We start from the raw sequence: 72089 nt of genomic DNA, 5'->3' as shown, positions 1-72089 counted from the left end.
ATATTTTGCTTATATGTTTGAAATAAGAAGAATAATGTAACGCGTTGTTGTTTTATAGAAATTTCAAATTTCCGCATTTCAGGTGAAAACATTATTACTTAATTATCGCGTTGAATGTTATCATTCAAAAAAATTGGTGTTGCTGGTAAGGAAACACATTTTGCTTATATGTTTGAAATAAGTAGAATAATGTAACGCTTTGTTTTTGTTTTATAGAAATTTCAAATTTCCGCATTTCAGGTGAAAACATTATTACTTAATTATCGCGTTGAATGTTATCATTCAAAAAAATTGGTGTTGCTGGTAAGGAAACACATTTTGCTTATATGTTTAAAATAAGTAAAATACTGTAACGCTTTGTTGTTTTATGAAAATTTCAAATTTCCGCATTTCAGGTGAAAACATTATTACTTAATTAACGCGATGAATGTTATCATTCAAAAAAATTGGTGTTGCTGGTAAGGAAACATATTTTGCTTATATGTTTGAAATAAGTAGAATAATGTAACGCTTTGTTGTTTTATGAAAATTTCAAATTTCCGCATTTCAGGTGAAAACATTATTACTTTGCGTTGAATGTTATCGTTCAAAAAAATTGGTGTTGCTGGTAAGGACACACATTTTGCTCATATGTTTGAAATAAGTGAAATAATGAAACGCTTTGTTGTTGCTTTATGGAAATTTCAAATTTCCGCATTTCAGGTGAAAACATTATTACTTAATTATCGCGTTGAATGTTATCATTCAAAAAAATTGGTGTTGCTGGTAAGGAAACACATTTTGCTTATATGTTTGAAATAAGTGAAATAATGTAACGCTTTCTTTTTGTTTTATGGAAATTTCAAATTTCCGCATTTCAGGTGAAAACATCATTACTTAATTATCGCGTTTAATGTTATCATTCAAAAAAATTGGTGTTGCTGGTAGGGAAACACATTTTGCTTATATGTTTGAAATAAGTAGAATAATGTAACGCTGTGTTTTTGTTTTATAGAAATTTCAAATTATCTCATTTCAGGTGAAAACATTATTACTTAATTATCGCGTTGAATGTTATTATTCAAAAAAATTGGTGTTGCTGGTAAGGAAACACATTTTGCTTATATGTTTGAAATACGCAAAACAGATTTAACGCTTTGTTGTTGGTTTATGGAAATTTCAAATTTCCGCATTTCAGGTGAAAACATTATTACTTAATTATCGCGTTGAATGTTATCATTCAAAAAAATTGGTGTTGCTAGTAAGGAAACATATTTTGCTTATATGTTTGAAATAAGTAGAATAATGTAACGCTTTGTTGTTTTATGGAAATTTCAAATTTCCGCATTTCAGGTGAAAACATTATTACTTAATTATCGCGTTGAATGTTATCATTCAAAAAAATTGGTGTTGCTGGTAAGGAAACACATTTTGCTTATATGTTTGAAATAAGTGAAATAATGTAACGCTTTCTTTTTGTTTTATGGAAATTTCAAATTTCCGCATTTCAGGTGAAAACATCATTACTTAATTATCGCGTTTAATGTTATCATTCAAAAAAATTGGTGTTGCTGGTAAGGAAACACATTTTGCTTATATGTTTGAAATAAGTGAAATAATGTAACGCTTTCTTTTTGTTTTATGGAAATTTCAAATTTCCGCATTTCAGGTGAAAACATTATTACTTAATTATCGCGTTGAATGTTATCATTCAAAAAAATTGGTGTTGCTGGTAAGGAAACACATTTTGCTTATATGTTTGAAATAAGTGAAATAATGTAACGCTTTCTTTTTGTTTTATGGAAATTTCAAATTTCCGCATTTCAGGTGAAAACATCATTACTTAATTATCGCGTTGAATGTTATCATTCAAAAAAATTGGTGTTGCTGGTAAGGAAACACATTTTGCTTATATGTTTGAAATAAGTAAAATACTGTAACGCTTTGTTGTTTTATGGAAATTTCAAATTTCCGCATTTCAGGTGAAAACATTATTACTTAATTATCGCGTTGAATGTTATCATTCAAAAAAATTGGTGTTGCTGGTAAGGAAACACATTTTGCTTATATGTTTGAAATAAATAGAATAATGTAACGCTTTGTTGTTTTATGGAAATTTCAAATTTCCGCATTTCAGGTGACAACATTATTACTTAATTATCGCGTTGAATGTTATCATTCAAAAAAATTGGTGTTGCTGGTAAGGAAACACATTTTGCTTATATGTTTGAAATAAGTAGAATAATGTAACGCTTTGTTGTTTTATGGAAATTTCAAATTTCCGCATTTCAGGTGAAAACATTATTACTTAATTATCGCGTTGAATGTTATCATTCAAAAAAATTGGTGTTGCTGGTAAGGAAACACATTTTGCTTATATGTTTGAAATAAGTAAAATACTGTAACGCTTTGTTGTTTTATGGAAATTTCAAATTTCCGCATTTCAGGTGAAAACATTATTACTTAATTATCGCGATGAATGTTATCATTCAAAAAAATTGGTGTTGCTGGTAAGGAAACACATTTTGCCTATATGTTTGAAATAAGTAAAATACTGTAACGCTTTGTTGTTTTTTATGGAAATTTCAAATTTCCGCATTTCAGGTGAAAACATTATTACTTAATTATCGCGTTGCATGTTATCATTCAAAAAAATTGGTGTTGCTGGTAAGGAAACACATTTTGCTTATATGTTTGAAATAAGTAAAATACTGTAACGCTTTGTTGTTTTATGAAAATTTCAAATTTCCGCATTTCAGGTGAAAACATTATTACTTAATTATCGCGTTGAATGTTATCATTCAAAAAAATTGGTGTTGCTGGTAAGGAAACATATTTTGCTTATATGTTTGAAATAAGTAGAATAATGTAACGCTGTGTTGTTTTATGGAAATTTCAAATTTCCGCATTTCAGGTGAAAACATTATTACTTAATTATCGCGTTGAATGTTATCATTCAAAAAAATTGGTGTTGCTGGTAAGGAAACACATTTTGCTTATATGTTTGAAATAAGTAAAATAATGTAACGCTTTGTTGTTTTATGGAAATTTCAAATTTCCGCATTTCAGGTGAAAACATTATTACTTAATTATCGCGTTGAATGTTATCATTCAAAAAATTTGGTGTTGCTGGTAAGGAAACACATTTTGCTTATATGTTTGAAATAAGTAGAATAATGTAACGCTTTGTTGTTTTATGGAAATTTCAAATTTCCGCATTTCAGGTGAAAACATTATTACTTAATTATCGCGTTGAATGTTATCATTCAAAAAAATTGGTGTTGCTGGTAAGGAAACACATTTTGCTTATATGTTTGAAATAAGTAGTATAATGTAACGCTTAGTTGTTTTATGGAAATTTCAAATTTCCGCATTTCAGGTTAAAACATTATTACTTAATTATCACGTTGAATGTTATCATTCAAAAAAATTGGTGTTGCTGGTAAGGAAACACATTTTGCTTATATGTTTGAAATAAGTAGAATAATGTAACGATTTGTTTGTTTTATGGAAATTTCAAATTTCCGCATTTCAGGTGAAAACATTATTACTTAATTATCGCGTTGAATGTTATCATTCAAAAAAATTGGTGTTGCTGGTAAGGAAACACATTTTGCTTATATGTTTGAAATAAGTAGAATAATATAACGCTTTGCTGTTTTATGGAAATTTCAAATTTCCGCATTTCAGGTGAAAACATTATTACTTAATTATCGCGTTGAATGTTATCATTCAAAAAAATTGGTGTTGCTGGTAAGGAAACACATTTTGCTTATATGTTTTTAAATAAGTAGAATAATGTAACGCTTTGTTGTTTTATGGAAATTTCAAATTTCCGCATTTCAGGTGAAAACATTATTACTTAATTATCGCGTTGAATGTTATCATTCAAAAAAATTGGTGTTGCTGGTAAGGAAACACATTTTGCTTATATTTTTGAAATAAGTAGAATAATGTAACGCTTTGTTGTTTTTTGGAAATTTCAAATTTCCGCATTTCAGGTGAAAACATTATTACTTAATTATCGCGTTGAATGTTATCATTCAAAAAAATTGGTGTTGCTGGTAAGTAAACACATTTTGCTTATATGTTTGAAATAAGTAGAATAATGTAACGCTTTGTTGTTTTATGGAAATTTAAAATTTCTGCATTTCAGGTGAAAACATTATTACTTAATTATCGCGTTGAATGTTATCATTCAAAAAAATTGGTGTTGCTGGTAAGTAAACACATTTTGCTTATATGTTTGAAATAAGTAGAATAAGGTAACGCTTTGTTGTTTTATGGAAATTTCAAATTTCCGCATTTCAGGTGAAAACATTATTACTTAATTATCGCGTTGAATGTTATCATTCAAAAAAATTGGTGTTGCTGGTAAGGAAACACATTTTGCTTATATGTTTGAAATAAGTAGAATAATGTAACGCTTTGTTGTTTTATGGAAATTTCAAATTTCCGCATTTCAGGTGAAAACATTATTACTTAATTATCGCGTTGAATGTTATCATTCAAAAAAATTGGTGTTGCTGGTAAGGAAACACATTTTGCTTATATGTTTGAAATAAGTAGAATAATGTAACGCTTTGTTGTTTTATGGAAATTTCAAATTTCCGCATTTCAGGTGAAAACATTATTACTTAATTATCGCGTGGAATGTTATCATTCAAAAAAATTTGTGTTGCTGGTAAGGAAACACATTTTGCTTATATGTTTGAAATAAGTAAAATACTGTAACGCTTTGTTGTTTTATGGAAATTTCAAATTTCCGCATTTCAGGTGAAAACATTATAACTTAATTATCGCGATGAATGTTATCATTCAAAAAAATTGGTGTTGCTGGTAAGTAAACACATTTTGCTCATATGTTTGAAATAAGTAAAATACTGTAACGCTTTCTTTTTGTTTTATGGAAATTTCAAATTTCCGCATTTCAGGTGAAAACATTATTACTTAATTATCGCGTTGAATGTTATCATTAAAAAATTGGTGTTGCTGGTAAGGAAACACATTTTGCTCATATGTTTTAAATAAGTAAAATACTGTAACGCTGTGTTTTTGTTTTATAGAAATTTCAAATTTCCGCATTTCAGGTGAACACATTATTACTTAATTATCGCGTTGAATGTTATTATTCAAAAAAATTGGTGTTGCTGGTAAGGAAACATATTTTGCTTATATGTTTGAAATAAGAAGAATAATGTAACGCGTTGTTGTTTTATAGAAATTTCAAATTTCCGCATTTCAGGTGAAAACATTATTACTTAATTATCGCGTTGAATGTTATCATTCAAAAAAATTGGTGTTGCTGGTAAGGAAACACATTTTGCTTATATGTTTGAAATAAGTAGAATAATGTAACGCTTTGTTTTTGTTTTATAGAAATTTCAAATTTCCGCATTTCAGGTGAAAACATTATTACTTAATTATCGCGTTGAATGTTATCATTCAAAAAAATTGGTGTTGCTGGTAAGGAAACACATTTTGCTTATATGTTTAAAATAAGTAAAATACTGTAACGCTTTGTTGTTTTATGAAAATTTCAAATTTCCGCATTTCAGGTGAAAACATTATTACTTAATTAACGCGATGAATGTTATCATTCAAAAAAATTGGTGTTGCTGGTAAGGAAACATATTTTGCTTATATGTTTGAAATAAGTAGAATAATGTAACGCTTTGTTGTTTTATGAAAATTTCAAATTTCCGCATTTCAGGTGAAAACATTATTACTTTGCGTTGAATGTTATCGTTCAAAAAAATTGGTGTTGCTGGTAAGGACACACATTTTGCTCATATGTTTGAAATAAGTGAAATAATGAAACGCTTTGTTGTTGCTTTATGGAAATTTCAAATTTCCGCATTTCAGGTGAAAACATTATTACTTAATTATCGCGTTGAATGTTATCATTCAAAAAAATTGGTGTTGCTGGTAAGGAAACACATTTTGCTTATATGTTTGAAATAAGTGAAATAATGTAACGCTTTCTTTTTGTTTTATGGAAATTTCAAATTTCCGCATTTCAGGTGAAAACATCATTACTTAATTATCGCGTTTAATGTTATCATTCAAAAAAATTGGTGTTGCTGGTAGGGAAACACATTTTGCTTATATGTTTGAAATAAGTAGAATAATGTAACGCTGTGTTTTTGTTTTATAGAAATTTCAAATTATCTCATTTCAGGTGAAAACATTATTACTTAATTATCGCGTTGAATGTTATTATTCAAAAAAATTGGTGTTGCTGGTAAGGAAACACATTTTGCTTATATGTTTGAAATACGCAAAACAGATTTAACGCTTTGTTGTTGGTTTATGGAAATTTCAAATTTCCGCATTTCAGGTGAAAACATTATTACTTAATTATCGCGTTGAATGTTATCATTCAAAAAAATTGGTGTTGCTAGTAAGGAAACATATTTTGCTTATATGTTTGAAATAAGTAGAATAATGTAACGCTTTGTTGTTTTATGGAAATTTCAAATTTCCGCATTTCAGGTGAAAACATTATTACTTAATTATCGCGTTGAATGTTATCATTCAAAAAAATTGGTGTTGCTGGTAAGGAAACACATTTTGCTTATATGTTTGAAATAAGTGAAATAATGTAACGCTTTCTTTTTGTTTTATGGAAATTTCAAATTTCCGCATTTCAGGTGAAAACATCATTACTTAATTATCGCGTTTAATGTTATCATTCAAAAAAATTGGTGTTGCTGGTAAGGAAACACATTTTGCTTATATGTTTGAAATAAGTGAAATAATGTAACGCTTTCTTTTTGTTTTATGGAAATTTCAAATTTCCGCATTTCAGGTGAAAACATTATTACTTAATTATCGCGTTGAATGTTATCATTCAAAAAAATTGGTGTTGCTGGTAAGGAAACACATTTTGCTTATATGTTTGAAATAAGTGAAATAATGTAACGCTTTCTTTTTGTTTTATGGAAATTTCAAATTTCCGCATTTCAGGTGAAAACATCATTACTTAATTATCGCGTTGAATGTTATCATTCAAAAAAATTGGTGTTGCTGGTAAGGAAACACATTTTGCTTATATGTTTGAAATAAGTAAAATACTGTAACGCTTTGTTGTTTTATGGAAATTTCAAATTTCCGCATTTCAGGTGAAAACATTATTACTTAATTATCGCGTTGAATGTTATCATTCAAAAAAATTGGTGTTGCTGGTAAGGAAACACATTTTGCTTATATGTTTGAAATAAATAGAATAATGTAACGCTTTGTTGTTTTATGGAAATTTCAAATTTCCGCATTTCAGGTGACAACATTATTACTTAATTATCGCGTTGAATGTTATCATTCAAAAAAATTGGTGTTGCTGGTAAGGAAACACATTTTGCTTATATGTTTGAAATAAGTAGAATAATGTAACGCTTTGTTGTTTTATGGAAATTTCAAATTTCCGCATTTCAGGTGAAAACATTATTACTTAATTATCGCGTTGAATGTTATCATTCAAAAAAATTGGTGTTGCTGGTAAGGAAACACATTTTGCTTATATGTTTGAAATAAGTAAAATACTGTAACGCTTTGTTGTTTTATGGAAATTTCAAATTTCCGCATTTCAGGTGAAAACATTATAACTTAATTATCGCGATGAATGTTATCATTCAAAAAAATTGGTGTTGCTGGTAAGTAAACACATTTTGCTCATATGTTTAAAATAAGTAAAATACTGTAACGCTTTCTTTTTGTTTTATGGAAATTTCAAATTTCCGCATTTCAGGTGAAAACATTATTACTTAATTATCGCGTTGAATGTTATTATTAAAAAATTGGTGTTGCTGGTAAGGAAACACATTTTGCTCATATGTTTGAAATAAGTAAAATACTGTAACGCTGTGTTTTTGTTTTATAGAAATTTCAAATTTCCGCATTTCAGGTGAACACATTATTACTTAATTATCGCGTTGAATGTTATTATTCAAAAAAATTGGTGTTGCTGGTAAGGAAACACATTTTGCTTATATGTTTGAAATAAGTAAAATAATGTAACGCTTTGTTTTTGTTTTATAGAAATTTCAAATTTCCGCATTTCAGGTGAAAACATTATTACTTAATTATCGCGTTGAATGTTATCATTCAAAAAAATCGGTGTTGCTGGTAAGGAAACACATTTTGCTTATATGTTTGAAATAAGTAGAATAATGTAACGCTTTGTTTTTGTTTTAAAGAAATTTCAAATTTCCGCATTTCAGGTGAAAACATTATTACTTAATTATCGCGTTGAATGTTATCATTCAAAAAAATTGGTGTTGCTGGTAAGGAAACACATTTTGCTTATATGTTTGAAATACGCAAAACAGATTTAACGCTTTGTTGTTGGTTTATGGAAATTTCAAATTTCCGCATTTCAGGTGAAAACATTATTACTTAATTATCGCGTTGAATGTTATCATTCAAAAAAATTGGTGTTGCTAGTAAGGAAACATATTTTGCTTATATGTTTGAAATAAGTAGAATAATGTAACGCTTTGTTGTTTTATGGAAATTTCAAATTTCCGCATGTCAGGTGAAAACATTATTACTTAATTATCACGTTGAATGTTATCATTCAAAAAAATTGGTGTTGCTGGTAAGGAAACACATTTTGCTTATATGTTTGAAATAAGTAGAATAATGTAACGCTTTGTTGTTTTATAGAAATTTCAAATTTCCGCATTTCAGGTGAAAACATTATTACTTAATTATCGCGTTGAATGTTATCATTCAAAAAAATTGGTGTTGCTGGTAAGGAAACACATTTTGCTTATATGTTTTAAATATGTAAAATACTGTAACGCTTTGTTGTTTTATGGAAATTTCAAATTTCCGCATTTCAGGTGAAAACATTATTACTTAATTATCGCGTTGAATGTTATCATTCAAAAAAAATTGGTGTTGCTGGTAAGGAAACAAATTTTGCTCATATGTTTGAAACAAGTAGAATAATGTAACGCTTTGTTGTTTTATGGAAAATTCAAATTTCCGCATTTCAGGTGAAAACATTATTACTTAATTATCGCGTTGAATGTTACCATTCAAAAAAATTGGTATTGCTGGTAAGGAAACACATTTTGCTTATATGTTTGAAATAAATAGAATAATGTAACGCTTTGTTGTTTTATGGAAATTTCAAATTTCCGCATTTCAGGTGAAAACATTATTACTTAATTATCGCGTTGAATGTTATCATTCAAAAAAATTGGTGTTTCTGGTAAGGAAACACATTTTGCTTATATGTTTGAAATAAGTGAAATAATGTAACGCTTTGTTGTTTTATGGAAAATTCAAATTTCCGCATTTCAGGTGAAAACATTTTTACTTAATTATCGCATTGAATGTTATCATTCAAAAAAATTGGTGTTGCTGGTAAGGAAACACATTTTGCTTATATGTTTGAAATAAGTAAAATAATGTAACGCTTTGTTGTTTTATGGAAATTTCAAATTTCCGCATTTCAGGTGAAAACATTATTACTTAATTATCACGTTGAATGTTATCATTCAAAAAAATTGGTGTTGCTGGTAAGGAAACACATTTTGCTTATATGTTTGAAATAATTAGAATAATGTAACGCTTTGTTTTTGTTTTATGGAAATTTCAAATTTCCGCATTTCAAGTGAAAACACTATTACTTAATTATCGCGTTGAATGTTATCATTAAAAAAAATTGGTGTTGCTGGTAAGGAAACACATTTTGCTTATATGTTTGAAATAAGTGAAATAATGTAACGCTTTGTTGTTTTAAGGAAATTTCAAATTTCCGCATTTCAGGTGAAAACATTATTACTTAATTATCGTGTTATCATTCAAAAAAATTGGTGTTGCTGGTAAGGAAACACATTTTGCTTATATGTTTTAAATATGTAAAATAATGTAACGCTTTGTTGTTGTTTTATGGAAAATTCAAATTTCCGCATTTCAGGTGAAAACATTATTACTTAATTATCACGTTGAATGTTATCATTCAAAAAAATTGGTGTTGCTGGTAAGGAAACACATTTTGCTTATATGTTTGAAATAAGTGAAATAATGTAACGCTTTGTTGTTGTTTTATGGAAATTTCAAATTTCTGCATTTCAGGTGAAAAAATTATTACTTAATTATCGCGTTGAATGTTATCATTCAAAAAAATTGGTGTTGCTGGTATGGAAACATATTTTCTCATATGTTTGAAATAAGTGAAATAATGTAATGCTTTGTTGATTTATGGAAAATTCAAATTTCCGCATTTCAGGTGAAAACATTATTACTTAATTATCGCGTTTAATGTTATCATTCAAAAAAATTGGTGTTGCTGGTAAGGAAACACATTTTGCTTATATGTTTGAAATAAGTAAAATACTGTAACGCTTTGTTGTTTTATGGAAATTTCAAATTTCCGCATTTCAGGTGAAAACATTATAACTTAATTATCGCGATGAATGTTATCATTCAAAAAAATTGGTGTTGCTGGTAAGTAAACACATTTTGCTCATATGTTTAAAATAAGTAAAATACTGTAACGCTTTCTTTTTGTTTTATGGAAATTTCAAATTTCCGCATTTCAGGTGAAAACATTATTACTTAATTATCGCGTTGAATGTTATTATTAAAAAATTGGTGTTGCTGGTAAGGAAACACATTTTGCTCATATGTTTTAAATAAGTAAAATACTGTAACGCTGTGTTTTTGTTTTATAGAAATTTCAAATTTCCGCATTTCAGGTGAACACATTATTACTTAATTATCGCGTTGAATGTTATTATTCAAAAAAATTGGTGTTGCTGGTAAGGAAACACATTTTGCTTATATGTTTGAAATAAGTAAAATAATGTAACGCTTTGTTTTTGTTTTATAGAAATTTCAAATTTCCGCATTTCAGGTGAAAACATTATTACTTAATTATCGCGTTGAATGTTATCATTCAAAAAAATTGGTGTTGCTGGTAAGGAAACACATTTTGCTTATATGTTTGAAATAAGTAGAATAATGTAACGCTTTGTTTTTGTTTTAAAGAAATTTCAAATTTCCGCATTTCAGGTGAAAACATTATTACTTAATTATCGCGTTGAATGTTATCATTCAAAAAAATTGGTGTTGCTGGTAAGGAAACACATTTTGCTTATATGTTTGAAATACGCAAAACAGATTTAACGCTTTGTTGTTGGTTTATGGAAATTTCAAATTTCCGCATTTCAGGTGAAAACATTATTACTTAATTATCGCGTTGAATGTTATCATTCAAAAAAATTGGTGTTGCTAGTAAGGAAACATATTTTGCTTATATGTTTGAAATAAGTAGAATAATGTAACGCTTTGTTGTTTTATGGAAATTTCAAATTTCCGCATGTCAGGTGAAAACATTATTACTTAATTATCACGTTGAATGTTATCATTCAAAAAAATTGGTGTTGCTGGTAAGGAAACACATTTTGCTTATATGTTTGAAATAAGTAGAATAATGTAACGCTTTGTTGTTTTATAGAAATTTCAAATTTCCGCATTTCAGGTGAAAACATTATTACTTAATTATCGCGTTGAATGTTATCATTCAAAAAAATTGGTGTTGCTGGTAAGGAAACACATTTTGCTTATATGTTTTAAATATGTAAAATACTGTAACGCTTTGTTGTTTTATGGAAATTTCAAATTTCCGCATTTCAGGTGAAAACATTATTACTTAATTATCGCGTTGAATGTTATCATTCAAAAAAAATTGGTGTTGCTGGTAAGGAAACAAATTTTGCTCATATGTTTGAAACAAGTAGAATAATGTAACGCTTTGTTGTTTTATGGAAAATTCAAATTTCCGCATTTCAGGTGAAAACATTATTACTTAATTATCGCGTTGAATGTTACCATTCAAAAAAATTGGTATTGCTGGTAAGGAAACACATTTTGCTTATATGTTTGAAATAAATAGAATAATGTAACGCTTTGTTGTTTTATGGAAATTTCAAATTTCCGCATTTCAGGTGAAAACATTATTACTTAATTATCGCGTTGAATGTTATCATTCAAAAAAATTGGTGTTTCTGGTAAGGAAACACATTTTGCTTATATGTTTGAAATAAGTGAAATAATGTAACGCTTTGTTGTTTTATGGAAAATTCAAATTTCCGCATTTCAGGTGAAAACATTTTTACTTAATTATCGCATTGAATGTTATCATTCAAAAAAATTGGTGTTGCTGGTAAGGAAACACATTTTGCTTATATGTTTGAAATAAGTAAAATAATGTAACGCTTTGTTGTTTTATGGAAATTTCAAATTTCCGCATTTCAGGTGAAAACATTATTACTTAATTATCACGTTGAATGTTATCATTCAAAAAAATTGGTGTTTCTGGTAAGGAAACACATTTTGCTTATATGTTTGAAATAAGTGAAATAATGTAACGCTTTGTTGTTGTTTTATGGAAATTTCAAATTTCCCCATTTCAGGTGAAAACATTATTACTTAATTATCGCGTTGAATGTTATCATTAAAAAAAATTGGTGTTGCTGGTAAGGAAACACATTTTGCTTATATGTTTGAAATAATTAGAATAATGTAACGCTTTGTTTTTGTTTTATGGAAATTTCAAATTTCCGCATTTCAAGTGAAAACACTATTACTTAATTATCGCGTTGAATGTTATCATTAAAAAAAATTGGTGTTGCTGGTAAGGAAACACATTTTGCTTATATGTTTGAAATAAGTGAAATAATGTAACGCTTTGTTGTTTTAAGAGAATTTCAAATTTCCGCATTTCAGGTGAAAACATTATTACTTAATTATCGTGTTATCATTCAAAAAAATTGGTGTTGCTGGTAAGGAAACACATTTTGCTTATATGTTTTAAATATGTAAAATAATGTAACGCTTTGTTGTTGTTTTATGGAAAATTCAAATTTCCGCATTTCAGGTGAAAACATTATTACTTAATTATCGCGTTGAATGTTATCATTCAAAAAAATTGGTGTTGCTGGTAAGGAAACACATTTTGCTTATATGTTTGAAATAAGTGAAATAATGTAATGCTTTGTTGTTGTTTTATGGAAATTTCAAATTTCTGCATTTCAGGTGAAAAAATTATTACTTAATTATCGCGTTGAATGTTATCATTCAAAAAAATTGGTGTTGCTGGTATGGAAACATATTTTCTCATATGTTTGAAATAAGTGAAATAATGTAATGCTTTGTTGATTTATGGAAATTTCAAATTTCCGCATTTCAGGTGAAAACATTATTACTTAATTATCGCGTTGAATGTTATCATTCAAAAAAATTGGTGTTGCTGGTAAGGAAACACATTTTGCTTATATGTTTGAAATAAGTAGAATACTGTAACGCTTTGTTGTTGTTTTATGGAAATTTCAAATTTCCGCATTTCAGGTGAAAACATTATAACTTAATTATCGCGATGAATGTTATCATTCAAAAAAATTGGTGTTGCTGGTAAGTAAACACATTTTGCTCATATGTTTAAAATAAGTAAAATACTGTAACGCTTTCTTTTTGTTTTATGGAAATTTCAAATTTCCGCATTTCAGGTGAAAACATTATTACTTAATTATCGCGTTGAATGTTATCATTCAAAAAAATTGGTGTTGCTGGTAAGGAAACACATTTTGCTTATATGTTTTAAATATGTAAAATAATGTTACGCTTTGTTGTTGTTTTATGGAAAATTCAAATTTCCGCATTTCAGGTGAAAACATTATTACTTAATTATCGCGTTGAATGTTATCATTCAAAAAAATTGGTGTTGCTGGTAAGGAAAAACCCATTTTGCTTATATGTTTGATATAAGTGAAATAATGTAATGCTTTGTTGTTGTATGGAAAATTCAAATTTCCGCATTTCAGGTGAAAACATTATTACTTAATTATCGCGTTGAATGTTATCATTCAAAAAAATTGGTGTTGCTGGTAAGGAAAAACCCATTTTGCTTATATGTTTGAAATAAGTGAAATAATGTAATGCTTTGTTGTTTTATGGAGAATTCAAATTTCCGCATTTCAGGTGAAAACATTATTACTTAATTATCGCGTTGAATGTTATCATTCAAAAAAATTGGTGTTGCTGGTAAGGAAAAACCCATTTTGCTTATATGTTTGAAATAAGTGAAATAATGTAATGCTTTGTTGTTGTATGGAAAATTCAAATTTCCGCATTTCAGGTGAAAACATTATTACTTAATTATCGCGTTGAATGTTATCATTCAAAAAAATTGGTGTTGCTGGTAAGGAAAAACCCATTTTGCTTATATGTTTGAAATAAGTGAAATAATGTAATGCTTTGTTGTTTTTTGGAGAATTCAAATTTCCGCATTTCAGGTGAAAACATTATTACTTAATTATCGCGTTGAATGTTATCATTCAAAAAAATTGGTGTTGCTGGTAAGGAAACACATTTTGCTTATATGTTTGAAATAAGTGAAATAATGTAATGCTTTGTTGTTTTATGGAAAATTCAAATTACCGCATTTCAGGTGAAAACATTATTACTTAATTATCGCGTTGAATGTTATCATTTAAAAAAATTGGTGTTGCTGGTAAGGAAACACATTTTGCTTATATGTTTGAAATAAGTGAAATAATTGAATGCTTTGTTGCTTTATGGAAAATTCAAATTTCCGCATTTCAGGTGAAAACATTATTACTTAATTATCGCGTTGAATGTTATCATTCAAAAAAATTGGTGTTGCTGGTAAGGAAACACATTTTGCTTATATGTTTGAAATAAGTAAAATACAGTAACGCTTTGGTTGTTGTTTCATGGAAATTTGAAATTTCCGCATTTCAGGTGAAAACATTATTACTTGATTATCGTGTTATCATTCAAAAAAATTGGTGTTGCTGGTAAGGAAACACATTTTGCTTATATGTTTGAAATAAGTGAAATAATGTAATGCTTTGTTGTTTTATGGAAAATTCAAATTTCCGCATTTCAGGTGAAAACATTATTACTTAATTATCGCGTTGAATGTTATCATTCACAAAAATTGGTGTTGCTGGTAAGGAAACACATTTTGCTTATATGTTTGAAATAAGTAAAATACTGTAACGCTTTGTGGTTTTTTTAATGGAAATTTCAAATTTCCGCATTTCAGGTGAAAACATTTGTTACCTACTAAAGTGTCGCTTCCAACATGATTATCCTGACATCCCTCATAATAACATTTTTAAATAAAATTGATAACCATTATCATCTTGATATCGCTGCCAACTCGCTGATGGGAAATGAAAAATATACTTACATAACTTTCTATTTCTAAAACTACCTATATAGCAATTAAGCAGGGATTCCCAATACTACAAATCAGAAGTGACATTTCCAGGGCATTTTTATAATTAAACAGAAGTGACATTTCCAGAGCATTAAATAAATAGTTGAAAAAGAGCGCTCCTAACAAACAACAGCAATTAAAAAAAAAGATCCATTTGGATGGAATATTAATGATTTAACTTATTTCAACATATTAAAAATACAATCAGAATATGTTTGCCTTAACAGCGACACCAATTTGCAAGTAGCTTTATCATATATCATGATATCCCTTCAAAAGAAAAATGGAATATTCCTACTTGAAAATTGGTGTCGCTGTTAAGGCAAACATATTCTGATTGTATTTTTAATATGTAATAATAAGTAAAATTATTAATATTCCATCCAAATGGAATTTTGTTTTTTTTTAATTGCTGTTGTTTGTTAGGAGCGCTCCTTTTCAACTATTTATTTAATGCTCTGGAAATGTCACTTCTGTTTAATTATAAAAATGCCCTGGAAATGTCACCTATGATTTGTAGTATTCGGAATGCCAGTTTAATTGCTATATAGGTAGTTTTAGAAATAGAAAGTTATGTAAGTATATTTTCATTTCCCATCAGAGAGTTGGTAGCGATGTCAAGATGATAATGGTTATTAATTTTATTAAAAATGCTATTATGAGGGATGTCAGGATAATAATGTTGGAAACGACACTTGAAATGCGTTGAAATTTGTATTGTCGGGAGAGATCTCCAATCTGCAGTCCTCATATAATATCAATAATTGCTTTCTTCTTTAATCTGCATGTCTGTGGAACTCTGTTGCGCTTGCCTGCTTTCCAACTGACTACAATTTGATTGTCTTCAAGTCCAACGTAAACAAGTTCTTGATGAACCGTCCACTTAACTAATCCAGTTTACAAGATTTCCACTGCTTACGATTGCAAGCGCGATGTCCAAATCGCCATTCTCGCCACTGTGTATTTTAGTAATTAATCAGAAGTGACATTTCCAGGGCATTTATAATGTTATGATTTTGTAAACTCAATATAATTGTTTAAAAAACGTAACATTTTTTTTTCTTAGAATTCCATCTGTTACCGTAAATGTTTTTGTGTTCTTTTTTATTTATTATTTTCCGTTGCTAATCTTTCTATACTGCTCGATTCTTTTTACTGTTTCTTATTACTTTGACGACTAAGTGTCTGTGTTCTTACACATATGTGTGTGTGTATGCTCTTACGTATGTTACGTGCAGTTCACTGTTATATGTGTGTGTGGGTGTTCTTGTCCTTACACCGTTTCTTGCCTTGAAAGTCTATATATATATACAGGGTGAACAGAAAGTCCTTGGACCAATTCAAAAGTGGTTTATTAATAGAAAATTACAAAAATATAAATTAAACATGAATGAAAATTATAAGTTAGGAAACCAAGAATAAATTCAAATTATTTATTTTCAATGTGATGTCCCTTCCTTTCGATTAGACGTTCAGTTCTCTGTCTAAAGTTACCAACCGAGGCACGCAGCGTTTCCTGAGGTATTTTAGCCCATTCACTCAGAAGAGATGTCTTCAAAGCATCAACACTTGGATGAGCAACAGAAAAGACCTTTGCCTCCAACAAAGATCACACCGAAAAATCCATGGGATTCAAATCAGGCGATGCAGGAGGCCACATCTCCTTACTCCAGAATCTTGGAAAATGACGTTGGCACCAGTCCTGAGTTTTTCTGAAGGTGTGGGATGGTGCTCCATCTTGTTGGGAGGTGAAAGGCTGATCTGTGAAGTGTTTTTTCATCTGTTCAAATGCTGGAACCAAAATATCGTTAATGTAGCGATCTGTGTTGATCTTAACCCCCTGCTCCACGAAAATCAGAGGCGACTTCCAAGATTTGGAGACTGCAGCCCACACCATGAGAGAAGACGGCTTTTGTCGGCGGAAAACTATTCTCACGGAGTCATCAATGTCTGCTGAAGATTTTGCGTAAACTCTGTCGTTCTGATTGTTAACAGTCGCTTCAATTGTGAAGAGTTTTTCATCAGAAAAAACAATCTCTCACTCTGCCGTGACAGCCTTCAGTTCTCCAAGAAGAAGCTTTGCTCTTTCAAGTCTCTTATGCTTTTGGGCAGGTGTGAGGTACTGTCTCTTTCTCATCTTGTAGGGGGACAACTGGAGATCGTTTTTTACGATGGTTCTCATCGAGGTTACGCTCACATTCATGTCTTTAGCCATTTGTCTTGCAGATCTCTTCGGGTTCCTCCTTACCCTCTCTCGGACAGCTTTAATCGCCTTCTTTATTCGAGTAGTGTGCGGTCTTCCACTCCTAGGACGGTCTTCAGATGTACCAAGTTCCTTAAATCTGTTCACAACATGGTACACGGTGGGAATCTGAATTATGGCCTCTCGTTTTTCTGAAAGTTTAAACAAAATTATTTTAATATTTTTGTTGAAAATAATCAATAGACTGAATACTTACTTTATTCGAAAAGAGAAAAAATGATTTTAACAATATCTAATTTTAAAAATAAAAATGGTCCAAGGACTTTCTGTTCACCCTGTATATTATGAATGAGTCCCCTGTGGAATTTCCACAGGTCCCGCTAGTTGTTATTATTATTATTATTATTATTATTATTATTATTATTATTATTATTATCAATGTTATTATCATTATTATTATTAATGTTATTATCAATGTTATTATTATTGTTATCATCATCATCATCATCATCATTATTATTATTATTATTTTTGATATTATCATCATTATCATTATCATCATTATTATTATTATTGTTATTATTCATATTGTTGTTATTATTATTATTATTATTGTTATTATTATTGTTATTATTATTTTATTATTATTATTATTATTTTATTATTGTTATTATTATTTTATTATTGTTATTATTATTATTATTATTATTATATTATTATCATTATTTTTATTATCATTATTATTATTATTATTGGCTGAGTACTTTTGTTTGTGCAACACAATAGCAGGCATTAGGAACACGATTGTTCAAAAAAGTGGTTCTAGGAGAGGAAATTGCTGCAGAATGCCAGATTTGTGGTAAGACCTTGGAGTCAATTTCGCACCTTGCAGCAGGGTGTAGTGGATTACTTACTTTATTCGAAAAGAGAAAAAGCGATTTTAACAATATCTAATTTTAAAACTAAAAATGGTCCAAGGACTTTCTGTTCACCCTGTATATTACATATGAATGAGTCCCCTGTGGAATTTCCACAGGTCCCGCTAGTTGTTATTATTATTATTATTATTATTATTATTATTATTATTATTATTATTATTATTATTATCAATGTTATTATCATTATTATTATTATAAATGTTATTATCAATGTTATTATTATTGTTATCATCATCATCATCATCATTATTATTATTTTTGATATTATCAGCATTATCATTATCATCATTATTATTATTGTTGTTATTATTATTATTGTTAGTATTATTATTGTTATTATTATTATTTTATTATTGTTATTATTATTTTTATCATTATCATTATTATTTTATTATTATTATTATTATTTTTATTATCATTATTATTATTATTACTGGCTGAGTACTTTTGTTTGTGCAACACAATAGCAGGCATTAGAACACGATTTTAACAATATCTAATTTAAAAACTAAAAAATGGTCCAAAGACTTTCTGTTCAACCTATATGTGTGTGTGCATGCTTTTACGTATGTTATATGTGGGTGTTCTTGTCCTTAAACCGTTTCTTGCCTTGAAAGTCTCCGAGACGTGTACGTGTCATGTATAATGTGTACATACCTGGTTGCCTTGGCCAGCGGATGATGCCGGCTTGGACGCTGGTCTCCATCTCGTGAGGAGTGGTCACTGCAGACAGATTCATTAATGACAACAAGATGGACTGGAGCTTCAATCTTTTATTTCAAGGCAAGTCTATCATCTTGAACCCTGATTGTCGGAAGAGACCTGAAATCTCCAATCTGCATTCCTCCTATAGTATCAATAATTGCAAAGCTTTCTTCTTTGAACTGCACGCCTGTAGAACTCTCTAATAATAATATGGAAGCGACACTTTAGTGGGTAATAATTGTAATATATATATAATATAAATTATAATAATTATAATATATATATTATAATAATATAAATATATATGTATATATATAATAATAATTAAAATATATATATATTATAATAATTAAAATATATGTATTATAATAATTATAATATATATTATAATAATTAAAATATATATATGTATATTATAATAATTATAATATATATTATAATTATAATATATATATAATATAAATTATAATAATTATAATATATATATTATGATAATTATAATATATATATATATACATATAGAAATTATAATAATTATAATATATATATTATAATAATTATAATATATATATATATATTATAATAATTATAATATATATATGTATTATAAATATTATAATATATATATTATAATAATTATAATAAATATATATATATATTATAATTATAATATATATGTATATATATATTATAATAATTATAATATATATGTATATATATTATAATAATTATAATATATATGTATATATATTATAATAATTATAATATATATATATTATAATAATTATAATATATATATTATAATTATTATAATATATATATATATATTATATTAATTATAATATATATATTACAATAATTATAATATATATATATAGTATAATAATTATAATATATATATATATATTATTATAATATATATATATATATTATAATAATTATAATATATATATGTATTATAATAATTATAATATATATATTATAATAATTATAATATACATATATATATATTATAATAATTATAATATATATATTATAATTATAATATATATATATTATGATAATTATAATATATATTATAATTATTATAATATATATATATCATAATAATTATAATATATATATATTATAATAATTATAATATATATATATTATAATAATTATAATATATATATATATTATAATAATTACAATATATATATTATAATAATTAAAATTATGATAATTATAATATATATATTATAATATATATATATATATTATAATAATTATAATATATATATATATATTATAATAATTATAATATATATATATATCATAATAATTATAATATATATATATTATAATTATTATAATATATATATATATATTATAATAATTATAATATATGTATATATTATAATACTTATAATATATATATATATATGTATGTATTATAATAATTATAATATATATATATATTATAATAATTATAATATATATATTATAATAATTATAATTATAATAATTATAATATATATATATATTATAATTATTATAATATATATATATATTATAATTATTATAATACATATATATATTATAATAATTATAATATATATATATATTATAATAATGTAATATATATATATATTATAATAATTTAATATATATATATATTATAATAATTATAATATATATATATATATATATTATAATAATTATTATATATATATATATATATTATAATAATTATTATATATATATATATATATATATATATTATAATAATTATTATATATATATATATATATTATAATAATTATTATATATATATATATATTATAATAATTATTATATATATATATATATATATATATATATATATATATACTGATAGCTAATTTGAATAATAAATTGCTCATATCTTGTTTTATGGTAATTTGGAGATAATTTAAGATAATAATACTATCCTATGATTAACATTTTATATCGAGTGAGAACCTATATTTCCAAACCAATAAAATATACCCATATTTTGGCTACAATTGTATATGCAGTGTCCTGTTTGTGCATCGGTTGTACTCACTGTCATGCCTTGTCATGCCACTAATATATTGGACTGAACAAGACATGTATCCATTCAGATTCTGCCAATTGTATTTGGATGAAGTTTTTTTTAGTTTAATGGAAAGTAAGTCTACTTAACACCGATAATTTTTACTAAAACACGTGATAGCCCCCCCCCCCAAATTTCTTAATACATGGTAAGATCACCCCACAAGTTTCGCGGAGATTAATCAAATGATATTTATCTGACAGTATTTCTTTTTGTTCTCTTTATTTTGCCAGAATCCAGCAGTCGAATTCATCTGGTCTAGTGGAGTTACACATACAATTGTTTTTTACTAAAACACGTGATAGCTGCACAAATTTCTTAATACAGGTTAGATACAGGTTAAGAGCCTATTTCAAACACTTAGTTAGTTAAGAAGTTTTGCAGAGACGATAGACTAATCAAATCATATCGGATTAAGCGAACGAATAGATAAGAGTCTGTTTCAAACACTGAGTTAGTTAAGAAGTTGGGAACAGATTGACAAAATCCCAGTATAGAGAAACCTCTTTCCAAGTGACCATTTCATATATACCTTACATACACAATTTCAATTATCTATATTTTACATATACATTATATATATATATATATATATATATATATATATATATATATATCTTACATATACATTTTATATATATCTTACATATACAATTTTTTTACTAAAACACATGATAGCCCCGCAAATTTCTTAATACATGGTAAGGTCACCCCACAAGTTTCGCAGAGACGATAGACTAATCAAATCATATTTATCTTACAGTATTTCTTTTTGTTCTCCGTATTTTGCCAGAATCCAGCAGTGGAATTCATCTGGTCTAGTGGAGTATCAAGCTTTGAAATTTCAAAGTAGCACCTAACTTTGTAATGAAGAAAAGATTATTTTTTTAAATATAAATTTTGCCATTAAAACAATTTATAACAAAAAATGTTACACCTACAATCTTATAAAAAAATGTGCTTTGTTTTGTATGCAATTTACATAAACCATCTTTGCGTAGTATATAAAAAAGACAAAATTCAATTGTTTAAACCAAATTGTCATTTTATTGAGTATCAGTTATAGTCAGAGTAAAATAAATAAAAACTAGACAATAGATAATAGGCCATACCATAACTAGGACATAACAGCCTTGTAATAATTGTCCCCTTATCATCTATCATGATATTTTTTCAAAGATTATTTTATTTTTACATAAAAATGTTTGTTTATTTCCTAACTACAAATATTCAAATTTCAGTAGATAGCCAAGTCCATGTAATTAATTCACTGGAGAGAATTAATTAGGCCAAAAGACAGTATTCACTATCTACTGAAAGTTGAATATTTGTAGTAAGGAGTAAACAAACATTTTTATATAAAAATAATTTTTTGACAAAATATTATTATAGATGAAAAATTAATGGGACAATTAATACAAGGCTGTTATATCCTAGTCACGGTATGTCCATGTAATTAATTCACTGGAGAGAATTAATTATGCCAAAAGACAGTATTAACTTATCAACTGAAGTAGATGTGCCTATCTGGTAAGTTAGTAAATACTAGGGCTATGACAAGAAAATTTTCTTTTCATTATTTTGACTCGAGTATATAACAGTTGATATCTCATATCTTTTTAGATAGTGATGTGGTTGCCGATTGATTAACTGTGTCTGTGTCGGATATATACTTGAGAGCAAAAACAATAGGAATATTCTCTTGTCATAGCCAGAGTCATAACAGCCTGGCAATACTGGATGTAAAAGATCTTTCTACTCCAGTAGTCTCTTCTCCAGATCCACTAGAATTTGGAACCTCCTTCTGAGACGTTGCTTTCACAATTGTACTGATGCAGTTCAAGTGGAATGTGAACCGACATCTTGCTGTCCAACTCCCTTCGTAGTACCTCTGTAGCTTATATCCCTGATAGTATCCCCCTACATCAAAGTGGCGATGTGCCTTGTTTGGGGTGAAAATGTTATTAAAAAAAAATTATTTTCTAATATTTTCGCATATTCTTATAGTCAACCATAGTAAATTTTATTTGGACACAAAAAAGTTTGTTTAATTTTTAAAAATATTTGTGTTTTATTATATTTTATTTTTGAAAAATTTTTAAACTTAGATTCTATTTAAAATTATAGAAAAGTGTTATATGATTCTGCTTTTAACATAATAAACTTCAGGGTTTTATCATTCCGATAAAAGCAAAGGTTGTTAAGAAATAACGGATTTTCTAAGTCCTGAATAAACTTTAGAAGAAGCAGTTTTCGATCGATTGGCGGTCATCACACACACAATAGTAGTATTTTGTCAACCGATATTTACATCTGTAATATACAATCTCATAAAAATGTGCTTTGTTTTGTATGCAATTTGACACAGCCATCTTCTATATGCGACATATACAATAAAGATAAAAACTAAAATCATTTTATTGAGTATTAGTCATGGTCAGAGTAAAGGACACTCTACTCAGATAAAAACACCTTCTAAAATAAAAACCAGACAATAGATACCATGACTAGGATATAACAGCCTTGCAATACTTGTCCCCTTAAGTTTTCATCTATAATTATACTAGCAGGGGTGCCCGGCGTCGCTCGGGTGTTTGGAGGTGTATGCTGTGCAAAAAAAGCAAAAAAACAAAAAAAATGGTTAATTTTTTAAAACTTTGACCCCTATTATGACCCCTTAAAATTTATTGTTTCGGGCTAAAATCACTTTATTAAGTTAGATCCATGTTCAAGGAACCTATATCTAAAATTTCAAGTGTCTAGACCCAAAATTGTCGGAGGAGTTTGGTAGAGTTCTTAAAGGTCAAATCGTTGAAATTTGACCCCTTAACAGCCAAATTTCTGGCTGACACCCGTCACATCGATTTTCCCAAATCTCAGTACCCGGTATTTCAAATTCCGAGTCTATAGACTAAAAATTGACAGAGTTATTGCGTAGGGAAATGTGCACAGACAGACAGACACACAGACAGACAGACAGACACGTTCACTTTTATAGATATATAGATTTTGTCATAAATTATTTTTATATAAAAATGTTCAACTTTTAGTAGATAGCCAAGCCAAAGTAATTAATTCTCTAGAGAGAATTAATGATGCCAAAATACAGTATTCACTTATTAAAACCAGACAATAGATACCATGACTAGGATATAACAGCCTTGCAATACTTGTCCCCTTAAGTTTTACTCTATAATTATATTTTGCTAAAAAGTATTTCTATATAAAAATGTTCAACTTTTAGTAGATAGCCAAGCCAAAGTAATTAATTCTCTAGAGAGAATTAATGATGCCAAAAGACAGTATTCACTTATTAAAACCAGACAATAGATACCATGACTAGGATATAACAGCCTTGCAATACTTGCCCCCTTAAGTTTTCATCTATAATTATATTTTGCTAAAAAGTATTTCTATATAAAAATGTTCAACTTTTAGTAGATAGCCAAGCCAAAGTAATTAATTCTCTAGAGAGAATTAATGATGCCAAAAGACAGTATTCACTTATTAAAACCAGACAATAGATACCATGACTAGGATATAACAGCCTTGCAATACTTGTCGCCTTAAGTTTTCATCTGTAATTATATTTTGTCAAAAATTAAATGTTCAACTTTTAGTAGATAGCCAAGCCAAAGTAATTAATTCTCTAGAGAGAATTAATGATGCCAAAAGACAGTATTCACTTATTAAAACCAGACAATAGATACCATGACTAGGATATAACAGCCTTGCAATACTTGTCGCCTTAAGTTTTCATCTGTAATTATATTTTGTCAAAAATTAAATGTTCAACTTTTAGTAGATAGCCAAGCCAAAGTAATTAATTCTCTAGAGAGAATTAATGATGCCAAAAGACAGTATTCACTTATTAAAACCAGACAATAGATACCATGACTAGGATATAACAGCCTTGCAATACTTGTCGCCTTAAGTTTTCATCTGTAATTATATTTTGTCAAAAATTAAATGTTCAACTTTTAGTAGATAGCCAAGCCAAAGTAATTAATTCGCTGGGGAGAATTAATGATGCCAAAAGACAGTATTCACTTATTAAAACCAGACAATAGATACCATGACTAGGATATAACAGCCTTGCAATACTTGTCGCCTTAAGTTTTCATCTGTAATTATATTTTGTCAAAAATTAAATGTTCAACTTTTAGTAGATAGCCAAGCCAAAGTAATTAATTCTCTAGAGAGAATTAATGATGCCAAAAGACAGTATTCACTTATTAAAACCAGACAATAGATACCATGACTAGGATATAACAGCCTTGCAATACTTGTCCCCTTAAGTTTTCATCTATAATTATATTTTGCTAAAAAGTATTTCTATATAAAAATGTTCAACTTTTAGTAGATAGCCAAGCCAAAGTAATTAATTCTCTAGAGAGAATTAATGATGCCAAAAGACAGTATTCACTTATTAAAACCAGACAATAGATACCATGACTAGGATATAACAGCCTTGCAATACTTGTCCCCTTAAGTTTTCATCTATAATTATATTTTGCTAAAAAGTATTTCTATATAAAAATGTTCAACTTTTAGTAGATAGCCAAGCCAAAGTAATTAATTCTCTAGAGAGAATTAATGATGCCAAAAGACAGTATTCACTTATTAAAACCAGACAATAGATACCATGACTAGGATATAACAGCCTTGCAATACTTGTCGCCTTAAGTTTTCATCTGTAATTATATTTTGTCAAAAATTAAATGTTCAACTTTTAGTAGATAGCCAAGCCAAAGTAATTAATTTGCTGGGGAGAATTAATGATGCCAAAAGACAGTATTCACTTATTAAAACCAGACAATAGATACCATGACTAGGATATAACAGCCTTGCAATACTTGTCGCCTTAAGTTTTCATCTGTAATTATATTTTGTCAAAAATTAAATGTTCAACTTTTAGTAGATAGCCAAGCCAAAGTAATTAATTCGCTGGAGAGAATTAATGATGCCAAAAGACAGTATTCACTTATTAAAACCAGACAATAGATACCATGACTAGGATATAACAGCCTTGCAATACTTGTCGCCTTAAGTTTTCATCTGTAATTATATTTTGTCAAAAATTAAATGTTCAACTTTTAGTAGATAGCCAAGCCAAAGTAATTAATTCGCTGGAGAGAATTAATGATGCCAAAAGACAGTATTCACTTATTAAAACCAGACAATAGATACCATGACTAGGATATAACAGCCTTGCAATACTTGTCGCCTTAAGTTTTCATCTGTAATTATATTTTGTCAAAAATTAAATGTTCAACTTTTAGTAGATAGCCAAGCCAAAGTAATTAATTCGCTGGAGAGAATTAATGATGCCAAAAGACAGTATTCACTTATTAAAACCAGACAATAGATACCATGACTAGGATATAACAGCCTTGCAATACTTGTCGCCTTAAGTTTTCATCTGTAATTATATTTTGTCAAAAATTAAATGTTCAACTTTTAGTAGATAGCCAAGCCAAAGTAATTAATTTGCTGGGGAGAATTAATGATGCCAAAAGACAGTATTCACTTATTAAAACCAGACAATAGATACCATGACTAGGATATAACAGCCTTGCAATACTTGTCCCCTTAAGTTTTACTCTATAATTATATTTTGCTAAAAAGTATTTCTATATAAAAATGTTCAACTTTTAGTAGATAGCAAAGCCAAAGTAATTAATTCTCTGGAGAGAATTAATGATGCCAAAAGACACTATTCACTTATTAAAACCAGACAATAGATACCATGACTAGGATATAACAGTATATAGTAGATAGCCAAGCCAAAGTAATCCGCTGGAGAACAGTATCATAATAAACCTCCTTCGACAGTTTGTACAATTCAATTTAAATGAACCATGTTGCCTGCAGCATACGTTTTCTTTTTTATGTCATTACCATGGTCGAAGAGGCTGAGAATAATGTTATTGTAGGGTGAGATTAATCCATTTTCGTGTTGAAGATTTGTGTCAAAGTGAGGACAACAGGTTGACGTTCGTCAAAATGGCCGCTAAATAGTTTTAAAACACGTGATAGCTGCACAAATTTCTTAATACAGGTTAGATACAGGTTAAGAGCCTATTTCAAACACTTAGTTAGTTAAGAAGTTTTGCAGAGACGATAGACTAATCAAATCATATCGGATTAAGCGAACGAATAGATAAGAGTCTGTTTCAAACACTGAGTTAGTTAAGAAGTTGGGAACAGATTGACAAAATCCCTGTATAGAGAAACCTCTTTCCAAGTGACCATTTCATATATACCTTACATACACAATTTCAATTATCTATATTTTACATATACATTATATATATATATATATATATATATATATATATATATATATATATATATCTTACATATACATTTTATGTATCTTTTATATGTCATTACCATGGTCGAAGGTGGTTTAAAAAGCTTTTAAAAATATAAATAAAATAAAATATGATTTGGATGATATCAGCTAGAATCGAAGCTAGAACATTTAAGAAGGCTATCACAATGTATATATATACATAAACATATATATATATATATATATATATATATATATATATATATATATATACGGACACTAGTGTTTTATGTTTTCGCAATCATCAGTGCAGGAAATGACGATTGTCGCTGATCAGAAATTCGTACACGCAATGCAACCACCTTTTTACCCTTCTAGCAAGGGCCTAAATCCGTAGGCCACTGTCAATCGCCTCAGAGTAAAGAGAAAGTTTAACATTAATAAAGCTTATTGTTAATTCAAACGATATTTAGTGATCGAGCGACAGGATGGTGCAATCTCGCAACAAGGCCAGCTGACTGACACTTATTTTTCAAAATGAATGATTTGAAGAAATATTAAAAAGTATCAGGGTGACAAGAAAGTTATTTCGATTTTTAACTTTTAACTTTGAGAATAATGTTATTGTAGGGTGAGATTAATCCATTTTCGTGTTGAAGATTTGTGTCAAAGTGAGGACAACAAGTTGACGTTCGTCAAAATGGCCGCTAAATAGTTTTAGCGCGTGGAAGACACCCTCAATAAACTGTTAATCTCCAGCAAACCCTCAAGGATTTTATGGACTCAAGTGACAACACGGAAGTTGAGGATGCCCTTCGAAATGAAATCAAATCCCAGGTAATTCCAATTTTAAAATAAAGTGCTTGTTAAAATACAGTCGATAGATCGACTGTTTGACGCTTCTACACTATCGGAATGTAATCTCGGAAATCGTAAAACTGAATTTCACATGAAAACAATGGTATCTATGGATTCCTCGCATTTTTAAGATGATTATATCAAAAAATTACGAAAATCGATGAGGTAGAAAATCATTTATTAAAGAAAATAGAAAATCATTTATTAAAGAAAATAAAAAATAAAATTTGACAAAAAAAAAGAATCGTAAAACACAGGAGAGTTCAAAAGGGATGTAATTTTCTGTTTCCATTTAAACAAGATGGCCGCAGTTTTTCTCCTGCTAACACGATTAAAGTTGTGTTTTTTTTTCAATAATATTCAGGCAATTTCGACTGCATGCGTAATACCATTGATGAGATAAAAGAATTAAACGAGGCAACGTTTTTATGGAAATCCTTTTTTATCGACAATCAGGAGGTTACTTCACTTGTGATCCTAAAAGATTCAAGATTTAAACAGTTATTTGTATAGACATGTTTATTGTTGCGAACATTTCTTTATAGAGAAAATAAATAAATAAAATGAACTCATTTTTTTCCTACGGATTTTGACCTTAATAGGATTAAAAATCAAGATATTTCATGCAAATATAATATGCACAAACGGCAGAACAATATCTGAGGTGTGTTATAGGCTTATTATTTCTCAAATTCCTCGATAATCTTAGATTTCTATACTTTTTCTGCTGAGAAGTCACGGCCAAAATCGGTTAAGATCAATGGAAGTGGTAAAATATTTTCTCTCTAATAAATTCCTCCTCCCCTGCCACCACTTAACACCGTTTGGGGATCGTTCACAAGGAACAGTTGAGAAGAGAACACCGGTTTGGCTTCGTAGTTCTTTCATGTGAAGTTATTTAAAATCACTAAACTAAGCTGCAGTGCTCTGTGGCATAGTGGTTAGCGTGCTGGACAATTCACATTATATTTTCACGTTCGCGCCGACCTACCGTAGTCGTTTTTTTTTTTTTTTTTTCCTAAACTACTGGAATGGACTTTTCTTGGTGGCCGAACTGTTAACGTTGCAGATGTTTTTTTTTTTTTCACACTTTATTTTCCTACTTTTACTCATGACTCCGGGTTTGATCCTTCCTACTTACCTACCATAACATTTTTTAAAACTCCCCCCTCATCCCGGAAACAAACACTCGGGCAACGCCGGGTACCCCCGCTAGTAGAGAAAATAAAAAGGAACAAACCGTGTCATGTGTTCATCAACGTTTCGTCTTTATTTCGAGACTTCCTCCAGAGGAAATCTCGAAATAAAGACGAAACGTTGATGAACACATAATACGGTTTGTTCCTTTTTATTTTCTCTATTTTGTCGGAATACTATTTCCATTATTTTCAACATTTCTTTATGTATACCTAATGATGCCAAAACAGTATTCACTTATTAACTGAAGTAGAAGATATGCCTATCTGGTAAGCCAAACATTTCTCCAGATATTATATATATATATATATATATATATATATATATATATATGTATGTGTGTGTGTGTGTGTGTGTGTGTGTGTGCGTGCTTGTGAAAATTGTATACAGGGTGTCTCAGAAGTTGCACACCATATACTGATCTTCGTGGAGTGGCTACTCCGCTCACCAGATCTGTCCCCCTTGACATTTTTGTCTTCGGGAACATCTCAAATGTGTACTAGAATTGTCCATCTGTTGAGCTAATGAACAAGAAAATAGATATTATGTTTATTTTTATAAAAACCTAGATGATGTGCGACTTTTGGGACACCCTGTATATTTTCCCCAAAACCAATCTATATTTAAGATGATCAGTTTAAATACGTCTTTATTTTAAAAAAATTGTCGGTGAATAAACTCCAAGGTGCAGAAATTACATCTGTTTGTCTTATTACTTTCCACTAAACACATACTTAAATCATTCGTTGGCATCTATGCTGATGACACGACCATCTACGGCAACACATCAAAGGCTGTAAATCACAAAGTTCTCTCTGATTCTCTCTCCTCTGATCTCGAGCGCGTGGTTCAGTGGGGGAAGATGTGGCTGGTTACCTTTAATGCATCCAAAACCAAACTCCTATCCTTACATCATCAACGCTCTGATCCCCAGCTGGCATCAATTGTGATGGATGGCTCTCATCTGGGTGAGGCCCCGTGTTTTGACAAGCTTCTGGGTTTGATCTTTACTCCTGATCTGAAATGGAACACGTACATCAAATCTGTTGTCAAAGTCGCTAGAAAGATGGTGGAATCCTTCTACCGCTCCAGAAGATATCTCACTACTGATGCAATTCTCTATCTATATAAAAGCCAAGTACGTCCAAGGATGGAATACTGTTGCCATATCTGGGCAGGAGCTGCTAAAAATAGCCTATCCTGCCTTGACAGAGTACAAAATAGACTTTGTGGCTTAGTGGGGGATGCCCTTTTCTCTACCCTGCAACCTCTCTCCCACAGAAGAGACGTTGCGAGCCTATCCTTGTTTTATCGTTATTTCCATGGCACGTGCTCGTCTGAACTCCAATCTCTGGTCCCCCCTCGCCAATCTTTCACGAAAAACACCCGTTTAGCTGAATCCACTGTCAAAAGTTTCCCCTACTCTTTATCTGTGCCTAAATCAAAACGCGGATTCCATGAACAAAGCTTCTTTCTTAGAACGCCTGTGGAACTCTGTTCCGTCTGCCTGCTTCCCACCAGACTACAACTTGGATGTGTTCAAGTCCAATTTTAACAAATTCCTAATGAACCGCCCCCTTAAGTAAACACTTCATCAAATCTCCACACTAACGTAATGTACTTGCAATAACCCTTATCCCTGAGTGGCTTCCGGGCCTTGATAAGTGGTGATCACTGTAAAAAAAAAGAAAAGAAAAACTAGAATTGATTGTTTTATTTTACAATTACATACAAATTTAAAGAAGCGGATGACATACTTCACTCTATCTTTGCTTTACTTTCAAACGAGCACACATTATATCTATATTCCGTTCCGTCTGCCTGCTTCCCACCGGACTACAACTTGGATGTGTTCAAGTCCATATCTATATTCCTCTTTTAATGTAGATGTTATCCATTCTTTTTTGTTTGTGATACCTTTAGAATGAATTCAATGTTAGTTGGGAATAATTTTCCCTTTATGTAATTTGGTACCCTCAAATGAGAAGTGGCATTTGTAGTGTCCTGAAAATATAAGAGTCATCTGACACCTAAAATGTCTGTAATAAAATATAAAAGAAATGGCAGAAACACTAGAGGAAGACCTCCTGTTGGATTGTGTAGTGGACTTTCGGTCAGCATTCAAGTTGTGGATAACTTGGCAAAGACTAAAGTTACTTCTCATGAAAGAGGAGAACTATTTATGGCACAATGGGAGATTCCATTGTGCACACATGGGCCAGTCTATTCCTTGAATTGTGATTGGCTGAATCACCTGATTGGATATGCTTGTACATAAATACAAGCCCTCAGTCCAGCTCAAACTGATGTCTGTCTTGTGCATAAGCTGGACACTTGGTAAGTGTTGCTGCTATTATTATTATTGTTGTTGTTGTGTGTTATTGACTAACACAGTTCTTTTGATTATTCTACACCTCCAATCAGTGGTGGAATGGGGACAAAAGTGGTTGGTCGCGTTTAATGCCGCCAAGACTAAACTAGTTTCATTCAATAATTACAAGAAACCCTCTCTACCACCTATAGCAATGGCCAACAACTCTTTATCTGAGAGTATATCTTTCAAACTCCTTGGCCTAACGTTCACAGGAAACATGAGTTGGAACAATTACATTGAAGGCATTGCCAGGGCCGCTGCAAGAAAGGTGGGCTCTCTCTACCGTGCTAGACAACTACTAACACCCGAAAGTATCCTGTACCTCTATAAGGCAACCATTCGCCCATGTATGGAGTATTGCTGTCACATCTGGGCTGGTGCATCTGCTACTAGTCTCTCACTCCTTGAAAAGGTTCAAAAGAGAGTCGCAAACCTGATAGGCCCTGAACTGGCTTCAGCCTCTGTCCCATCGACGAAATGTTGCATCTCTCTGCCTGTTCTACAAGTATTTTAGTGGTGAATGCTCTGACAAACTGCAATCACTTGTGCCCCCACGACGTGAGCACTCTCGACAAACCCAACAGGCTGCTAAATCCCACCCCCACACTGTAGAGATCCCTAAATGTAAAAGATCTTTTTACTCCAATAGTTTATTCCCCAGAACCACTAGACTCTGGAATTCCATTCCGGGTCCCTGCTTCCCCAACAGTATTGATGTGCAGAAGTTCAAGTGTAACGTGAACTGACTTCTTGCTGCCCAAATCCCTACATAGTACCCCAGTAGTTGTTGCTCCTGATAGTAGCCCCCTACACCAAAGTGGCAATTTGCCTTGTTTGGAGTGAAAATGTAATTAAAAGAAAAAGAAAGATAAATTTGCTAGTAAAAAAGATTATTTTTTAAGTATAAATTACGCCATTAAAACAATTTAAACGAAATCTTATAAAATGTGCTTTGCATAACGCATCTTATATAAAAAAATAAAATTCAATTGTTAAAACCAAATTGTCATTTTATTGAGTATTAGTTATGGTCATAGTAAAGCACCTTCGACTTGGATAAACACACCTTCAAAATAAAACAAGACACAATAGACCACTTGCAAGAGAACATTCAACACGTTATTGCTGAAATACAGTCTATTTTAATGCATAGAAGAGTGAAAATTGGATCTCTAGATCATGTCATATTCAACAATCTGTCAAGTTGCATCTCTCCAATACTTTCTTTCAATACTCTCCACAGACCTCGCTATACTGTTCAGACCTCCATGATTAGGGACACTCACTTCAATCAAGGTTGCAACTCTCTCTGACTTATTCAATATAACTATATTAGGTTTCAGAAATATTAGTTAGGTAGGACTTCAGGTTCTTCTTTACTTTTCCAGGTTGAATTTCTTGTCCTTTACTTTTCCAGGTTTAATAAAATCTTAAGAATATTACTTTTCATGCGCGCATTTTTCCATATAATTTGTGACTTATTCCATATATAGATTTTCTTTCTATGAAGATTGTAACGCTGGGTATGGGGAAGCCAAACCAGCTGCCACCATTTTTCTGTTTTTTTTTTTAGAGAAGGTTGATGGTTTTAAAAGATGGGAAAGAAGCCAGGAAATTATGGTAGAGTGTTTCGATAGATCAGGAAGAGAGTTGGGCCAAGGATGCACTTGGTTCACCAGGAATATTAGGTTGAAGGTTGAAACTCTGACATGCCATATTAAGTCAGGTTTCAGAAATATTAGTTAGGTAGGACTTCAGGTTCTTCTTCATAAGCCCTGTGGCACCTATAATGACGGGTATGATAGATTTTATTGAGTATCAGTTATAGTAAGAGTAAATACTTAAATAAAACCACCTCCTAAAATAAAAACTGGACAATAGATAATAGGTCATACCATTACTAGGACATAACATAATAATTGTCCCCCTAAGTTATCATCTATTTTGTTAAAAATTATTTTATTTTATATAAAAATTGTTTGTTTATTCCTAACTACAAATATTCACATTTCAGTAGATAGCCAAGTCCATGTAATTAATTCACTGGAGAGAATTAATTAGGCAAAAAGGCGGTATTCACTATCTACTGAAAGTTGAATATTTGTAGTTAGGAATGACGGGTATGATCGATTCCAGTTTCTTTTCATATCATACATGAGACCTTGATATTTGGCCTGTTTCTCCCTTTCAGCTGCTACGATTTAATTTTTTTTAAATTTTCCTTTGAAGATTGTAATGCTGGGTATGTGGCAGCCAAACCAGCTGACAGCATTGCCCTGCTTTTTATTCAAACCAACCAATAGCTCTTTTTCGTATCCTCGTTGTTCCCTTAAGTGCAATTGTCTGGATCTCTTTTGCACTTGGTTCACCAGGAATATTAGTTAGGTAGGACTTCAGGTTCTTCTTCATAAGCCCTGTGGCACCTAGAATAACTGGTATGATTGATATCTCCCTAAGATTCCAGTTTCTTTTTGTATTTTTGGGAATGGTGGCAATCTTCCTAAGATTCTGATTTCTTTTCACGTGTTTTTTTTTCTCCGGTGTGCATCCTCATATGAACAATCCAATTGCTGGAGTCAGAAAAGGAAGACCCACATATTTCACAGCAGAAAGGTTTTTCTCCAGTGAATGTATTAGTTACGTAGGACTTCAAGTATGGAAATTGGATCTCTAGATGATGCCATATTCAACAATCTGTCAAGTTGCATCTCTCCACAGATCTTCCAATACTTTCTTTCAATACTCTCCACAGACCTCACAATACTTTCTTCCACAGATCTTTCAATACTCTCCACAGACCTCAAAATACTTTCTTTCACAGATCTTCCAATACTTTCTTTCAATACTCTCCACAGACCTCACAATACTTTCTTCCACAGATCTTTCTATACTCTCCACAGACCTCGAAATACTTTCTTTCACAGATCTTCCAATACTTTCTTTCAATACTCTCCACAGACCTCACAATACTTTCTTTCACAGATCTTTCAATACTCTCCACAGACCTCGAAATACTTTCTTTCACAGATCTTCCAATACTTTCTTTCAATACTCTCCACAGACCTCACAATACTTTCTTCCACAGATCTTTCAATACTCTCCACAGACCTCGAAATACTTTCTTTCACAGATCTTCCAATACTTTCTTTCAATACTCTCCACAGACCTCACAATACTTTCTTCCACAGATCTTTCTATACTCTCCACAGACCTCGAAATACTTTCTTTCACAGATCTTCCAATACTTTCCAATCCGAACTTACATACTTTCTTTCATGTGTTTTCGCAAGTGCCTTTTAAAAAGGTAGTTGTGTTTAAACGCAGATTTGCAAACTGCACAACGAAAAGGTTTCTCTGTAGTATGCGATATCAGGTGTTTGTTAAAGTTAGAATTGTCCGAGAACTTTGCATTGCAAAACTGACAAGAATATGGCTTCTCGCCGGTATGCAGTCTCAGGTGTACCCTCAAGTGAGAATGATCCGAAAATGAAGATCCACAGACGTCACAGCAATATGGTTTCTCTCCAGTGTGTATTCGAATATGAGTTTTCAAACGGAAAGTCGACGTGAAAGCAGCACCACAGATTTCACAAGAATGAGGTTTCTCTCCTGTGTGTGTTAAGATGTGTTTATCTAAAATTCGCTTCGTTGTAAACGATGACCTGCAGTATTTACAAGAAAATGTTTTGGCGGTGGCATCTAGTTTCCGGTGTTTTCTCAAATTTGAATTTGCTGCTAACTTCGGATCAAATGATTTGGAAGGAAACGTTTTTTCTTCTTCATGTCTTTGGGAGTGGACTTTCCAACTGGAACAGTCAGAAAATGAACATCCACATGCTTCGCAGTAGAAGGGTTTTTCTCCTGTGTGTGTTTGCATATTGGTTGGAAAAGCTGCTCCACATGAATATGGTTTCTCTTCTGTGTGAGTCCAGAAGTGTTTTTTAAAAATGTGTTCCTGTGGAAATGAAGATCCACATACACTTTCCATGCATTTGAACATTTTTTTAACCTAAATTCAAGTCATTATTACCGCACAAGTAGTAAGGCCAGACAATTAAAATCAACAGTAGGTTCTTTTATATGATAGGGGCCCGTTTTTACTCAAATCGTATTTCTTTTGATAACTGAGAGTAAATGTTGGCTATCTTATTTTAAACTTAAATTCAAGATATTATGTGTCCCTTACTAAGAGCTAAGGGTGTGTTCATAATCAGATCAATCAAGATTGTAAGGTGAGACAAAAGGTCAAATTTTAGGATTTGTAAATTTTTTTTGTAAGTTTTTTCTGGTTGATATGCATTCATGTCTCTCTCCCTCTTTCATTTTGTTCGGGTAATTCTCTGGAGAAAATTGATGATACCGAAAGATAAGAGCGTTTATTTGTTAACTGTAATTGATGTGCCTGTCGTTTACCATGGCCAGGACATAACAACCTTTCAGGAAACGTTCCCCCAGCTTTGGAAATGATTTTGACATGTTTAAGTTTTCATCTGCAGTAATATTTTGTCACCCTCCAAAATTCATATCTGTAATAAAGAAAAGATTATATTAAAGTAAATGTATGAATTTTGCCATGAAAACAATTAAAACGAAAAATTTCACAAATTCAACCTTATGTTTTATATGGAATTTGTATCTGACTAGGTGTTTTTTTTTATTTTCAGAACAAGAATATGCACAAACTTCAGGTTCTTCTTCATAATCCCTGCGGCACCTATAATAACTGGTATGATTGATATCTGCTTAAGATTCCAGTTTTTTTTTTGTTTTTTTTTCAAGGGTGTCACCACTTATCAAGGCCCAGAGGCCACTCGAGGATAAGGGTTAATAGGTATACATTAGTCATTGTGATTTTAGCAACTTGGATTACTTAGGGGGACGATTCAATTAGAACTTGTTCACATTGGACTTTTTCTTTTCTTTTTTTTTCATAGGTATAAACTCATTATCAAGGCCAAGAGGCCACTCAAGGATAAGGGTTAAAGAGTGTACAGTAGAAATTGGACAATATAATAATCATTAGTAATGAAAATTTGTTAAATTTGATAACTTATATGGAACGGCTCATCAAGAACTTATTTACGTTAGACTTGAAGACAACCATATTGTAGTCAGCCGGAAAGCAGGAAAACGGAATAATATACTCCAATTCTATACTCCATAGAAATAAATAAAACAAACATATTTTAAGGGTAAGAAAAAGCAGCTTCTAAGTATTTCTGAAGGTTCTTTTTTATTAAACCAGTTGGTATAATGTTTATTTCTTTCAGAGACCATGTCGTTTTTAGATCATTTTGAGGTCCTGATATTTTGTTATCTTTTCCCGTTCAACTTTATTAAGGCCATCCAGATATTAGGTGTTTAAGAAACTAAGAACATAATTTTCCTCTCCCCAATAAACCATTTTCATATGTTGTAGTATATCTTTTGGTCTTACTGGATTCCAGGACAAAAATTTATCTAGTCTGGTGGAGTATCCATCACTTGGAGAAGGTGCACCATTCCTCATGAAAGCTAATGTGGGTTATGCACACCTGGCAGGAGAATTGCTTCTCCCTGACGTGTATATACATGTGACTTGTCAAGTTGCATCTCTCCACAGATCTTCCAATGAAGATATTTACATACTTTTGCGGTAGTTATACTCTATCCTCAGTGTGTTGTTTTCTTTCTTTTTCTTCTTCTTCTTCTTCTTCCTTGTCATGTTATAAAGTTGAAGAAAGAGAAGTCTGTTTGTTAAGAGCCGTGCGTTGTATTTTGAAATGTTGGAACGGTGCGTAAGTAACGCGAGGATAACGTCAAGGGTGTGAGTTCCATATAGAAACGTTGATTTAATTTGAATGAAATAAAATACACATCAAATGCGCTTGGAACCAAATCACAATGTGATATTAAGAAATATCTTTCAAACACTGAGTAAGTAAAGAGAATTAACCATTTTTATATTTTGTTTTGGTCTTTTGGTTTTCAAGGCCAAAAATTTATCTAGTCTGGTGGAGTATCCAGCTTCGTGCTATTACTTAAGGTAACATCACTGTAGAAGAATGATCATGATGGTCTTTCACCATTCCCATTGTCATGTCCGTTGAACTTTTTAATGTATTGGCCCATGTTTACTGCGGTTGCTCGATATGCATGGTTGAATTCAGTGAGGCCTAAACCCCCTTCTTTTTGCGGTAGGTATATCCTGTCCATGCATTGGTTTTGCTATGTTACCTTTTTTTTTTTTTTTACATAGGCATCACCACATTTTCAAGGCCAAGAGGCCACTCAAGGATAAGGGTTAAAGAGTGTACAGTAGAAATTGGACAATATAGTAATCATTAGTAATGAAAATTTGGTAAATTTGATAACTTATATGGAACGGCTCATCAAGAACTTATTTACGTTAGACTTGAAGACAACCATATTGTAGTCAGCCGGAAAGCAGGAAAACCGAAGACAGTTCCACAGGCGTGCAGTTCTAAGAAAGAAGCTTTGTTCATGGAATCTATGTTTAGGTTTAGGCACAGATAAAGAGTGGGGGGAATTATTGATAGTGTTTACAGCTAGACGAGTGTTTCTTGTGAAAGTTTGGCGAGGGGGGACCATAGATTGAAGCTCAGTCGAACACTTTCCCTGAAAATAACGATACATCAGAAACAAACTCGCAACATCTCTTCTGTGAGATAGAGGTTGCAAGGAAGAGAAAAGGACATCTCCTACGATGCTACGAAGTCTATTTTGAACTCTATCAAGGCAGGACAAGTCCTTTCTAGCTTCGGTAGGTATATCCTGTCCATGCATTGGTTTTGCTATGTTACCTTACGTAGGGATAGCTGGTTCCTGATATTTTGTTTTATATTACTACTACTACTAATAAAAATAACTAATAATAAAAATACTACTAATAATAAAAATTAATACTAATACTAACTTATGTAGGGATCTTTGTATCGAGCTTTTCTTTTCTTTTTTTTTAATTTAACTTCAGTAAGTTTCAAGAGATCAAGGGGCGAATCCTTCCTGGAGCGAGTTATGTGCAAATAATAATAATACAATTATTTGATTACTGAATTGTGTGAACTAATACATGAATACCCTGAGTAAGCTATTGAATCTTAATCAAACCTAATAAGCACGGTTATAAGCACAGGGGATGAAAGTGTATAAAATAAAATACACTTCAGTAAGTTTCAAGAGATCAAGGGGCGAATCCTTCCTGGGGCTAACACTTGATTCCGTTATAATTTAAATTTATATCCGAGGGATCTTTTAAGAATAGATGCTGTTCCCTTTATGGCTGCTATTTGTATTTCGTTACAGCTTGGTCTTCCAGGGATTGCTTCTAAGTATTTATGAAGATTCTTTTTTATTAATCCAGTTGCTCCTATCACAACCGGTATAATGTTTATTTCTTTCAGAGACCATGTCGTTTTTAGATCATTTTTTAGGTTCTGATATTTTTGTTATCTTTTCCCATTCAGCTTTATTAAGGCCGAAATCATTTGGGACTGTGACGTCGATAATGAGTGCAGTTCTTTCGGGCTTGTTCCATATTACTATATCTTGCTTGATGGCCTTGTCTTTTATGTATCTGCCTGCCTGTATGTCTTTGTCGTAGAACACTGTCACTTTTCCGTTTGATGTTATCGGTGGTGACCATATCGTTTTTAGATCATTTTTTAGGTCCTGATATTTTCTTTTATATTACTGCTAATAATAAAAATTACTAATAATAATAATACAAATTACTAATAATAATGATAAAAATTACTACTAATAATGATAAAAATTACTAATAATGAAAAAAATTACTACTAATAATAAAAATTACTACTACTAATAAAAATTACTACTACTAATAAAAATTACTACTAATAATAAAAATTACTACAAATAATAAAAATTACTACAAATAATAAAATTACTAATAATGATAAAAATTACAACTAATAATAAAAATTACAAATAATAATAAAAACTACTAATAATGATAAGAATTACTAATAATGAAAAAAAATACTAATAATAATGAAAATTACTAATAATAATAAAAATTACTAATAATCATAAAATTATTAATAATAATGAAAATTACTAATAATAATGAAAATAACTAATAATAATGGAAATTACTTATACTAATAAGAATTATTAATGATACGAATTACTACTAATAAGAATTTCTATTACAAATAAGAATTACTACTAAAGACAAAAATTACTAATAATGATTAAAATTACAATAATAAAATAAAATTAATAAAAATAAAATTACTAATAATAAAAATTAGTACTAATAAAAAATTTACAATAAGAAAAGAATTACTAATAATAATGAAAATAACTAATACTAATAAATTACTACTACTAATAAAATTTCTAATAATAAAATTACTACTAATAATAAAAATTTCTACTAATAATAAAATTTAGTACTAATTATTAGTACTAATAATGAAAATTACTACTACTAAAAGTAATAAAATTACTACTAAAAATAATAAAATTACTAATAATACAATTACTAATAATAAAATTAAAATTACTAATAATAAATTAAATTACTACAACTAATAATACTAATAAAATTAATACCAATAATAAATTACTGCTAATAAGTTATTATTAATAAAAATACTACTTCTATAATTACGAAAATTACAACGAATAATAAAATTACTACTAATAATAATAAAATTACTACTAATAATAATAAAATAATTAATGCTAATATAACAATAAAATTACTGCTAATAATAATAAAATTACTACTACTAATAATAAAATTACTACTAATAATAATAAAATTAATACTACTAATAATAAAAGTATTAATGCTAATATAACAATAAAATTACTGCTAATAATAATAGAATTACTACTACTAATAATAAAATTACTACTACTAATAATAAAATTACTACTACTAATAAAAAAATTACAACTAATAATAATAAAATTACTACTACTAATAAAATTACTACTAATAATAATAAAAGTATTAATGCTTATATAACAATAAAATTACTGCTAATAATAAATTATGACTAACAAAAGTAATAAATTACTACTAAGAATAATAAAATTAATACTAATAAAAATTTACTACTAATATTTTTACTACTAATAAAATTACTAAAACTAAAATTAATAAATTACTACTACTAATAATAATAATAATAATAAAATTAAAATTACAAAAAATTAAAATTACTAATAAGAAATTACTATTACTACTACTAATACTTCTAATAATAATATTACTAATATTACTACTAATAATATGACTAACAATACTACTACTACTAATAATAATAATACTAATAAGAATATTACTACTGCTACTACTACTACTAATAATAATAATACAATAATGATATGACTAAAAATATTAAGAAATATTAAGAAATATTACTAATACGAAAATTACTAATAATTATACTACTACTAATAATAATATTATTAATAATCATACTACTACTAATAATAATAATAATAATAATAATCATACTACTAATAATAATATTACTACTAATAATACTATTACTATTAAGAATATTACTATTAATAATAATACTAATAAGAATAATATTACTAATAATTACTATATCACTAATAATAATACTACCAAAATTAATACTTATACTACTACTAATAATAATATGACTAAACATAATATCACTAATAAAAATAATATTACTCATAATTATATTACTACTACTAATATTACTACCACTATTAATAATAATACTAATAATAATATTGCTAATAATATTACTAATAATAATATTACTAATTATAACAATAATATTACTAATAATATTATTTCTAATTCTAATATTACTAATAATATTACTAATTATAATATTACTAATAAGAATATTACTACTAATAATACTATTAATAATACTAATAATGATATTACTAATAATAATATTACTAATAATATTATTATTAATTATAATAATAATATTACTAATAATATTACTAATTACAATAATAATATTACTAATAAGAATATTAAGTATATTACTACTAATACTAATAATATTACTAATAATAATATTACTAATAATATTACTAATTATAATAATATTACTAATAATAAGAACATTACTAATAAGAATATTACTAATAATAATACTATTACTAATAATGATATGACTAAGAATATTACTACTACTAAAGAATTACTACTACTTACGATGAAATTTCTAATCATGAAATTACTAATATAAAAATTACTACTGATTATTATAAAATTACTAATAATATTTACATTACTATTAATCATAAAATTACTAATAATATTTACATTACTATTAATCATAACATTACTAATAATATTTACATTACTATTAATCATAACATTACTAATAATATTTACATTACTATTAATCATAACATTACTAATAATATTTACATTACTATTAATCATAACATTACTAATAATATTTACATTACTATTAATCATAAAATTACTAATAATATTTACATTACTATTAATCATAAAATTACTAATAATATTTACATTACTATTAATCATAAAATTACTAATAATATTTACATTACTATTAATTATAAAATTACTAATAATATTTACATTACTATTAATCATAACATTACTAATAATATTTACATTACTATTAATTATAACATTACTAATAATATTTACATTACTATTAATCATAAAATTACTAATAATAATAAAATTAAAGAATTACTAATACTATATGTAATAAATTACTAATTAAATTACTTATAATAATAAATTACTAATAAAATACTACTAATAAAAGCTTACTACTACCACTACTAAAATTACTACATGTCCAACTTAGAGGCAACAAAAAACTCCTCCCCAAATTTACCTATGCGGACTGAAGCTACATTAAATGATGTAAAAATCACCCCTTCTCATGTCTGTGATATCACAAAAAACTTAGACACCTCAAAGGCGTGTGGGCCTGATCTCATCCCTGCTATACTAATTAAGAAATGTTTAGCTGAGCTAGCCCCCCTACTTTCCAAGCTCTGCAATAAATGCCTTGCTGAATCTTGCTTCCCTAATAGCTGGAAGATGGCCTCTGTGGTACCAGTGTACAAGAATTCTGGTGAAAGAACAGACCCTCTCAATTATCGCCCCATTAGTCTCGTCCCCCTCCGCTAAAATCTTTGAGACCTTAAAAATGGATGGTCACGTTCAATGCCGCCCAAACTAAACTAGTTTCATTCAATAATTACAGGAAACCTTCTCTACCACCTATAGCAATAGCCAACAACTCTTTATCTGAGAGTACGTCTTTCAAGCTCCTTGGCCTAACGTTCACAGGAAACATGAGTTGGAACAATTACATTGAGGGCAAGGAAGGTGGGCTCTCTCTACCGTGCTAGAAAACTACTAACACCCGAAAGTATCCTGTACTTCTATAAGGCAACCATTCGCCAATGTATGGAGTATTGCTGTCATATTTGGGCTGGTGCATCGGCTACTAGTCTATCGCTCCTTGACAAGGTTCAAAAGAGAGTTGCAAATCTGATAGGCCCTGAACTGGCATCTAAGCTTCAGCCTCTTTCCCATCGATGAAACGTTGCATCCCTCTGCCTGTTCTACAAGTATTTTAATGGTGAATGCTCTGATGAACTGCAAGCACTTGTGCCCCCACGACGTGAATACCCTCGACAGACCCGACAAGCTGCAAAATCCCACCCCCACACTGTAGAGATCCCTAGATGTAGAAGATCTTTCTACTCCAATAGTTTCTTCCCCAGAACTGCTAGACTTTGGAATTTCATTCCAGGTCACTGCTTCCCCAACTGTACTGACATGCAGAAGTTCAAGTGCAATGTGAACCAACATCTTGCTGCCCAAATCCCTACATAGTACCCCAGTAGTTGTTGCCCCTGATAGTAGCCCCCTACACCAAAGTGGCAATGTCCCTTGTATGGGATGAAAATGTAATAAAAAAAAATTTTTAAATAATAAAAGCACTAGTTCATCACCTCACAAAAGCAAATCTTCTCTCTGACAAACAGTATGGATTCAGGCAATGTCGTTCTACTGCAGAACTTGAATGCCTACTAGACACTATCCTCGAGTGTCTAAGGTCTCTCTGTACAGGAGTTTGTTAGAACAATCTGGCATGAGGATACTTTTTCCATAGAAGTAAACCCTGACCAAATATTCAAAATCACATAGTATTCGCAGCCCAAATAAGATCTCACTACGGCTACCTCACAGCTTTTCCAAGGAATGGTGCACCTTCTCCAAGTGATGTTACCTCAAGTAATAGCACGAAGCTGGATACTCCACCAGACTAGATGAATTCTTGTCCTGGAATCCAGTAAGACCAAGAGACCAAAATGAAAGATATACTACAACGTATAAAAATGGTTAATTGGGGAGATGAAAATTATGTTCACAACTTCTTTACTAACTCAGTGTTTGAGAGATAAAGAACTTAAATGGAACATTCGAATATCTATGTATCTCATATAGACTTCAAGTGTTAGCCCCAGGTCGTGGGCCTCTTGATTTCTGAAAACTTCGACTGAAGTAAAATAAAACAAAACAGAGAGAAACCATGTACTGGATAAGGCAGATGAAACCAGGGCTGTAGCCCTTGATATATCCAAGGCCTTCGACAAAGTCTGGCACATAGGGCTGCTAATGCCGTCTGGATATCAGCAGAAGCTAATGCCGTCTGGATATCAGCAGAAGCTAATGCCGTCTGGATATCAGCAGAAGCTAATGCCGTCTGGATATCAGCAGAAGCTAATGCCGTCTGGATATCAGCAGAAGCTAATGCTGTCTGGATATCAGTAGAAGCTAATGCCGTCTGAAGCCGGTCTGGATTTATAAAAAGAGCATTTTTGCGCCCAAACGAGTCAGTCGACCTTTTGACCACCATGGTGTAAACACCAATGTCGACCTGTCCGTGTTGGACGTTAAACACGCGTACACCACACACATAAGTTCTCCACATGGAAACACCAACCGCGAGAATTAACGTTTCGATTTTTTATTTCAAGTTTTCTTATTGACTTGCGCATGCACGCATTCATTCATTTCACACATCTTCTAAAACTGATAACGACAAATCACTCTCTTCTCGAAGATACTTTCTTCATGAGACGTTCTAAGCAAGGCGAACTTCGCCAGATAAACAGAAACTTTAAATCCCTTTTTCTATCTCTCTGCTAAGTAAGCAAGGGACTTTTAATGCATCTAAAACCAAGCTTCTCTCTTTACATCATCAACATTCTGATCCACATCTGGCATCAATTGAAATGAATAGCTCTCTATACAGATCACGAATTCATGAACCTATATCTAATAAGTTCAAAAGAAAGGACACACTTAGGGAGGTATTTTGGTGGTCAAGTCACTAAATAGAGACTAGCTGGTTTCCCGGCATTGCCCAGGATGTAATATAGATTGACTGAAATACATGTTCTAGCTGGTTTCTAGGCGTTGCCAGGGATGTAATATAGACACATTATGTTGTATATTACCTGTTCTCTTCTCCCTAAGGTAAAACAATTTCATATACATGCTGTAAATTACCTATGCTAGGGATAAAACATGAACAATACCAGTCCTAGGGTAGATAAAACAAATAATACATAGAGATGAAAGATTCCTCTCCCCTAAGAATAAAACATATGTTCAATATCTGCTTTTGTTTTTTCATTGTTTATACGGTCCCGAGCAACGCCGGGTAGCCCTGCTAGTATTATAGACTAGTTCTTCTTTTAAAAGAACGGTTTTCTTCTTTACATGAAAAACGTTTACTCACCGTTCACACAACTACCTTTGTGTAATTACCTAAAAGCTTAAATTTGCATCACATGCTCAGCTCTTTACTACGCCATATGTAAAAACACGTTATGATATTGTAAATAGAAATGTATTCTTTTCTTTCCGATTTCAAATGATTATAAGTTAGGGCAACATTAAAAATTATGCATAGATTGAATCATATCGCTTTAATAAAAAGAAAAATTCAAGCTGATAAAATTAAAAGTAAATAAATAAAAAAAGTATTTTGCTCGGGACCGTATAATAAACAATGAAAAAACATTTCTTTTTTTTTTACACAGAAATGATCACTTATCAAGGCCCAGAGGCTACTCGAGGATAAGGGTTAGTGGGTATACATTAGTCAATGTAATTATAGCACAGTAAACATAAGTAGTTGGAATTTTGTAAATTGGATTACTTATGGGAACGGTTCATCAAGAACTTGTTTACGTTGGACTTGAAGACAACCAGATTGTAGTCAGCTGAAAAGCAGGCAATCGGTAGAGAATTCCACAGGCGTGCAGTTCTAAGAAAGAAACTTTGTAGATGGAATCTACGTTTAGGTTTAGGCACAGATAGAGTGGGGAAAATTATTGATAGTGTTTTCAGCTAGACGGGTGTTTTTCGTGAAAGTAAGGCCAGGAGGGACCATAGATTGGAGCTCAGACGAGCACTTGCCATGGTAATAACGATAAAGCAGAGACAGTCTTGTAATGTCTCTTCTGTGGGAAAGAGGTTGCAGGGAAGAGAAAAAAAAGCAACTTCCACTAAGCTATGAAGTCTATGAATCTTGACTGAGAAAAAAAAACGACAACAGGTGTAAACGGAAGTCATAGAGCAATAAATCCATTCAGCTTTCTATAATACTAGCAGGGCTACCCGGCGTTGCTTGGGACCGTATAAACAATGAAAAAACAAAAGCAGATATTGAACATATGTTTTATTCTTAGGGGAGAGGAATCTTTCATCTCTATGTATTATTTGTTTTATCTACCCTAGGACTGGTATTGTTCATGTTTTATCCCTAGCATAGGTAATTTACAGCATGTATATGAAATTGTTTTACCTTAGGGAGAAGAGAACAGGTAATATACAACATAATGTGTCTATATTACATCCCTGGCAACGCCTAGAAACCAGCTAGAACATGTATTTCAGTCAATCTTTATTACATCCTGGGCTATGCCGGGAAACCAGCTAATCTCTATTTAGTGACTTGACCACCAAAATACCTCCCTAAGTGTGTCCTTTCTTTTGAACTTAATAGATATAGGTATCTAGAAATGTGTGTGAAATTTTGTTGAATGCATTGTTCACTATGATTTTCTTATTGTTCTACACAATATCAACTGTAGCGAAATAAAACAGCAAACTTAGTGTAGTTTAGAATAAAGAGCAAAGGAAAAAATTAGAATCATATTCTGTAATTGCAAATCTAAATTTGCTAGCGTGTACCAGTATTTGACAGGTTGTGGAAATTTGGAATAAGTGGTAATATATATTTTTTACAATATATATATATATATATATATATATATATATATAACAAAATAGGTTGGCAAATGATGTAAAGCTAAAATTGGTCAGGACTTTTTTTAGAAAGCGTATTTTTAGAAATCTAATGAAGCCATTATGTATCGTAAAATGTCTGAATACGGCTTTAATCATGACAACCTTAAAATAAAAATGGATTGTGGAAAACTGAGATCTGTTCAATTCAGCCAGCAGGTCGGTAGTACAAGTTAAGTTGGAGAATAAATATATTGTTAATTTCAAACATGTACTTAACTTTAAGATATTTGAGGTAGGTTTAAGAGATGGAGTTCTAATAAAGTCACTGAGATCGCATGAAAATAAGTTACAACACACTGTATTTCACGAGGTATGAATGTCAAACATCTTTGCTTAACCTAAATTAATATACATACATTTTAATTACTTAATAATAATTAATTAAAAGTTTATATTTAACAGGGAAAGAATTATATAACAGACAGCTTTTTACTGAAGAAAATTATCCGACCATCGAAAAAAGAATATTCAACGGTATTTACACACACACACACACACACATATATATATGCACATATATAAGTATTATTGTTGTTTAAAAAATAAAGGCAGGTGTCGTCCGTTTCATTCTCATCCCTTTTTTTAATTAGTATTCACTTAAATTTCTGATCTTTATAAAGCCATCATTTTCTCATGTGTATATGTATAAAATTTGTTTGGCCCATTTTTTTTATTTTTGCTCATGAGTGTATATATATATATGCGTGTGTGTTTATATATGTATAATATATGTGTGTGTGTATATATGTAAATAGGTGTATATATACAAAAGCCAATGTAAATAAAATACAAGAAAATAGAAGATATATAAAGTTCGAGAAATATAGAATATAAAAATGACGAAAAATAGAATGCAAATGAAATACGAGAAGAATGTAAAAACGTACGAGAGAAATACATCATAATGAAAATACATTATAAATAAATTACAAGAACAATGAATTTAGCGACTAAACCTTCAATCCGTACAATCATTTTTAATTTAATCAGAGGCATTACTTCTCAGCATTGTTTTCTTCGAGTTGATATCTTTCATTTAGCTGGCAAAATGGTCGGATCCTTCTATCGATCCAGTAGATATCTCACTGCTGATTCAATTCTCTATCTATATAAGAACCAGATACGTCCAAGGATGGAGTACTGTTGCCACATATGGGCAGGAGCTGCTAGAAAAGACTTGTCTTGCCTTGATAGGGTTCAAAATACACTTCGTGGCCTGGTGGGAGATGTCCTTATCTCTTCCCTGCAACCTCTATCTCACAGAAGAGATGTTGCGAGTTTGTCTCTGCTTTATCGTTATTTTCATGGAAAGTGTTCAACTGAGCTTCAATCTATGGTCCCCCCCCCTCGCCAAACTTTCACAAGAAACACTAGACTAGCTGAAAACATTATCAAAAATTCCCCCCACTCTTTATCTGTGCCTAAACCTAAACATAGAGTCCATGATCAAAGCTTCTTTCTTAGAACTGCACGCCTGTGGAATTGTCTTCCGTTTTCCTGCTTTCCAGCTGTCTATACTATGGTTGTCTTCAAGTCCAATGTGAACAAGTTTCTGATGAGCCGTTCCACTTAAGTTAACAAATTTACCGAACTTCCATTACTATCAATTACTATATTGTCCTTTTCACTGCTCTACACTCGGTAACCCTTATCCTTGAGTGGCCTATCGGCCTTGATAAGTGGTGACGCCTATGTAAAAAAAAAAAAAAGAAAAAAAAAGCTTAGTGCTGTGATTCAGTTTGTGTGTGGTGATGCATTTCAGTCCGGGGGGGGGGAAGAGATAAGCTTTTGCCGTGGATAGAAAGCATGCGAGATTGGTGATGATGGACTAGGTATTGAGTGGGTCACTGAAGTTATGGTCGTCGTTAATTTGAATATTATTTGAATTTGTTTGACGGGTATTCAGTTGGTAACCGAAGGATTTCGGAAGCGCTCCTCATACCAAAACCCTTGAATTTAGTTTAACTCCCCCTTCATTATATAATCACTTCCCCATAACTTTCATTAATTGCTATTAATTTTGTTGTCTATCTGATACCTACGTATACATTTGTGTGCGTCGGTATTTATATATGCATTTATGAATATTTATGTGTGTATATACATGTATATACACCAGTAATCGCCCTTTAGCCAACGCTATGACATTTCACCAATAAAGCTATGCTACACGATTCCATCCTCTCCAAAATCGTTCATGCCACATCCCGATATATTCTATATCCTTTATGACTGAGACTAATTTTTATATTTGTTTCTATCCAAAGTGCCCCTTTAAGGGGTGCTGGATTTTCCCTACATTAAAAACATAGCTTGTGCTAACTCTACTCCCGTGCGGAAGCAAGTAAATAGAAACATATTTACGTTATGAACTGACAACACTTATTAAAAATATCCAAAACACCTATTGTTAATGTAATTCAAAAAAGAAAATGAGTATAGGTTTATGGAATTCTGGTTAGTTGTGATTCTTCAGAATACTGTTCTCATCTTGGGTTTTACTTTGTTAATGAAATTCAAAAAAAGAAAATGAGTTTGATGCAATACTGGTTAGGTAACAAAATTAGTTTGTTTCTATTTTCAAATATTTAATGAAAAATCTTTACGCTTCTTCATTTTAGTGATGAGGGTTGATTATTCATATTATTTTAATTCTTCAGAATACTGTCCTCATCTTGGGTTTTATTTTGTTAATGAAATTCAAAAAAAGAAAATACTGTTCTCATCTTGGGTTTTATTTTGTTAATGAAATTCAAAAAAAGAAAATACTGTTCTCATCTTGGGTTTTATTTTGTTAATGAAATTCAAAAAACGAAAATGAGGTTAATGCAATACTGGTTAGGTAACAAAATGAGGTTGTTTCTATTTTCAAATATTTAATGAAAAATCTTTACGCTTCTTCATTTTAGTGATGAGGTATTCATATTATTTAAATTCTTCAGAATACTGTTCTCATCTTGGGTTTTATTTTGTTAATGAAATTCAAAAAAAGAAAATACTGTTCTCATCTGTGGTTTTATTTTGTTAATGAAATTGAAAAAAAAACGAAAATGAGGTTTATGCACTACTGGTTAGGTAACAAAATTAGTTTGTTTCTATTTTCAAATATTTAATGAAAAATATTTACGCTTCTTCATTTTAGTGATGAGGGTTGATTATTCATATTATTTTAATTCTTCAGAATACTGTTCTCATCTTGGGTATCATTTTTACAATGTTTCTATGTTACCTCCGATCTTAGGTGAATTTTGTCGAACGTGGGACGCTTCCTCTTGAAATTAGAAATCTGTATGAAACCCTTTATTTGGTACATGAGAGAATAATGCTCTCGTGTTGGTAGCAATGACTGAGTAAAAAAATTTGAAATTCTATTTTAAATCTTACTGAGGATTGAAACTTCAATATGCAGGAGTATGTAACTTACAACTGAATTTTACCAAGTACTCTAACCATAATTGTTCTAAGTAAATAGAAATATAATTACGTTATGAACTGACAACACTGTTTATAATAATAATAATAATAATAATAATAATAATAATAATTTTTCTAAAAGTATATTAATACACAAATCAATAAAATAACAAAGTTTAATTAATCAAATAAAAAAATGAATCCGTCAACTGGCCACCTTGTTCATGTGATCTAACCCCAATTGATGCCAGAGATTGGAGTTCAGATGAGCACCTGCCATGGAAATAACGATAAAACAAGGATAGGCTCGCAACGTCTCTTCTGTGGGAGAGAGGTTGCAGGGTAGAGAAAAGGGCATCCCCCACTAAGCCACAAAGTCTATTTTGTACTCTGTCAAGGCAGGATAGGCTGTTTTTAGCAGCTCCTGCCCAGATATGGCAGCAGTATTCCATCCTTGGACGTACTTGGCTCTTATATAGATAGAGAATTGCATCAGTAGTGAGATATCTTCTGGAGCGGTAGAAGGATCCCACCATCTTTCCAGCGACCTTGGCAACACTGCATTTATATTTGTCCTCTATAGGCCCCACATGTGTTCCATTTCAGATCAGTAGTAAAGGTCAAACCCAGAAGCTTGTCAAAACTCACCCAGACGAGAGCCATCCATCACAATTGATGCCAGATGGGGATCAGAGCGTTGATGATGTAAGGATAGGAGTTTGGTTTTGGATGCATTAAAGGTAACCAGCCACGTCTTCCCCCACTGAACCATGCTCTCGAGATCAGAGGAGAGAGAATCAGAGAGAACTTTGTCATTTACAGCCTTTGATGTGTTGCCGTAGATGGTCGTGTCATCAGCATAGATGCCAACGAATGATTTAAGTATGTGTTTAGGTAGGGAGGTCATTGATGTAGATCAGGAAGAGAGTTGGGCCCAGGATTGACCCCTGAGGGACTCCAGCATTTATATTGCAGGCCTCCGATTTTTGTCCATCTACCACTACTCTTATGAGCCGATCGGAGAGAAATGATTTAATGATTGAGAAAACATTTCCAGTTATACCATAGCGACTCTCTTTTGAACCCTGTCCAGGAGCGAGAGACTAGTAGCAGATGCGGTGCCCGAAAAACTCGTACCCGGAATACTCGTCCCTTTTGCTAGGTAGGAAAACTGGTCCCTTATTTATTTTCTTTGGGGATATGTAAAGTCCCATGTCTACACTGATAAACCAGACACTTTTGACCACTTGAAAGACAACATTCAATGTGTTATTGGGGAAATATGGCCCAACTTAATGTGTAGAGTATGTGAGAATTATACCTCAAGATTATATCCGAAACATGAGAGTCATGGGGCCATATGTTTGAAATTGTGTTTGAATTAAATGCCAAAATTTAATCTTTCAAATAAACTACATATTTGTATAATATTTTTCTGTGATTTAATTTAAAGGTTGCCGCCTGTAAAATTATTAAAAAACAAAAAAAAAAAAACATCCTTTCATAATTTGCAAATACCCATAAACAGCTATAGACATTGCTAATTCGCATATTTACTTTTTAAAAAGTTTCTAATAAATTTATATTCTCTAATACTTTCGAAATTTGCATGGTCATATTTTTTCTTATATATACACAATAATTTCATAAACAGTAAAACATGGTTATATACTTGAAAAAAAAAACATGAGATCGGTAAATTTATCGACACACACTACATAAGAGAAATCCGAATTGATTTCAAATTAAACGCTGTCTACATTAAAGATTCGAAACATCACTTATTTCCATGCAAATTTAAATAATGACTGGTTCTCTAAAATTAAAAAAAAAATCTATATATTCAGTGGTTATTGATAGTAATTTGTACAGTTTTTTTTAGTTTTAACTCATTTTCCTAAACTTAACGTGTTTAACACAGTCTGCTGCCGTTCGTAATTTTCAAATATAGCGGTAAACCTTTGTTTATTTCGAGCCGAATAAACATTTTACATTGAATAAAAACACTAAGAAATTATCCAGTTAGGTAGAAAAGTAACTTATCTTACCTTTGATAATATTTGTTAATCATTTGTTTTTTGACAAATTTTTCGAATCTATGTGTACAGTAATACAAACCCAATAAAAACACTAAAAATTATCCAGTTAGGTAGAAAAGTAACTTATCTTACCTTTGATAATATTTGTTAATCATTTGTTTTTTGACAAATTTTTCGAATCTATGTGTACAGTAATACAAACCCAATAAAAACACTAAGAAATTATCCAGTTAGGTAGAAAAGTAACTTATCTTACCTTTGATAATATTTGTTAATCATTTGTTTTTTGACAAATTTTTCGAATCTATGTGTACAGTAATACCAACCCAATAAAAACACTAAAAATTATCCAGTTAGGTAGAAAAGTAACTTATTTTTAAAGACATTTACTTGTCATATATTTGCTTTTTGTTTTTTATTGACAACTTTTTCGAATCTTTGTGCAAGTACAACCCTCTTTTTATTTTTGATACCGCGCTATTTTAAAATAGGTGTTCTAAGTTAAATTTAAATTTCACAATATTTTTTTTTACATTAGGTTCACCTCCACAATTTTCTTTAAAATGATTACTTTTAAATGTTTTCGCCTATGCTGAATAAGAAAATCTCATTCAAAATTTGCAGAGGCAAGTAGTTTTCGAAATATAAAAAAAACTATACTATGCACTATAATTCACTAGCGGCCATGAATAAACACCCTAACCTCCCCATAGTGTTATAGAATGAAGAGAGAGAGAGAGAGGGAAACAGTAACATACACCCGCTGCTCAACTCCTACATAATGCCCCTGTAAATTTGGTGCCAAACAATAGCCCCCGTATATTAAAATGGCACTGTACCTTTTAGAGGGTGAAATAATGATAAAATTATTTCATACTAGAAAAGATACTCATACACCACCTGTGTTGCATGAAACCATATGTGATCCTGCACAAAGCCTAGACCTTGAGGTGCATACTGAACGCAGCCCATCCAAGTGTATTTGGAGAATAGCCCTATGGAGGTCATTTTAAAGGTCACTGCTTGTAAGGTTCCTATTTTTCTTGGGCGTATTTTATCCTGTAAGAAAAGGTATTAGGATAAACATACAAAACAAGACTTGTTTTACGGCATATTTTTTTTATTTTTTACATAGTGATCACCACTTATCAAGGCCCGGAAGCCACTCAGGGATAAGGGTTATTACAAGTACATTACGTTAGTGTGGAGATTGGATGAAGTGTTTACTTAAGGGGGCGGTTCATTAGGAATTTGTTAACGTTGGACTTGAACACATCCAAGTTGTAGTCCGGTGGGAAGCAGACAGACGGAACAGAGTTCCACAGGCATGCAGTTCTAAGAAAGAAGCTTTGTTCATGGAATCCGCGTTTTGATTTAGGCACAGATAAAGAGTGGGGGAAATTTTTCACAGTGGATTCAGCTAGACGGGTATTTTTCGTGAAAAGATTGGCGAGGGGGGGACCAGAGATTGGAGTTCAGACGAGCACCTGCCATGGAAATAACGATAAAACAAGGATAGGCTCGCAACATCTCTTCTGTGGGAGAGAGGTTGCAGGGTAGAGAAAAGGGCATCCCCCACTAAGCCACAAAGTCGATTTTGTACTCTGTCAAGGCAGGATAGGCTGTTTTTAGCAGCTCCTGCCCAGATATCGCAACAGTATTCCATCCTTGGACGTACTTGGCTTTTATATAGATAGAGAATTGCATCAGTAGTGAGATATCTTCTGGAGCGGTAGAAGGATCCCACCATCTTTCCAGCGACCTTGGCAACAGACTTGATGTACGTGTTCCATTACAGATCAGGCATAAAGGTCAAACCCAGAAGCTTGTCAAAACACGGTGTCTCACCCAGATGAGAGCCATCCATCACAATTGATGCTAGATGGGGATCAGAGCGTTGATGATGTAAGGATAGGAGTTAACCCGGGTTTGTGTTACTGTATTCGAAAAAGTTGTCAAAAAACAAATATATAACAAATAAATGTTATCAAAGGCAAGATAAGTTACTTTTCTACCTAACTGGATATTTTTTTTTGTTTTTATTCAATGTAACATATTTATTCAGCTAGAAAAACATACAGTGTTTACTGATGTATTCGAAAATTCAAGATGGCGTCTGATTCTCTCTTTAACACCGTAAGTGTGGGAAAAGATGTTATAAATAAAAAACCATACAAAATACTATTAAAAACCCGCCGAATATATGTCAACCTATGCCACGGTAACATATATTGAGTGAGTTTTTAACAGTATTTTATCCGGTTTTTTATTTATAATATAAACCCCTTAACCCTTTCCAAAGATTTGTATGGTAGCACCTGCATTTGTTGTCATTACCGATACCTGCCATCTTCTTAAATGCGTTGGTCATCAATCCTTGATCTTGAGCATAGTAGCCATCCCCCGAAAGAACCTTGATACCAGATGAATCACACTTCCCAATTCTGCATAGCAAAACCTGCATTTGTGTATGTTACTTATACCTGCCACGTTCTTGAACGCATTGCTCACCAATCCTTGTGTTTCTGTGTGCATGTGTGTTTGAAAGAATTCAATTTATTCAAGACTTTAAACCATCTATTATGTACAAGGAATTTTGTTTGTAAGCCCTGTGGCTGTAGGAAGGCCAGAGGATGAGTTGGCCGAAACATGGTAAAACAACAAATATGAAATGATTGGTTGGTTTTATTTTACAGCATATCAACCCTTTTCGGGTTATTTAATGCCGAATCCAAAGATTTTGAAGAAAAATTTTTTTTAATAAAAACAACCAACCAACCAAAGAATACCCGGTTGCGACAAAGCAAACTTCTGAAGACCTTATTTACGTGGCTACGGTTTGCATGTATTTTGAAGGAGAGTAATTTTTAAAGGACTTTAAATTGAGAAAAAAAAGGCATCTCTTTGTGAGTACGTTCCTTAAAATTTATTGCATTTGAGAGAATTTGAATTATATTGTCTTCGTTCGTTGATACATTTTCAGCGTTTTTTTTTTGTATTATATTTTGTTACTTTAGCGTTCTTTATTTTTGTACCCGTCGTTATATATATACTAGCAAAAGTACCCGTCGTTGACTGGGTTCAAAAACAGCCTACAGAAAATGGACGCTGATTTATAAAAGTATGATAGGTTATGAAAAGGAAGGGTTGTAAAGAGATAGCTTCGAATTTGGGGGTATCAAAACCAAAGCAAAATATGATGAAAGTAAAAATAAAATAGATAAACCCCATAATTTATTATACCATATTTCTTCAAACTGAAACATAATTATCAAAGTATACTTACGCAGATAGATATGAAAAGTCTTTATTAAAGTTTGTGCCTATTTCCATTCTATGGAGGCAAGGCGCGAACACAGACCCCACAATTTTATTATACCATCCCTATTTAAGTTAAAACATACTTATCAAAGTAATATTATGTAAATCTATATCAAAAACACTTGTAAACGTTTTTTTTTTTAAATTTTAAATTTTTTATTTCCATACTTTGTGGACCAGGTGCGTATGTAGACCTCACAATTTTAATGACTCATCATTATGCCAGATCAAACATACATCTTCTATCATTATATGTGTATATGTGATCAGTTTTCTATAATAGTCAACCATATAGGAGCCTATTCGTAACCAGACACACACACAGACATTCGACTTTATATTATAGATATATGTACATATACATACATATATACATACATATATATATATATATATATATATGATTTTTTTTACATAGGCATCACCACATTATCAAGGCCAAGAGGTCACTCAAGGATAAGGATTAAAGAGTGTACAGTAGAAATTGGACAATATAGTAATCATTAGTAATGAAAATTTGGTAAATTTGATAACTTATATGGAACGGCTCATCAAGAACTTATTTACGTTAGACTCGAACACAACCATATTGTAGTCAGCCGGAAAGCAGGAAAACGGAAGACAATTCTACAGGCGTGCGGTTCTAAGAAAGAAGCTTTGTTCATGGAATCTACGTTTAGGTTTAGGCACATATAAAGAGTGGGGGGAATTATTGATAGTGTTTACAGCTAGACGAATGTTTCTTGTGAAAGTTTGGCGAGGGGGGACCATAGACTGAAGCTCAGTCGAACACTTTCCATAAGAATAACGATTCATCAGAGACAAACTCGCAACATCTCTTCTGTGAGTTAGAGGTTGCAAGGAAGAGAAAAGGACATCTCCTACGAGGCTACGAAGTCTATTTTGAACTCTATCAAGGCAGGCCAAGTCATTTCTAGCAGCTCCTGCCCAGATGTGGCAACAGTATTCCATCCTTGGACGTACCTGGCTCTTATATAGATAGAGAATAGCATCAGCAGTGAGATATCTACCGGATCGATAGAAAGATCCCACCATTTTTCCAGCGGCCTTGGCAACAGATTTGACGTACGTGTTCCATTTAAGATCAGAAGTAATGGTCAAGCCAAGAAGCTTGTCAAAACTTGAGGCCTCCTGAAGACGAGAGCCATTCATTTCAATTGATGCCAGATGTGGATCAGAATGTTGATAATGTAAAGAGAGAAGCTTGGTTTTAGATGCATTAAAAGTAACCAGCCACTCCTTACCCCATTGTACTACGTGCTCAAGATCAGAGGAGAGAGAATTGGAGAGAACTTGGTCGTTTACTGTCTTAGATGTGCTACCATAAATGGTAGTGTCATCAGCATAAATGTCTACAAATGATGTAAGGATGTGATTTGGAAGATCATTAATGTAGATCAGGAAAAGAGTTGGGCCCAGGATGGACCCCTGAGGGACACCGGCATTAATACTGTGAGCTTCTGATTTTGGCCCTTCAACTACTACTCTTATGAACCTATCAGAAAGAAATGATTTAATAATTGAGAAGACATTTCCAGCTATACCATAGCTAGAGATCTTATGAAGTAAACCTTTATGCCATACCCTATCAAAGGCCTTTGATATGTCAAGAGCAATTGCCCTAGAAAGGTTGCCTCCGTCGAGAGATTTGCTAATCCTATGAGATATAACTGTAAGCACATCTGCTGTAGATCTAGCAGAACGGGAACCATATTGAGTGTCACTAAGAAGGTTATTTTTGTTGAGATGGTTGATTACTTCTGTATTTAACACAGATTCCAGCAACTTATTCATGACGCACAGGAGACTTATTGGCCTGTACTGAGAGGGGGATGAGCGATCACCTGAATTCTTAAATACAGGACATACTGATGAAATTTTCCAGGGAGATGGGAAACTATTCTCCTTAAGACAACGTTTAAACAGTTTTGTAAGTATGGGTGCTAGTTCAGGATGAAGTTTTTTGAGTACTATAATTGGAATACCGTCAGGGCCAGTTCCTTTACTGGAATCAAGGTTTTTGATTAGCTTGGCAACATCATGTACAGATATACATATATCACATAGCGTGTTTTCTGATACAGGAGGAAATATTGGGGGTTGGCGGCCTTGATCGCAAAGGGTAGAATTAGCTGCAAAGTTCTTGACAAAGAGTTTGGCTTTGTCTGATGCTTACGAGATTACCTCAGGTCCATTGATAATAGTTGGGATGGAGCACACGCTTCTGTTCAGGATTCTGTTTGCTATTTGCCAAAACTGGTGGGAACCAAGCCGCTGCTCAGCTACTTTGGACTTAACAGATTGAGCATACAACTCTCTTGCATTCTTTATTACTTTCTTACAATAGTTGCTGGCAGTCCTGAAAGCGGCTTTAGTTTCCATACATCTATTACGTTGGAAACAGTGGAAAAAGTGATTTCTGTGCGCAATGGCAGCAGCACATTCTGGAGAGAACCATGGCTGGCTGTTGAGTTTTTGCTGAAACTTTTTTGAGGGTATGAAACAGTCAATACCTACAATGAACCATTCCGTCAGGTCTAATACTATAGAGGACACATCCTTTTTAAACATGGAATGCAGAGGTAGATCAGATATAAATGTACGGAAGCTATCCCAGTCAGCCTTAGTGTATCGATATACTGTACGATGGAGAGGTACGTCTGGGGACTTATTAGATTTCATTTTTATCTTAATTGATACAACAGAGTGGTCGGAAGAGCCAAGAGGCGACAGAACAGAAACTGAACATAGTTCAGGGCAAGTTGTGAGAAAAAGGTCTAGTAGGCTCGCATACTGGCCATCATTGTCGGGCACACGGGTTGGTTCCTGAACAATCTGAGTGAGGTCATAGGCAATGGAGAAATCATGACAGAACCTCCCCTCATCATCGGTCTTGTTAGAGTGGGTCAACCATTCGACGTTGTGAACATTGAAGTCACCACATACGTGAATGTTAGCTGAAGGATAAGCAGATAAGACTTGGTCAATTTTCTCAGATATGCTTTGAAAGATAGTAACTCCACTGTTATGGGGGCGATAGAGAGTAAATATAAATGCCGTAGTGTGAGCTAAAGCAACCCGGAAGCACATACAGGGTAAGTTAGGATCTTCCCTGGAGATGTCCCTACCACATGGAAAGCTATCCCTAATATAGGCACATATTCCATGGCCATGGCGATCTTGGGGGTCAGATTTAGAAGTTAAGTTAGAGTATCCTTTAATTGCGAACTCTTCTAGGGAAATAGCCTGTCCAATGCCAGTTTCACTTAAAAATAAAAGGTCTGGTTTAGTCTCCTGTAATTGGGTTTCAACCTCTGGAAGGTTAGAACGTAGACCCCTGATGTTGAAGAAGGAGACATGGTAGTAGGGGGCTATGTTGGAAGTTGGAGAACCGGGTTTAATCGTGTATTTTTTCTTGAAACTTGTCATGATGAAATTTTGGAATTTGTGGACGAGGTCGTCAGATTTACTTAGAGCAGGACAGAGAGGGGAAACTAAGAGAGAAAAAGAAACAAAGAATTTTTTTTTTTTATTTGTAGCTAATGATAAGGTAAAGCCGTAACAATTACCCACTAGTATGGCATCGAGAGGCCCCACCAGAAACTACTGCATGGTCCAGAATCCATTCACCAAATGGCAATACAGCAGCCCCAGTACTTTGCACCTGCTGATAGGACAGCCTCCTTAGTGGTTAATCAAAGGTTCGGGTCCCTGACTATCAGGCGGATAACGTCAGCCCAGACAAAACGTTTACCTCCAGCACCCTTACTAGTGACATGGCTACAAGGATAGACATAGAAACAGAAAATTTCCGCCATCTCTGCCAACTGTTCGTGCAAAATACTGCCAACCTAGAAAACAGCTTTTTCTTCTCTCTTTGTCAGAAAAATCACTCATTAAAAAATGAGGACTGAGGGACAAATAAGAAGAAGCGAGAGTAACAGGAGCTGCCGATAACGCATCCACAATGCGTTTTCTACTCTCCATTAAAAAAACAAAAAAGTCCAACAGACGTGTTTAAGGGAAAGTATGGTGATAGATTCCCCTCTCACGAACTAAGAATGAGTACAAATTTGTAATCTATTTTTGCAATCAACTTGGTAGATAAATAAACATTTATGGACGAGAAAAAAAGCTAGCATTTAATAAAACAGAAATACATAAATTAAATACTGAAATAAAATGTAGTTATTAATATTTGGATCTAAAAATAAAAAGTATGATTAAAATTGAAATTACTTATCTCAACAAAAACATGTCCGTCTCCAAAATGTAAACTGAAGTGAGGAATTTAAGTTAACGGCGTTCAAAAGATTTTTTTTAAAATTAACCGTTAAAAGAACAGCGTGATTTTATTCTGAACTTTAGCTAGTCACGTTTTAAGAAACTTACGATATAAAAGAAAAGCGGATAGGGGGGGGTTCTTCCGAAAGTTAGTTGGTGACGTTATAAGTAATTGCGAGATATGATTGCAACGTCTTGTCAGACGAGTGCCACTCCCTCAGGTACTGAAAGTCCATGAGCCGAAAATGACTTTAGTCCTGCCGGCAAAATTCACACACACAAGCAGACATGACACTGAATGATATATACATGTATCAGAATTTTTGTAGGAATTTTTGACACCTCTAACACGAAACTGCGAATAAAATATAAAAATCTCGTAATTTCTGTTAAAAGTGGGTTGTTTATTTTCTTTAGTGATTATACTTCCAAAATAAACTATTAAAGTTGTTTTAAAAATAATAGAAATATTTTTTTTTTTTTAAACAGTAATGAATTTTCCGAACTCAATATTTTTCAATTTTTAAACTTTAAAAATCTATCAAAATTTTTCTGTTGATTCTATTTTTACGATATTTTCAGGGTCAATGTGAAATTTTATGTTCTTTCCAATAAATCGAATATAATATTTTAGACAAACGTTTTTTTTTAAATTCACGCCCCCCCCCCATTTTCAAGTGTCTATTAAAAAGTAAATAATTAATTTAGTCACCGAAAAGTAAATAATTAATTTACTCACAAATTGAAGAGAAAAGGTCAATAAATAATATATTCAAATTAAAAAAAAAAAAACGTGTTTTTTTAGAATTTTACCTGTAAAGTTTGAAGTTTAAAACCTTTTTTTTAAACCACGTTGTTTTTTCTTCTTTTTTTTTAATGGAACCTTGGTCCTTGCTCCTTTAATTAAAAAAAAAATTAGGGCTTGAATTACATTTTTCGAGGAGTTATAAGCTTGGAAAGATGGGGTGGAATTATTCACTATTTTCACGAAATTTCTGACACACCTCACGCATGCATACGTATATACACATGCATACACATACACACAACCCACATATATGCATATATACATACACATTACATATATGCATACTGATGTAGTGACAGCTTCATTTGGGACACTCTGTAGATATATTCACGATCAGATACTACACTTTGATCTTGCCAAGTTTTAATCATGTATTAGTTTATTTAAAATCATCATCTCATAATAAAACACACTTCAAGGTCATGAACTCCAAGGTCATGAACTCCAAGGTCATGAACTCCAAGGTCATGAACTCCAAGGTCTAGGCTTTGCGCAAGATCGCATATGGTTTCATGCAACGCAGGCGGTGCATTTTACTATTTCCATATCCCAACATTGTATAAAGACTTGGAAAGTGTTCGACTGAGCTTCAATCTCTGGTATTTCTTTCTGATAGGTTCATAAGAGTAGAAGTTGAGGGGCAAAAATCAGAAGCTCACAGTATTAATGCTGGTGTCAATACAGGGGTCCATCCTGGGTCCAACTCTTTTCCTGATCTACATTAATGATCTTCCAAATCATATCCTTACATCATTCGTAGACATTTATGCTGACGACACTACCATTTATGGTAGCACATCTAAGACCGTAAACGGCCAAGTTCTCTCCGATTCTTTCTCCTCTGATCTTGAGCACGTAGTAAAATGGGGTAAGGAGTGGCTGGTTACTTTTATTGCATGTAAAACCAAGCTTCTCTCTTTACATCATCAACATTCTGATCCCCATTTGGCATCAATTGAAATGAATGGTTCTCGTCTTTAGGAGGCCTCAAGTTTTGACAAGCTTCTGGGCTTGACCATTACTCCTGATCTTAAATGGAATACGTACATCAAATCTGTTGCCAAGGCCACTGGAAAAATGGTGAGATCTTTCTATCGATCGTGTAAATATCTCACTGCTGATGCAATTCTCTACCTATATAAGGTCCAGGTACATCCAAGGATGGAATACTGTTGCCACATCTGGGCAGGAGCTGCTAGAAAGGACTTGTCCTGCCTTGATAGAGTTCAAAATAGACTTTGTAGCCTCATAGGAGATGTCCTTTTCTCCTCCCTGCAACCTCTATCTCACAGAAGAGATGTTGCGAGTTTGTCTCTGATGTATCGTTATTTTCATGGAAAGTGTTCGACTGAGCTTCAATCTATGGTCGCCCCTCGCCAAACTTTCACCAGAAACACTCATCTAGCTGAAAACACTATCAATAATTTCCCCCACTCTTTATCTGTGCCTAAACCTAAACGTAGATTCCATGAACAAAGCTTCTTTCTTAGAACTGCACGCCTATGGAATTGTCTTCCGTTTTCCTGCTTTCCGGCTGACTATAATATAGTTGTCTTCAAGTCCAACGTGAACAAGTTTCTGATGAGCCGTTACACTTAAGTTTACAAATTTACCGAACTTCCATTACTATCGATTACTATATTGTCCAATTGACTACTGTTCACTCTTTAACCCTTATCCTTGAGTGGCCTCTCGGCCTTGATAAGTGGTGACGCCTATGTGAAAAAAAAACAAACTTTTCTTTATTTGTTTTCAATTGGTGACGTGCAGGAATACAAAATAATATTATGAAAAAAAAAATTAAATAACTTTTTTTAACAGGTACATAATTTCGACCGATCCTTCAGTCTTCATCGGTGTAGACTATATGTGTATATAACTACTTAATTTACTCACATAAAATTAATATACGAAAGTATAGATTTATGTGCATATATGTATGTACACATATATATATTTATATATAAACTAACATTAAAAAAAAAACACTAACCTAGTTTTAAAACAGATCAAGAAACTAAATAGAGCACACACAAAGGAACAGGTCAACCAGAGGTCAAATAGGCCTTTGTCCGATAAATGCATGCTCATTGGTTGATAGGAAGGGGCACGATGGATACTAGAAAGCTGATTGGCTAACTAAAATCTCAATAGAAGAGGAGCATATAAAAACGATAAACAACCACAGAATTTGTGGATAAGCCTGAAGAGTCCTAGAGTGGATGAAACACGGAATATTCAGTGTAGCTTAATCACCATATATATTTTATAAATTACTATATATACATATATATATATATATATATATATATATATATATAAGATGTGTTTTTTTTTATTTGCCACTTTACAACTCATGAAGGAGCTTATGTCAATGGATCATTAAATCTAAGGGAGATAACCAGCATAGACATGTTAAATGAAAAATAAAAATGATTACACGGTTACTGTGGCTGTAGGCAAGTTCCGGAAATTGCTGAAGCAAATGTCAACAAGTACTCTAAACACAATAGATTGAGAGCCTGGAATTCGGTAAGTTTGAGAAAAGGAGTTAAAAATAAAATATGCACGGTAACATATTTTTTTTACAAGGTGGTCACGACTTATCAAGGCCCGGAAGCCACTCAGGAATAAGGGTTATTGCATGTACAGTACATTAGTGTTGAGATTTAATAAAGTGTCTACTTAAGGTGGGAGAGTCATCAGGAATTTGTTTACGTTAGACTTGAAGACATCCAGGTTGTACTCAGGTGGGAAAGTGGCAGACAGAACAGAGTTCCACAGGCGTGCACTTCTAAGAAAGAAGCTTTGTTCATGGAATCTCCGTTTTGATTTAGGCACAGATAAAGAGTGGGGAAAATTACTGACAGTGGTTTCAGCTAGACGGGTGCTTTTCGTAAAAGATCGGTGAGAGGGGACCTGAGATTGAAGATCAGACGAGCACTTGCCATGGAAATAGCGGTAAAACAAAGATAGGCTTGCAACGTCTCTTCTATTGAGCGAGTTTCCAGCAGAATTTTGTACAGTTTTTTTATTTTTAACTCCTTTTCCCAAACTTACTGTGTTCAACAGAGAATCGGTAGGTGTGTCAGAAATTTCGTGAAGAATAGTGAATAATTCCACCCCGTCTTTCCAAGCTTATAACTCCTCGAAAAATGTAATTCAAGCCCTTTTTTTTTTTTTCAATTAAAGGAGCAAGGTCTCATTAAAAAAACAAAACAAAAAAAAAACGTGTTTTTTAAAAAAAAAAAAAAGGTTTTAAACTTCGGACTTTACAGGTAAATTTCTAAAAAACACTATTTTTTTGTTTTAAATTTGAATATATTATTTATTGACCTTTTCTCTTCAATTTGTGATATATAAAACTTTGGTGAGTAAATTAATTATTTACTTTTTAATAGACATTTCAAAATGGGAGGCGTGAATTATTCGACCCCCTGTCTTTCCAAGCTTATAACTACTCGAAAAATGTAATTCAAGCCCTAATTTTTTTTCAATTAAAAGGAGCAAGAACTAAGGTTCCATTAAAAAAAAAAGAAAAAACAAACAACGTGGTTTTTAAAAAAAAGGTTTTAAACTTCGAACACTACAGGTAAATTTCTAAAAAAACACTATTTTTTTTTTGTTTTAAATTTGAATATATTATTTATTGACCTTTTATCTTCAATTTGTGATATATAAAACTTTGGTGAGTAAATTAATTATTTACTTTTTAATAGACACTTGAAAATGGGGGGGCGTGAATTAAAAAAAAAACGTTCGTCTAAAATATTATATTCGGTTTATTGGAAAGAACATCAACAGAAAAATTTTGATAGATTTTTAAAGTTTAAAAATTGAAAAATACTGAGTTCGGAAAATTCATTACTGTTTAAAAAAAAAAAAAAAAATTCTATTACTTTTAAAACAACTGTAATAGTTTATTTTGGAAGTATAATCCATAAAGAAAATAAATAACCCACTTTTAAATGAGAAATTACGAGATTTTTATATTGTATTCGCAGTTTCGTGTTAGGGGTGTCAAAAATTCCTACAAAAATTCTGATACACCTACAGAATCGGGCACCATCTTGAATTTTCCAATACATCGATAAACACTGTATATTTTTCGAGCTGAATAAACATGTTACATTAAATAAAAACACAAAAAATATATCCAGTTTGGTAGAAAAGTAACTTATCTTGCCTTTGGTCACATTTATTTGTTATATATATATATTTTTTTTTGACAACTTATACAGTAATACAAAGCCAAGACCTGAACCTCACTAACCTCCCTATGTTAAGAACGGCTTTCGCGGTTGTGTGTGTTTATTCCAAAAAGTAACTTATCTTGCCTTTAATAACTTTTCTTCTTAAAAATTGAACCTTTTGCTCCGTATCATAACAAATTGTTTTTTTTTCAATGTAAAAAAAAAAAGAAAATTACAGGTTTGTATTACTGTACACATAGATTCGAAAAAGTTGTCAAAGAACAAATATATAACAAATAAATGTTATCAAAGGCAAAATAAGTTACTTTTCTACCAAATTGGATATATTTTTCGTGTTTTTATTCAATGTAACATATTTATTCAGCTCGAAAAACATACAGTGTTTACCGATGTATTGGAAAATTCAAAATGGCGCCCGACACTCTCTTTAACACGGTAAGTTCAGGAAAAGATGTTATAAATAATAAACTAGACAAAATACTGTTAGAAATTCGCTCAATATATGTTACTGTGACATAAGTTGACATATATTCGGTGTTTTTTAAATAGTATTTTATCTAGTTTATTATTTATAACACCTTTTCCGAAACTTACCGTGTTAAAGAGAGTGTCGGGTGCCATTTTGAATTTTCCAATACATCGGTAAACACTGCATGTTTTTCGAGCTGAATAAACATGTTAAATTGAATATACACACGAAAATGTATCCAGTTTGGTAGAAAAGTAACTTACCTTGCCTTTGATAACATTTATTTGTTATATATTTGTTTTTTGACAACTTTTTCGAATCTATGTGTACAGTAATACAAACCCAAAATTATTTTCGGAGAGTTAAAAAAAAAAAAAGATTAAAAAAATACTTTTTTTTAAATTATTATTTAAGACTGTTGGATAGCCTCCCCGCCCCGGTACTTGTATAGTTTAATCAAGACATTAAAAAAATTAAAATAGCGAGAAAAGTTTACGTATCTGTTATGGAACGAAGCGAAGTTCTCCGAAAAAAAAAAAAAAAAAAATTCGCTTAATTTCATCAATTTGTTTTTGTTTTTTGTTTTTTAAATATTTTTTTACATCGAAAAAACAATTTGTTGATACGGTGCAAAAGGTTCGATTTTTATGAAGAAAAGCTAGTATTAAAGATGGGGAGGGGATGTCGGCGCTTTAAACTGAGTTATCTCCCCGTGGCGTGTTCAGCAAATTTCAACGTGTTGTAAAAAAAAAAACGAAAAACAAAATAAAAAAAAAAATTAAGTGAATTTTTTTTTTTTTCGGAGACCGTCAGTTCAAAACGGATACAATATTGCCTTTCTTCGATATTTTCATTTTTTTATGTCTTGATTAAACTGCACAAGTACCCCCCCCCCCCGCAACAAGACTAAAATACATAAACAGGAAAATAATACTTACTTTTCCGTTCAAAATGTTTTCTCCGTTAGTTTCAGGATTGTAGAAAAGTGACTCCTTTTTTTTAAAGAGTGAAATACAAGGGAAATAACTCTTGAAGATCACAACAGCCTAAACTATATATATATATATATATATATATATATATATATACACGCACATACAGTTTAAACTATATATATATATATATATATATGTATATATATATATATATATATATATATATATATATAGTTTATATATATACACACATATAGTTTAAACTATATATATATACATATAGTTTAAACTATATATATATATATACACGCACATACAGTTTAAACAATATATATATATATACACACATATAGTTTAAACTACATATATATTTACACATATAGTTTAAACTACATATATATATATATACACATATAGTTTAAACTACATATATATATATATATATATATATATATATATATATATACACACATATAGTTTAAACTTCATATATATATACACATATAGTTTAAACTACATATATATATATACACATATAGTTTAAACTACATATATATGTATATAGTTTAAACTACATATATATATATACACACATATAGTTTAAACTACATATATATATATATTTATATACACATATAGTTTAAACTACATATATATACACATAGTTTAAACTACATATATATATACACATATAGTTTAAACTATATATATATATATATACACATATAGTTTAAACTACATATATATACACATATAGTTTAAACTACATATATATACACATATAGTTTAAACTACATATATATACACATATAGTTTAAACTACATATATATATACACATATAGTTTAAACTACATATATATATATACACATATAGTTTAAACTATATATATATACACATATAGTTTAAACTATATATATATACACATATAGTTTAAACTATATATATATATATACACATATAGTTTAAACTATATATATATATACATATTGTTTAAACTATATATATATATACACACACATATAGTTTAAACTATATATATATATATATATACACACACATATAGTTTCAAATACTGATTTCTCCCTCTTATTCTGATGACAGGTGTCTGTAAAAAAAAATGACAAACATATTACAAATAAATGGAGCCGACATTTTTTCGGGCACCTGTCGTCAGAATCAGAGGGAGAAATCAGTATTTTAAACTGAAATAAATAACAAAAAAAATAATAATAATAAACCAGTAAATATTACCTTACGCTACAACAGAACACCGACCAATCTAATTTTTTTTTTTAGGACGTCACTGACACACAAATCTGATAATCAAACCCATCGCAAATTTACCGTGCGCAAGCCTTTTTAAATTTTGCTACGCATTGGTAAATACTGTATGTTTTTCGAGTTGAATAAACATGTAACATTAAATAAAAACACTAAAAAAATATTTTCCGTGTTTTTATTCAATGTAACATGTTTATTCAGCTCGAAAAACACACGGTAATTTGGGAAATGGTGTTATAAATAATAAACTAGACAAAATACTATTAAAAAACACCGAATATATGTCAAGTTATGTCACTGTAACATATATTGAGCGAAGTTCTAACAGTATTTTGTCTAGTTTATTATTTATAAAACCTTTTCCTGAACTTACCGTGTTAAAGAGAGAGTCGGGCGCCATTTTGTAAAACCAATCCCTTCGCATTCACTTTTTACCAAAACATATTTTTATGTTTTTCCTTCTATTTTTTATTTTTTTTATTTTGGAGGTGGGTATTCAATTATAGAACCTGTGTAGTTTAATAGGTGCTTCTGCAGTTTAATAAACCGTTTTTCCGTGAGGATTGCCAGATTGGGGTTTGTATTACTGTACTAGATTTTACCAATGAATGTAATTAAGAAAGTGAATAAAAAAGATTGTCCGTTTCGATATCCGGAAGCGGAAAAATATCCCGAAGAGGGGGGGGGAGTCATTTTGGCCTTGAAGCCGAAAAATGTTTTGGGGGCCATGTTTTGGCTCTTTTTTTTTTTTTTTTGGCGTTTTTCCTAAATGGTAAACAGGATGGCCGCCAGCAAAATGAGTGATTATGTTGGATACTGAATGTCTTCAAATATGGATAATTACTAAAAATTAATCAATTAAAATGAATTGCTCTCGTCTTGGGGAGGCCTCAAGTTTTGACAGGCTTCTGGGCTTGACCTTTACTCTTGATCTTAAATGGAATACGTACATCAAATCTGTTGCCAAGGCCGCTGGAAAAATGGTGGGATCTTTCCATCGATCCAGTAGATATCTCACTGCTGATGCAATTCTCTATCTATATAAGAGCCAAGTACGTCCAAGAATGGAATACTTTTGCCACATCTGGGCAGGAGCTGCTAGAAAGGACTTGTCCTGCCTTGATAGAGTTCAAAATAGTCTTCGTAGCCTCGTAGGAGATGTCCTTTTCTCTTCGCTGCGACCTCTATCTCACAGAAGAGATGTTGCGAGTTTGTCTCTGCTTTATCGTTATTTTCATGGAAAGTGTTCGACTGAGCTTCAATCTATGGTCCCCCCTCGCCAAACTTTCACAAGAAACACTAGACTAGCTGAAAACATTATCAATAATTCCCCCCACTCTTTATCTGTGCCTAAACCTAAACATAGATTCCATGATCAAAGCTTCTTTCTTAGAACTGCACGCCTGTAGAATTGTCTTCCGTTTTCCTGCTTTCCAGCTGTCTATAATATGGTTGTCTTCAAGTCCAACGTGAACAAATTTCTGATGAACCGTTCCACTTAAGTTAACAAATTTACCGAACTTCCATTACTATCGATTACTATATTGTCCTTTTGACTACTCTACACTCTTTAACCCTTATCCTTGAGTGGCCTATCGGCCTTGATAAGTGGTGACGTCTATGTAAAAAAAAAAAAAAAATGCGATATTCGTTCTCAGGATACCTGAAAAACTACTGAAGTCGACAAATTAAAGATGAATGCCAAGGGCTTGGTAAACTACTCCCCCCCCCCAAAAAAAAGTGTTTACACTGTTTAAAACTAAAAATAACGGGGTTTGTTTTACTATGCACATAGATTAAAAAAAAAATTGGTATAAAAACAAATATATCACAAATAAATGTTATCAAAGGCAAGATAAGTTACTTTTCTACCCAACTGGATGATTTTTTTCGTATTTTTATTCAATGTAACATGTTCATTCAGCTCGAAAAGCATACAGTGTTTACCGATGTATTGGAAAATTATAAATGGCGCCCAACACTCTCTTTAACACGGTAAGTTCGGAAAAGGTGTTATAAATAATGAACCAGACAAAATACTGTTAGAAATTCGCTCATTCGGTGTTTTTTTAAACAGTATTTTGTCTAGTTTATTATTTATAACATCTTTTCCCAAACTTACCATGTTAAAGATAGTGTTGGGCGCCATTTTGAATTTTTCAATCCATCGGTAAACACTGCATGTTTTTCGAGCTGAATAAACATGTTACATTGAATAAAAACACAAAAAAAATATATCCAGTTTGGTAGAAAAGTAACTTATCTTGCCTTTGGTCACATTTATTTGTTATATATTTGTTTTTTGACAACTTTTTCGAATCTATGTGTACAGTAATACAAACCCGTAAGATCTTTTAGAACCATGAAAAATTAAAAATAAGACAGGGAAAGTTATTTTAAATGTAAAATCTTTTAGCACAATGAAAAACAAGATAAAGTTATTTTGAATGTAAGATCCCTTAGTACAATGAAAAATAAAACACGGGGAGTCATTTTGAATGTAAGATCCCCTTAGCACATTGAAAAATAAGATAGGATAAGTTATTTTAATGTAAGATCCCCTAGCACAATGAAAAATAAAAATTAGTAAGGAAAAATTATTTTGAATATAAATCAAGATAGGGTGTGTAATTTTGAATGAAAGATCCCTTAGTACATTGAAAAAAAATAAATAAAAGGAGACTTATTTAGACTGAAAGATCCCTTAGCACAGTGAAAAATAAAAATTAGTAGGGAAAAATTATTTTGAATATAAATCAAGATAGGGTGTGTAGTCTGCAAAAGTTTTCAGTGTTTTTACTTTAAAACGTAAAATCCGTTCGAAAATCATACAGTGTTTATCGATATGTGAAAAAAGACAAATGGCGGCGAGCACACTTGATCAAATCTTCGAAGCGGCAAAAAGAAGGATCACAGAAGAGATAGAGAACGGTGTAAGAACCTTCGAAGTGAACAGACCAACTTGTGGGATCTTTCTATCGATCGTGTAAATATCTCACTGCTGATGCAATTCTCTATCTATATAAGAGCCAAGTACGTCCAAGGATGGAATACTGTTGCCACATCTGAGCAGGAACTGCTAGAAAGGACTTGTTCTGCCTTGATAGAGTTCAAAATAGACTTTGTAGCTTCGTAGGAGATGTCCTTTTCTCTTCGCTGCGACCTCTATCTCACAGAAGAGATGTTGCGAGTTTGTCTCTGATGTATCGTTATTTTCATGGAAAGTGTTCAACTGAGCTTCAATCTATGGTCCCCCCCGCCAAACTTTCACAAGAAACACTAGACTAGCTGAAAACATTATCAATAATTCTCCCACTCTTTATCTGTGCCTAAACCTAAACATAGATTCCATGATCAAAGCTTCTTTCTTAGAACTGCACGCCTGTGGAATTGTCTTCCGTTTTCCTGCTTTCCAGCTGTCTATATTATGGTTGTCTTCAAGTCCAACGTGAACAAGTTTCTGATGAGCCGTTCCACTTAAGTTAACAAATTTACCGAACTTCCATTACTATCGATTACTATATTGTCCTTTTGACTACTCTACACTCTTTAACCCTTATCCTTGAGTGGCCTATCGTTTGTTCGCGCGTGGCAAGAGAAGTGAGTTGTGTAAAATGGGAATGATAGTCTAGACAAAGAAAAGGATAGAGGGTTGACATCAGTTAAACTGCGCGCCATGTTAGCAGTCAGCTACACAAAGGTATTCTCAGGGACAAGTTGTATATATATAGAGAGAAAGAGTAAGAATGTCAATCCGGTTCATGGAGAGAGAAAGCGTATAAAGTGTATGTACTGTCTGTTGGCTCTTTGTCCCATATGGTAGCAAGTGGCGTGAGGCACGCCTGCCAAAACGGCGGCAGCTGGTCCGTAGACCACTCACCTCGGAAGCTGGTCCAAAAAGAAAGAAGCTGCTTATTGCTCTTGCTTTTATAGGTGTTTCCGGTGGTCTTTTGCGCATGTGTGGATTTCCTTTGAAAGGGAAGTGACGTTGTCCATGTGTGCGTACATGTGCGAATATGTGAGTACATGTG

General features: G+C 31.4%; 1 long non-coding RNA gene across 2 annotated transcripts; it reads right to left on the bottom strand.

The window, feature by feature from the left end:
* Positions 1-34620: 34620 nt before the first annotated feature.
* On the bottom strand, positions 34621-66872 carry LOC145271149 (uncharacterized). Of its 2 annotated transcripts, XR_013865711.1 has the most exons (3): positions 66779-66872; positions 34767-36435; positions 34621-34708 (listed from the first exon to the last, which is right to left on the bottom strand). It is a non-coding gene; the product is annotated as an uncharacterized LOC145271149 (long non-coding RNA). The 2 variants fall into 2 exon arrangements; XR_013865710.1 differs by having other exon boundaries at positions 34621-36435.
* Positions 66873-72089: the final 5217 nt, after the last annotated feature.

Source organism: Euprymna scolopes, chromosome 46 (genome assembly GCF_053919585.1).
Source record: "Euprymna scolopes isolate OS-2025 chromosome 46, ASM5391958v1, whole genome shotgun sequence".
Classification (NCBI taxonomy): domain Eukaryota; kingdom Metazoa; phylum Mollusca; class Cephalopoda; order Sepiida; family Sepiolidae; genus Euprymna; species Euprymna scolopes.
The sequence above is the reverse complement of the archived record's forward strand: the minus strand, read 5'-3'. Positions and strand labels throughout refer to the sequence as shown.